The 72,089-nt window shown below is 41.6% G+C and overlaps 1 protein-coding gene across 10 annotated transcripts; it reads left to right on the top strand.

Annotated features, from left to right (window-relative positions):
- The first annotated feature begins 26,766 nt into the window (after positions 1-26,766).
- On the top strand, positions 26,767-71,264 carry CEP43 (centrosomal protein 43). 10 transcript variants are annotated; one of them, XR_013416135.1, is made up of 14 exons: positions 26,767-26,884; positions 27,435-27,488; positions 32,199-32,253; positions 32,726-32,814; positions 33,258-33,395; positions 39,730-39,810; positions 42,437-42,496; positions 51,894-52,120; positions 54,334-54,446; positions 56,090-56,158; positions 57,413-57,538; positions 61,687-61,726; positions 62,935-63,031; positions 68,753-71,264. XR_013416135.1 is itself a non-coding variant. In XM_015137676.3 (13 exons), exons 1-13 carry the CDS (start codon positions 26,783-26,785, stop codon positions 68,825-68,827), a joined length of 1,197 nt encoding a protein of 398 aa, XP_014993162.2. In that variant the 5' UTR covers positions 26,767-26,782; the 3' UTR covers positions 68,828-71,264. The 10 variants fall into 10 exon arrangements, 8 of the variants coding, with proteins under 8 accessions (XP_014993162.2, XP_001102430.2, XP_028702813.2 ...); XR_013416136.1 differs by having other exon boundaries at positions 57,413-58,749; positions 68,753-69,162; XM_015137676.3 differs by lacking the exon at positions 57,413-57,538 and having other exon boundaries at positions 54,337-54,446.
- The last annotated feature ends 825 nt before the right edge of the window (positions 71,265-72,089 follow it).

Below are 72,089 nucleotides of genomic sequence, written 5' to 3'. Positions count from 1 at the left end.
ATTATTGAACATAATTAAAAACTCATAAAATACTTTCAACATTACTGTATTTCTACCAGTTTTATTTCTTCTCATTAAAAATCCAAACCATCAGCCTTTTGTAGAGAGGTAAGAATTGACTCTATCATATGCTAGAATATATATCTACGTGATTTATCCTGGAGTTGACTGCATGTAAGTGATATATTAGAGGTACTCTCATTAAGAATGTTTGTTTTGTGCGAGGCGTGGTGGCTCAGGCCTGTAATCCCAGCACTTTGGGAGGCCGAGGCAGGTGGATCACGAGGTCAGGAGTTTAAGGCTAGACTGACGAACATGGTGAAACCCCATCTCTACTAAAAATAGAAAAATCAGTCAGGCTTGGTGGTGTGCGCCTGTAATCCCAGCTACTCAGGAGGCTGAGGCAGGAGAATCACTGAACCCAAAAGGCGGAGGCTGCAGTGAGCCGAGATCATGCCATTACACTCCAGCCTGTGTGACAGAGCAAAGCTCCATCTAAAAAAAAAAAAAGAATGTTTGTTTTGTCTTAAGTAACTGACCTAAACATATGTGTGTACACATAATGTTTTTATAGAAAGAAAGGCTAGAGAAATACCCTGAAAAAAATTTTCTTTTACTTATTTTCAAATGTTTTATAATGAAAACACGCTACTGTTGTAAAGAGAAATACCACTTAAAAATTAAAATCCAGAAATGCAAAACTATATCTTCTGATTTCTTCACATCAATACAATTAAAATTCATACTTCTGGCCAGGCACGGTGGCTCGCGCCTGTAATCCCAGCACTTTGGGAAGTTGAGGCGGGCGATCACCTGAGATCAGGAGTTTGAGACCATCCTGACCAACACGGTGAACCCCTGTCTCTACTAAAAATACAAAAATTAGCTGGGCTTGGTGGCGGGAGCCTGTAATCCCAGCTACTTGGGAGGCTGAGGCAGGAGAATTGCTTGAGCCTGGGAGGCGGAAGCTGCAGTGAGCCGAGATCACACCACTGCATTCCAGCCTAGGTGACAGAGGGAGACTCTGTCTCAAAAAAAAAAAAAATAAATAAAAATAAAAATAAAAATAAAATAAAATAAAATCACACTTATTAACTGTTCTAGGATGCTGGGCACATTAAAGGAGTAAGGCTTGGTTACTAACTGAAAATAAGTCATAAAATTCTGACCAGTAGGACAAAAGTATACACTTAAAAATGTTAAATCAAACCCAAAATTAAAATCTTTTTTTTTTTTTTTTTTTTTTGAGACGGAGTCTCGCTCTGTCGCCGGGCTGGAGTGCAGTGGCCGGACCTCAGCTCACTGCAAGCTCCGCCTCCCGGGTTCCCGCCATTCTCCTGCCTCAGCCTCCCGAGTAGCTGGGACCACAGGCGCCCGCCACCTCGCCCGGCTAGTTTTTTGTATTTTTAGTAGAGACGGGGTTTCACCGTATTAGCCAGGATGGTCTCGATCTCCTGACCTCGTGATCCGCCCGTCTCGGCCTCCCAAAGTGCTGGGATTACAGACTTGAGCCACCGCGCCCGGCCGCAAAATCTTTTGAGCTGTATTAAATGGCTGATTATCTGTCAAAATAATGCTTTTGGCTGAGTGAGGTGGCTTACGCCTGTAATCCCAGCATTTTGGGAGGCTGAGGCAGATGAATTGCTTGAGGTCAGGAGTTTGAGACAAGCCTGGCAAACATGGTGAAACCCCATCTCCACTAAAAACACAAAAATTAGCCGGGTGTGGTGGCAGGCGCCTGTAATCCCAGCTACTTGGGAGGCTGAGGCAGGAGAATCGCTTGAACCTGGGAGGTGGAAGCTGCAGTGAGCCGAGATCGTGCCATTGCACTCCAGCCTGGGCACCAAGAGCAAAATTCTGTCTCAAAATAATAATAATAATGCTTTAATTGACTGCAAAGTTAGTTCCTTTGTCATGACATTTGGGAAGTCAGTATCTTTGTCACATGAAAACTACTATAAAATATATATATTAAACCTAAGAAGCTAACAAAAACTTAAGAGGGTAAGTATAATATTTATTTCACTTTTTTTTTTTTTTTTTTTTTTTTGAGACGGAGTCTCGCTCTGTCGCCTATGCTGGAGTGCAGTGGCCAGATCTCAGCTCACTGCAAGCTCCGCCTCCCGGGTTCACGCCATTCTCCTGCCTCAGCCTCCCGAGTAGCTGGGACCACAGGCGCCGCCACCTCGCCCGGCTAATATTTTGTGTTTTTAGTAGAGACGGGGTTTCGCCGTGTTAGCCAGGATGGTCTCGATCTCCTGACCTTGTGATCCGCCCGTCTCGGCCTCCCAAAGTGCTGGGATTACAGGCTTGAGCCACCGCGCCCGGCCTATTTCACTTTATACACTGTAACTTGATGAGGAAACATTTTTATTTTATTATTTTATTTTATTTATTTTTTTGATACAGAGTCTCCCCCTGTTGACACGGCTGGAGTGCAATGGCATGATCTTGACTCACTGCAACCTCCTCCTCCCAGGTACAAGTGATTCTCCTGCCTCAGCCTCCCGAGTAGCTGGGATTACAGGCGCGTGCCACCACACCTGGCTTTTTTTTCTTTTTTTTGTTTTTTTTTTTTTGCATTTTTAGTAGAGATGGGGTTTCACTATGTTGGCCAGGCTGGTCTCAAACTCTTCAGGTGATCCGCCCGCCTCAGCCTCCCAAATGCTGGAATTACAGGCATGAGCCACCACACCCGGCAGAGGAAACATTTTTAAAGCAAAACAAAATCTTAGATGAAAGTGGAGCATATTTTGTATCTAATGTAAAAAGTACTCATTTTATTATCATTCTTTTTTTTGGAGACGAAGTCTGACTCTGTCACCCAGGCTGGAGTGCAATGGCATGATCTTGGCTCACTGCAACCTCCGCCTCCTGGGTTGAAGCGATTCTCCTGCCTCAGTCTCCCGAGTAGCTGGGACTACAGGCATGCACCATCATGCCCAGCTAATTTTTGTATTTTTAGTAGAGCTGTGGTTTCACCATGATGGCCAGGCTTGTCTTGAACTCCTGGCCTCAAGTGATCTACCCACCTCAGCCTCCCAAAGTGTTGGGATTACAGGAGTGAGCCACTTGCCCGGCAGGTTTGATTCTTTTGACAAAACTACTTCATGGGTGGTGTTCTATTCATCTTCAAGAGGAACATATTGCCTTGTATCTTTGTGTGTGTGTGTGTGTGTGTGTGTGTGTGTTGCAGTCTTTACTGCTCAATGACTAGACCCTTGGAGGCTGAACAATAGTACTATCCCAATTCTGTCATTCTTTATTTGTCAAAATATTTCTATAAAGTGAAACTTTCCCACATATACTCTTTTCGAACTGAATAGTACAGTCTGAATAAAAAGGCATAATAAATTTTGTCTCAATTCTCTTTCTTTTAATTTTCAAAATAAAGAGTTGATTCTCTAGTGTCTTTTTTTCTTCTTCTTATGAGATGGTATCTCACTCTGTTGCCAGGCTGGAAAGCAGTGGCACAGTCATAGCTCACTGCAGCCTTGGACTCCTGGGCTCAAGCCATCCTCCCACATGGCTGGGATTACAAGCATGAGCCATCATACCTGGCTAATTTGTGTTTCATTTTTTGTAGAGACAGGATCTTGCTATGTTACCCTGGCTGGTCTCAAACTCCTGGCCTCAAGCCATCCTGTCATAGCCTTGCAAAGTGCTGGGATTCCAGGTATGAGCCAATGTGCTCAGCACCTAGCATCTTTTGCAGGTGGCCAGACACGTGTTTATGTGTGTGTGTGTGTGTGTGTATGTTTGTATGTTTTAGAGGCTTTAGTAATTTTGAAGGTGTTTTCAATCCATTGCAGTTAACATCTTTATTGATGTTCAAATTGTCCCATTTTGGCAGGTGGAACGTCTTCAAGTCGGCTTCTGAATCCCATGGGTATGACGCTTGCAGTCTTTGCTTTCTGGCTCTCTAATACAATGTTCCAGGCTCATTTTGTACATATTATGCCTCAGACCTGGAATCAGCTACTTCTCCAAAAACTCTTGGAATTTTTTTTTTTTTTTTTTGAGACGGAGTCTTGCTCTGTCACCCAGGCTGGAGTGCAATGGCGTAATCTCGGCTTGCTGTAACCTCCGCCTCCTGGGTTCAAGCAATTCTCCTGCCTCAGCCTCCTGAGTAGCTGAGATTACAGGCTCCCACCACCATGCCCAGCTAATTTTTGTGTTTTTAGTAGAGATGGGGTTTCACCATGTTGGTCAGTCTGGTCTCGAACTCCTGACCTTGTGATCTGCCCACCTCAGCCTCTCAAAGTGCTGGGATTACAGGTGTGAGCCACCATGTCTGGCCTTTGGAATTTGTTTCCTTTTTTTTTTAAGTGAGAAATGTTATTCTAAGAGAAAAATGTGAGAATGAGGAATATTCATTTCTATTGGATTGATCATTGTTTTTGAGTTTTTCCACTGAACACATTCATCTATCATATATCTACGTCTATCTATATGTATACATTCATTTATTCATGTGTATATGTGTGTATATAAGCACATAGCTGATGAATTGATATGCGTGGGCACACACACTTAGATAAAGATATACCTCATGAGTTTAAACTGATATTTGTAATTAAAATTCAAGACACAGGGTATTTAATTAATTTGTCTTATATCTGGTGTCCTCTTTTTCCAACACCAAGAGTCCTGGTTTTCTTTTTCTGAGATGGAGAGTCTTGCTCTGTTGCCTGGGCTAGAGTGCAGTGGCATGATTTTGGCTCACTGCAACCCCTGCCTCTTGGCTTCAAGCAATTCTACTGCCTCAGGCTCCCAAGTAGCTGGAATTACAGGCGCCCGCCACCACGCCTGGCTGAGTTTTGTATTTTTTAGTAGAGACAGGGTTTTCTCCATGTTGGCCAGGCTGATCTAGAACTCCTGACTTCAAGTGATCTACCTGCCTCAGCCTCCCAAAGTGCTGATATTACAAGTGTGAGCCACCATCCACAGCCGAGTCCTGGTTTTCAAAACAGAGAGGATAACACAACTGAATGTATCATATGATTATTTATTTACTTTAATTGACCTTGCACACACTCCATTCTCGGAATAACAATGCCATCACTATCACCCAAAATGATTACTGAAAGGCTAAAAGACAATTTTCATATGCTCTTCCAGTGCCCTCCTCATATGTCTTCAGAGTGGTGGTGTATCTACATTGTCAAGTCATGCATCTGTTGCATACTATCTTCTCTTTTTTGAATCCATTGATGTGCTAGGATATGTTTAACAAGCAGCTCCCAGAAAAAGGGGGAAAAAGCCCTGATTCATAGCATTTTGCAGCTTTCCATGGAGTAAATACTTTCCTCATTGCAGGTGTGAGCTATCAAGGTGATGTCATTAAATGTGGAGTTCGGGAAAAGATGTGTAGAAGCTGACCATATCCCCACCATTCGACACAATCAATGTAAATAACCTCAAAAGCATAGATAATTGTAAAATGTAGTAAAATAATTATGAAGTGATGTGTTTTTAGTGTTTATTGTTTTTAATATAATTTATTTAAATGTATGTTCGTTTATATACTTTAACTGTTCATAATGTCTGTGTTTAATAACCAACTCATAAAATTCTTGAAAAGTTAATTGGCTCTCATAAGCTTGTCCAAATTGCCTCCAGCAAACAGCTGGTCATATCTATACCTGTATCTACCTACCCACCCACTTAATATTTGCCATCTGTCTTTATGTCAATGTCTCTGCAGTCATTGTGACTGTTTGAAACTTGTTTACTAGTAGATTCCTTAGGAATCGCTTATGGTAACTGTATTTCCTGAGTCTTCGCATTTTGGTAACAGTTTGCTGCTTTTATACCTGAAAATTATTTTAGCTCATCTTTACTTTCCTCGAGTATCTTTTTTTATTTTATTTATTTATTTATTTATTTTTATTTTTTTTTGAGATGGGGGATCGCTCTGTCGCCCAGGCTGGAGTGCAGATCACAGCTCCCTGCAGCCTTAAGCTCCTGGACTCAAATGTTCCTTTCAGCTCAGCCTCCTCAATAGCTGGAACTACAAGTGCATGCCACCATGCCTGGCTAATCTTTTGTAGAGACGGGGTTTTGCCACATTGCCCAGGATGCTCTTGAACTCCTGGGATCAAGTGATTCACCCACCTCAGCCTCCCAAAGTGCTGGTATTACAGGTGTGAGCCACCACACTTGGCTTGAATATGTAATTCCATTTTGTTCTGATGTAAGGCATTGCTGTTGAAAAATTTGATGTAATTTTCTTTCAAAATGTCACTGCATCTTCTTTTGGTCGGGAAAGGAACCCCAAGAAATTTTATTTCTTCCCTCTTTCCCTTTCTTCCTTCCTTCTTTCCTTTCTCTTCCAATAATTTTACTAGAATGTCTTGGTATTGGATATTTGGACTCCATTTTCCAAGGTGTATAGATAATCTTTCAATATGTCGTTTCAAGTATATGATTATTTCAGGAAACTTTTCCTGAATTATACATCTTGTTTGTTTGGATCTATTCCTTTGATTTTATTTCTTTAGGAACTAATATATCTGTATGTGTGTCTGTGTGTGCGCACGTGTGCACGTGCACGTGTCCGTGTGTACAGGGTCTTCCTTGCCTGTTTCCTATATCTGTATATCTCTCATTTCCTCTTAAATCTTTTTCATCTTGTACTAATTGTCTACTGCTGCTGTAGCATATCACCATAAATTTAGTGTCTTAAAAAACACATTTATTATCTTACAACTTTGCCTTTCAGAAGCCCACCATGGGTCTCACTGAGCTAAAACCAGGGTGTTAGTAGGTCTGGATTTCTTTCTGGAGGCTTTAGGGCAAATCCGTTTTCTTCCCTTTTCCAGCTTCTAGAGATAGTACACATCCCTTGGCTCATGACCACTTCCCTCCATTCACAAAGTCAGCAATGTTTCATTTCTCAGACCATTTCTTCCACAGCTGCATTTCCTTCATACCACTGCAGTCAGCTCTCCACTGTTAAGGACCCATGTGATTAGGCTGGATTCAGCTAGATGATGCAGGATCAGGCTTCTCTCTGGAGATCCATAATGTAGTCACATTTGCTGTCACTTTGCCATGTCAGGTGACACAGTCACAGGTTCTGGAGATTAGGATGGGGACATCTTTGGGTGACCGTTATCCTGTACCACACATCTCTTTTATAGCCTCATATTTTTTCATATTTTCTTTTAATGCATTATCAGTTCTGTTTATTTACTCGTGTTTCTTTCTCTCTTCATTTCTGAAATGTTTTTCAAATTTTTACTTCTTTTCTGAGTTTGTCATCTCCTTTCTGTATTTTTCTAAATCTGACACATGTCATCTTTTCATGTCTTACGTCATTTTAGATGTTTATTAACTTATTTTAAAATATTTTAGTTTTCATCTGTTTCGAAGCCCTGGCTTTCTGCCACAATTTATTTTCTATAGAAATTATTTTTTATTCTTTTTTTCTTCATAATGACTTTGTATGGGATTTGACCTTAACTTTTTTGTTACTCACCTTTATGTAATGCTAGTTTTCCTGACGGGAAGACTTAATTAGGGTAGTTTTTCTAATTTCATGGCTCTCTTTTTTCTTTATTGATTCATCTCAAATTCAATAACAATTCAATAGGTTGGCCCTTGATAAACTGATTCAGTATCTTATCTGGATGAGAAAAGGCCTAAGAATAGCCAGAGAATTCCTAAAAGACAAGAATAAATGAAAGATAGCCCTATCAGATGTCAAAACATATTATACAGTTTTAATAATTTAACACTGTTATTAGTGTAGTTATAGAAACACATACAAATGAAACAGAATGGAGAACCCAGGAAAAAACCTGACATATATCAAGCTGATTTATGTTAGTGTCAGCATTGTAGCTATCTGGGTAAAGAAGCGACTCCTCAGTATAAGAGATGCTGCAATAATTGGTTATGTATGTGGGAAAAAATGAAAGTTGATATCTCCCTCACTCCATACACTAAACTAAATTCCAGAGAGATTAAGGATTCAAATATAAAAAGCAACACTTTAAAATTTTCAGCAGAATACACAGAATAATATTTATAGACAGCAAGTTTGGTTTCTGAATACCATTCTCCACTAGAAGAAAATAGGGATCCGTGGAGAAATGGCTGGTTCCAGAGCTGGGAGAGGGAAGATATAAGATGAACCTGAGTGTCTTGTGCTGGGAAGGAAGAATATGCTCAAAGACGACGGGACTCTGTCAAAGGACAAAGGAGTCAGAAGGACACCAGCCAGGGCTGGGACAATCTGAGCAGCAACAATGAAAATAATGGATTATAACTCACTGAGTAAAATAGGAGTCTATACACCAAACTGATATAAATAAATAAATAAAACAAGAAGAAAAAGCTCTTCTTTAGAGTAGATGCCAACTAATAAATGCAGATGTTATAACGAAGTAAAACAAAACAATGAAACGTCACCCTTTTGCAGCCATCTTATTAGTAACTCATTCAAGAAAAAAGTTTTCTTTTCTTTTCTTTTCTTTTTTTTTTTTGAGATAGAGTCTTGCTCCATCACCCAGGCTGGAATGCAGTGATGGGATCTCAGCTCACTGCAACCTCTGCCTCCCAGGTTCAAGCGATTCTCCTGCTTCAGCCCCCCAAGTAGCTGGGATTACTGGTGTGCACCAACACGCCTGGCTAATTTTGTATTTTTAGTAGAGACAGGTTTTTGCCATGTTGGCCGGGCTGGTCTCTAACTCCTGACCTCAGGTGATCCACCTGCCTCGGCCTCCCAAAGTGCTGGGATTACAAGCGTGAGCCACGGTACCTGGCCAAGAAAAAAGTTTTCAATGGATGCTATATTAGTTATCTACTGCCATATCACAAATTACTCCAAAACTTAGTGGCTATTTATTACTTATTTTTGGACAGTTTTTGTGGGACAGGAATTTGGGAATGGCTTTCCCGGGTGATTCTGGCTTGGGCCTACTCATGAGATTGCAGTCCAGATGCTAGCTGAGGCTGCAGTGATTTGAGGGCTTGATCAGGGCTATGGGAGTATCTCTATGGTGGCTCACTTACATGGCCATTGGCAGAAGGCCTCATTTCTTCACCATGTGCACATCTCCAAAGGGTGGCTTGAGTACCCTCATGACATGACTTCTGGCTTCTCCAGAGCAAGTGCTCCAAGACTACAAGGAGGAAGACACAGTGTCTTTCTTTACAACTTAGCCTCAAAAGTCAGACTGCATCACCTCCTCAACATCCTATTGGTTACGTAAGCCATTCCTATTCAGTGTGGGAGAGGACCACACGGACATGTAAGTATCAGGAGATGGGATCACTGGGGCCATTTTGGAGGATGGCTACCAGATGCTAAAGTTGGTGGAGAAAAGTTTGATGAGGGAGAGGATATTTGCGTAGTCTCAAAGTGTCTCATATTAATCACAAAGAGGAAATAACAGTTTTACAATGAAAAAACCTCACACACGTCACTTAACCCAGTGGCCAAAATTGGAATTGGTATCACCAATAACGGGATAAACGGACATCATGGGCTTCTGATCCAGAGGACCAAGTAAACATCGTGTACATGGTATTTCTGCCAAAAATGCATAATGTAAATCTAATCCAGACAAGACACTGGGTAAACCCTAATTGAAAGGCATTCTGCAAAACACCTTTTAGGAACAGCAATGCCCCAGTAGACAAAAAGAGGCTGGAACCACTCCAGGTTAAATGATACTAAAGAGATGTGACAAATGATGATACAGACCGAATCATGAACTTGGAAAAAACTTGACTATTAGGGACATTATTGGAGCAGCTGGTAACTTTTGCATATGAACCATGGATTTTTTAACAGTAGCTTTGTGCTTTCCAGTTCACTGATTCCCTGAGAGCTGATTGTTAAACAGCAAAACATGTTTTGAGCTGGTTGTTAAGTGGTTGATAACCTGAAATCAGCCGTCATAAGCCACTTACTATGGTATTTTGGGAAAACTCTCTCAAACTGTGTTTTTCCTCTGCTCTCACACTACAATAGCAATCATTAACACAGAAGACTCCTGTGACCATATGTGTGGGAACTTCTTTCCACCACCAAGCGGCAGACAAAGCTGGGACCTCCACCCCAGTTCCTTTACTATTTCTCTAGAGGTAGCATCAGATCCCACAGATTGAGGGCTCAGACCCCAAGACTGCCCTCACCCCAGATACAAGTTGCAAATCTGGGCCTCAGGAACTTCTGATTGAGCTTCAAGTTGGGGTTCCCATGACCCCCTCTTTGAGTTTGATTTGCTGGAGTGGCTCACAGAACTCAGGGAAACACATTTGCTGTTTTATGATAAAGGATATTACTAAGGATACAGATGAAGAGATGAGGTGCTCATCTCAAGCTCTGAGGAAGGGGCTCAGAGCTTCCATGCCTGGGGCACCACCCTCCAGGAACCAGGAACCTCCATGCTTTCGGCTATCCAGAAGCTCTCTGAACTCAGTCCTCTTGAGTTTTCATGGAAGCTTCATGACATCAGCATTCCTTCCACCATTGTATAGGGCAGGACCCTCTCTGAAAAGTCTTAAGACCCACAGTGGAAAGGTGGGAGAAGATGGAGTCCTGCCTTGGGGCAGGTGAAAAAAGGGAGGAAACAGATTCTGTTTCTTGAGACCTGCACCTGCAGCCTAACACACCCCACGTTTTAATAAAAGACTGTAACAAGGGCTATGGTAGTTATGAATCAAAGTAAAACATCACACATGGGAATTGGCAAATGTTACAAATCAGGTCCTCTCTCCCTCTCACCCTCTCTGGACAGTGCACCAGCTGCCACTTGGTAACAGTTTTATAACAATGCTATCTTCTGGTTTAGATAACTGTACTGTGTGGTGCAATGGTCTTATTCTTAGGAAGACATGTAAAGTGTTTAAGGGTAAGGGGATCTGATGTCTACAACTTAATCCCAAATAGTTCAAGATAGATAAGTCAATCGACTGAAAGAGAAACTGATCAATAGATAAAGCTAACATGGCAAGATTGTGACAACTTGTGTATCTGAATAAATAGGTCTTTGTAGTATTCTTGCCATTTTTCCTGTAAGTTTGAAGTTTTTTCAAAAGAAAACGTTTTTAAAAAAACCCTCCAACAGTTAACGTTACATGGGTTATTAAGTCTAGTAAACATGACTGACTTGCCCAAAGTCATATAGAACATTAATGTTTGGTTCAAAGCTATCATGACATCTTGAAGTGGCCTTTTCTGAAAATGTTTAAATTTCTTTAAAATTTCTTGTGATCAAATTCATGTGTGAATATTTTTTGTATCTCAAATTAATATGTGAATTTTTTTATATCTAAAAAATGTTACACATAAACTTTGAAATTAAAAACTAACTTGGTATTTGTTTGGGCCTGATAATTCCTTGTGGTAGGGGCTGTTCTGGGCAGTGTATGGTGTTTAGCAGTATCTCCGGGCTCTGCCCACTAATGCCAGTAGCAGAGTGTCCCTCCCCCTACCCACAACCAAAATGTCTCCAGACCTTGTCAGATGTCCCAGGGGGAGGGCAAAATCGCCCCAAAAAAGAAGCACAGTTCTAGAGTCAGTGTGATATAACAAAGTTAAAAGGGAAAAGAAGGCTGGGCACAGTGGCTAAGGTGGGAAGGTTGCTTGAGCCCAGGAGTTCAAGGCTGCAGTGAGCCATGTTTGCACTACTGTGTTCCAGCCTGGGTGACAGAGCAAGACTCCTTCTCAAGGAAAAAAAAAAAAAAGAAGGCGGCCAGGCGCGGTGGCTCACGCCTGTATTCCCAGCACTTCAGGAGGCTGACGCGGGCAGATCACGAGGTCAGGAGATTGAGACCATCCTGCCTAACACGGTGAAACCCCGTCTTTACAAAACATACAAAAAATTAGCCGGGCGAGGTGGCGGGCACCTGTAGTCCCAGCTACTCGCGAGGCTGAGGCAGGAGAATGGCATGAACCCAGGAGGTGGAGTTTGCAGTGAGCTGAGATTGCGCCACTGCACTCCAGCCTGGGTGACAGAGCGAGACTGTCTCAAAAAAAAAAAAAAAAAAAAAAAAGCAAAAACAAAAACAGAAAAAGAGGTAAAGAGGTTGGCAATATGTGCAAGGTACATACATATGAAAAAAAATTTAAAGAGACCAAGGGTTTTTCCAATGGCTATATCCCAAACTTTGTGTTGTGTTTGTTTAATCTTTTTGTGCTCTTAGAGTCATCAATTAAATCAGCCCAATATTCTGTTTCACACACATTTTAGAGAATGAATTTATAACCATTTTTGGAATTAAAATAATACTGCCATGTAATGGCGTTAATCAATTAATTCTAGTCCTGATATACTGGCCAGATTCTGAGCCTGAATGTCAGATATTGAAGTAATGGGAGTTAAAATAGTCAAAACAGTGAGTTAACCTCAAATCAAAATTGTTCTTCAAAAAGGAGCAGTACAGAGCTTCCGACACACTGAGAATGTGCATTTCCAAGGTTTGAATGTACTATATATGGCTATGGTACTAGGCCCATGGCTTTTGAACCAATGAATTTTTTGTATACATGCACTTAGCAACACAATAATTACATTCATAAAGAGGGCTAGGCATTGTAAAGCTAAATAAATAACAAAATCCTCAGAGAAACTAGTAGAAGAAAAACACTTTCATATTGTTCTCAGCATTTATTTTAAAACATCGAATTTGAAGGTATCAATTAACACAGCCAATTAACTGATAATATTAGCTATCCATTTTCCCTCTAAAGCAGCCTCGTTGTCTGGGATATCAGCTGAGGTTCTTTATCTCATGGCCATAGAAATCAAGAATGCAGATACACAAAGGGTGAAGTTAGAGAAGTTTAACAGGCAAAAGGAAAAGGACAGCTCTCTCTCACAGAGAGGGGTCCCAAACAGGTTGCTGTACTGCAGTAAAATGTAAAGGTTTTTATAAATGAGCTACTAGGGAGTGGGTATCTTATCTACATAGGGCATGAAAACCTGGTTAGGACCAGGTGTGTCATCTGTATAGAGTGGAATCTCTGGCAGCCCCCACCCCATTCTTTTACCATGCAGGCAGGCTCTTAGCTTGGGCTACTCCACACTGCCTATCTCCTTCCACCTTGTATGTGCTAACAAGAAGAGGGGGAGTTTCCATGCCTGGTCCCAGGTACCTCCCTGCAGCTGCAGGCATTCCCCCTATCCCACCATGCAAGCTTCTAGCTAACCTTAGTGTGTCCCTGTCCAAAAAAGGGGAAAGGAATGTGCTTATTAAAGCCTACTGTTTTTACTGGGACCCATTTATGTAAGTCTGATGATTACCCAGGAAACTCTCCCTCTGTGTCGGAGATGCTTATCTACGTTATACAGTCCAATGTTCCAGGCTGCTCTTTGTTAGAAGAGAAGTGATTTATGTGAACTGCCTGTGGTTAAAAAGGAAGTAATTTCTGACCTTCTGTTTTTTGTCAGAAGGAAAGCTTTTGCCAGGGACTCTTCCACCCTATCTACCTACCTAAATTATTTCTATCTCCTGTATCGCCTCTACCCATCTTAGTTCTCTGGCTGAGCTCCTGTAAATTAGACTGGCCAAAGACAGGTTTGTAGCAGGACGAGCCACAGACAAAACCCCTCAGACACCGAGTTGTAGAAGGAAGGGCTTTATTCAGCTGGAAGCATCGGCAGACTCATGTCTCCAAAAACTGAGCTTCCCAAGTGAGCAATTCCTGTCCCTCTTAAGGGCTTACAACTCTAAGGGGGTCCGCGTGAGAGGGTCGTAATGGATTGAGCAAGCAGGGGGTATGTGACCGGGGGCTGCATGTGCTGGTAATTAGAATGGAACAGAACAGGACAGGGATTTTTTTTCTATACAATATCTGTAATCTATAGCTAACATAACCAATTAGGTCAGGGGTTGATCTTTAACTACCAGGCCCAGAGTGTGGTGCTGGGTTGTCTGCCTGTGGATTTCATTTTTGCCTTTCAGTTTTTACTTCTTCTTTCTTTGGAGGCAGAAATTGGGAATAAGATAATATGAGGGGTGGTATCCTCCCTTAACAAGAGAAAAACAAACAGAAGTTATTCACACATGCATCCCATATACACATAGGAAGACTCAGCCATGAGTAACTCCAAGGGGTTGTTAGAAGCTGGGCTTATACAGCATTTTAACAAAAGACCAATACATTTTAGAGAAGAAGAAAAAAGAAAAGGACTGAGTTTCTGGAGCAGCAAACTGTGGGAAAGTAAGTATATGGGTGATATGGTTTGGCTGTGTCACCACCCAAATCTCATCTTGAAATGTAACCCCCATTTTGAATCTCCATAATCCCCATGTATCATGGGAGAGACCCGGTGGGAGGTGACTGAATCATGGGGCAGTTTCCTCCACGCTGTTCTCCTGAATGATAGTGAGTCCTCATGAGATCTGATGGTTTTATAAGCATCTGGCATTTACCCTGCTGGAACTTTCTCTCTCCTGCGTTCCTGTGATACCTTCCGCCATGATTGTAAGTTTCCTGAGGCTTCCCCAGCCACATGGAACTGTGAGTCAGTTAAACCTCTTTTCTTTATAAAATACCCAGTCTTGGGTACTTCTTCACAGCAGTCTGAGAACAGACTAATACAATGGGAAACTAATGGAAGATGAAGGCTAGTTAGTAATGTTTGTTGTGTGGGTATTCTGGTGCCTTTCCCAGGTTGATATGGGGTCTAGAGTTGTCTCTGGTAATTTACTTCTGTCCTTTCTGGTGGGGGCAGGTGGTGAACTTTTATCAATTTATGTCCTGCCTTTAGGCAAAGAAGGGGAAGGCAGAGTTTTTCTTATATTTGTTTCTTCTCAATTGTCTTCAGCTCAAAATAATCCTTATACCAAAGAAGTATATGTTAGGGTGGCATATTCTGGTGTAACATCTTTGTCTCAGCAGACAGTGAAAAATAATTTAAAAAGCCAACTTCTCTGCCCATTGACCTGCTGCACACTGCCCCCTGGTGGCCTTCACTTTGACTGTCTTTGGTAAGGTAGCTTTTCTTTTTTTTGCTTTGAGACCGAGTTTCACTCTTAGGGCCCAGGCTGGAGTGCAGTGGCGCATCTTGGCTCACTGCAACCTCCACCTCCCCAGTTCAAGCGATTCTCCTGCCTCAGCCTCCTGAGTAGTTGGGATTACAAGCGCCTGCCACCACACCCAGCTAATTTTTGTATTTTTAGTAGAGAGGGGGTTTCACCATGCTGGCCAGGGTGGTCTCGAACCCCTGACCTCAGGTGATCCACCCGCCTAGGCCTCCCAAAATGCTGGGATTACAGGTGTGAGCCACCATGCCTGGCCCAGAATGACCTTTTCTATCTGTTGACTTCTGTATCTCTTCATTCAATCATTTCCTCTAAAATAAAATAAAACTAAAATAAATTAGTTTATTTAATTCTAGTCAATTAAATTAAATTCTATAAATATTAAGAGAAAGCAAAATATCATGGAAAGAGCATGAGTTGAAAACCAAATAGACTTGGGTGGTTCATCTCAGCTGCTAGCTGTGTGTCTGTGGGCATACTACCTAGCTTATCGGAACACTGTCTCATCTGTTAAATGGAGTTGTTTAAAAATAACTCAACAAGCTCAGATCATGGAGAAAATGAAATTAAGTTGTATATTCAAAACAACTAATAATAGTTAATATTTTTATTGTGTTACGATTGAGATTTTGAATACAATCTACTATCTAGCTACACATATTCACATCTACAGAGATTTTTATCCTAATTTACAAACAGAAAACTGAGGCAGAGAGACATTAGCTAACTTGCTGTGGTTAACATAACTAGTAAGTGGATTTGAAACCATGTAATGTGGGTCTAAAGTCTATGCTTTTAACCACTACACACAACCTGGTAAATCCTTGTTGAAATAAGAAAGCAATTTCAATAAGGTGGACTGTACCAGAAAAATGTGGAATTCATCTCTTTTTCCCAACATGCTACTGTCTTTTCAACAATCTATAAATCATTAAAAAAAACCTAATAGGCCATTGAGAACCTTATTTATTCTCCACTACCTAAACTATCCTGATCTTTATGGGAACAGGATAGATGACTTTCAATATTAATGAAAGCATTAATATTACTGAGTGCAGACTGAAAGACTATCTCGATGATTAAAGACACATTTTCAATTTTTTTTTTTTTTGAGACGGAGTCTCATTCTTGTTGCCCAGGCTGCAGTGCGGTGGCATGATCTTGGCTCACAGGAACCTCCATCTCCCAGGTTTCAAGTGATTCTCCTGCCTCAGCCTCCCGAGTAGTTGGGATTACAGGCACGTGCCACCACATCCAGCTGTTTGTATTTTTAGTAGAGACAGGGTTTCACCATGATGGTCAGGCTGGTCTCGAACTCCTGACCTCGTGAACCACCCGCCTCAGCCTCCCAAAGTGCTAGGATTACAGGCATGAGCCACCATGCCCGGCCTTCAATTTTTAAATTTAAGAAAAAGTGACATTCCAAGAATAAGCAAGTGGAAAGCCAGAAAGCATTTCCCCTATCCTGAGTTTATTCTCATAAGAATCTAGTTATGTAAAAACTAAGTTACTGGAACATATTTGTGATTAATTTTATGTGTCAACTTGACTGGGCCATAGAGTGCCCAGATACTTGCTGAAACATTATCATGGGTGTGTGTGTGAGGGTGTTTGGGGATGAGATTAACATTTAAATGGATAGCCTGAGTAAAGCAAATTGACCTCCCTAACATTTGAGTGAGTCTCATCCAATCAGTTGGAGGCCTGAATAAAACAAAAAGACTGATGATCTTCCCTGAGTAAGACAGACTCTCTCCTGCCTTCTGGTCTTTCGACTGGGTCATCAGCTTGTTTCTTGTCTTCAGACTCAGATTGAAACATTGACTCTTCCTGGATTTCAAGCCTGCTATCCTTTGGACAGGAACCAAGCCATCAGTTCTCCTGGGTCTTCCGCTTGCTGGCTCATCCTGTAGACTTGCCAGCCTCAATGATCTTGTGAGTCAATTTCTTTTATGAATCTCCTTATATATATACACCCATACACACACATATATCGTATTGGTTTCTTTGGTAAACCCTAATACAATATTTATATTTCTTTGTTTTTGTTTTTAGACATGGTCTCACTCTGTCTCCCAGGTGGGAGTGCAATGGCAAGATCATGGCTCACTGTAGCCTCAACCTCCCAGGCTCAAGTGATCCTTCTACCTCAGCCTCCTGAGTAGCTGGGACTATAGGCCACGCAATCATGCTTGGCTAATTTTTGTATTTTTTGTAGAGCGGGGTTTTGCCATGTTACCCAGGCTGGTTTCGAACTCCTGAGCTCAAGCAATCTGCCCCCTCAGCCTCTCAAAGTGTTGGGATTACAGGTGTAAGCCACCGCACCTGGCCAATATTTATATTTCTCAAATGCATCCTCTCTTTTTCCATGCTCACTTGTGCAGTCTTAGTTGATGTCCTTAATTCTTCCCTGGACTTTTGGAATAATTTCCTTGTTCCAGTGTCAGTACATCCAATTCATTCATCCCCTCCTTGCTTCAGGAGTGCTCTTTCTAAATACAAATAGGCTAATGACAAACTGCTTTTAAACTTGTTTAGCACACTATTTCACATCTTCAGGATGACAGTCAGATTCATTAGATTGGTGGATAAAGTCCTTCCCAATCCAGTCATTTCTTCATCTCCAGCCACATCACACTACCTGCCACTTCTTGCCAGAGAAATCTGCCTTATCCTCTTGGTCTTGCACTTTTGTATGTTCGGTTACTTCTGCCTGGAATGCCTCTTTCTTCTTCAATCAGGAAACTCTCATAACAGGTGTGTGTGTCTGACATTGTCACCTCCTTAGCACACACCTTGGATTTACCTCCCTGAACTCCAGGGGTGAAGCAGTTGGAGGTCTTTTTCTATTCATTGCCTTCAATTGAGCATACTCTCAGGGTGTGTTAATTCCTTGGCACTTTAGGTCTTCCCAAAATGCAGGCAAAGCAGGCTCTGGTGGACAAAGAAAGTTGATATGCAAATAACTTCAGGTGCTGGCAGTTAGAAGTTGGCCCAATGTGCAGAACGTTCTGTTCAGGGGCATATGGGCTTGGCCAACAGATCTGTTATAGCCCTAATATTATGCTGTTGTTGGCTTTTCAATCAATGCACAAAGCTGGAAAGATATAGAGCTGACCCTGAACAACAGGGGTCTGAACCAGTGCGGGTCCACTTATATGCACATTTTTTTCAATATATACAGTTGGCCCTCCATATCAGTGGGTTCCACAACTGAAACCAAGAGTAGGTAGAAAATACAGTATTCTTGGGATGCCAATGGTCATATCCACAGGTTCCACAGGGCCAACTGTGGGACTTGAGTATATGTGGATTTTGGTGTACATGAGAGGTCCTGGAACCAATCCCCCATGGATATCAAGGGATGTCTGTAATTTTACCTACAAAAAGAATGCAAATTCTTGACAGACTAAAAATAAGAATGAAACTAACAAAATTAGGAGGGGAAGAAGAAAGGACAAGAGAAAGTACGAATGCACCAATTCCTCACCTCTCCTAGTAGGGAGCCAATACACAGTGTGTAAAATTTATAAATAATGATTTAGGTAAACAACCTAAAGTCATGAAAGCTTCTAGCAAAACTAAAATACAGTTTTTTAAATTAGGAGCTAAGAATAAGTTTTTGTCCCTTTGGAGGATTTTCAGCTGGTGAATCAAGATGTATATGCACAGTATTTGAGGTTATAATGAAAAGAACCTGAAGAATTAAAAACAGAAATTGTTAATTGCAGTTGGGTCTAGGATATGGTAACACACAAGGTAGGTGGGTAGGTAGGAAGGGTAGGCGGGAGACTCTTACTTTTAATATGTTCCCCCCTTTTGTTTGGATTTTTAACCTTTATTATGCATTATTTCCATAACAAACAAATGGAAATAAAGTATAGCTTAACTGCAAAAAGTAACTTTTAGAACACCCTTAACAAATATTTTGCAGGAGTCAAATCAAATGAGGTAGGATCTATACAGTATGTATGAACATCAAAAAATGATCAGGACTTCTTTAGTAAACTAAAAGACAATAGGCATAGGATCCAAATTACGGAGTGGGAGGAAGTATGTGTGTGTATGTAACATTACCTATGTACAGCTGACCCTTAAGCAACATGAGGTTAGGGGCACAGACCCACAGTCGAAATTCCACTCCCCAAAACTGTATTAACAGCCTACTGTTGATCGGAAGTCTTACCAACAACATAAACAACTAACATTTTTTTTTTTTTTTTTTGAGATGGAGTCTTGCCTGAGATGCAGTGGCGCAATCTCGGCTTACTGCAACCTCCGCCTCCTGGGTTCAAGGGATTCTCCTGAGTCAGCCTCCCGAGTAGCTGCGATTACAGGCACGCACCATCACATCTGGCTAATTTTTATATTTTTAATAGAGACAGGGTTTCGCCATGTTAGCCAGGCTGTTCTCAAACCCCTGGTCTCAAGTGATCTGCCTGCCTCAGCCTCCCAAAGTGCTGGGATTACAGATGTGAGCCACCGTACCCGGCAATTTTGTATGTTACATGTATTATATACTGTATTCTTACAATAAAGCTAAAGAAAACGTTTTAAGGAAATCATGAGGAGAAAATATATTTACTATTCATTAAGTGTAAGTGAATCATCATAAATATCTCCATCCTCATAATTTTCACCTTGAATAAGCTGAGAAGGAGCAGGGGTTGGCCTTGCTGTCTCAGGGGTGGCAGAAGTAGAAGAGGTGGAAGAGGAGGCAGGAGAGGCAGGCACAATAAGTGTAACCTGATGGAGATAACATCATAATTTGTCTGACTTTTTTGCTTTTCCATTTCTCTAAACATGTTTCCATTTAGCAACAATCTTTCTTCCACCATTTGCTTTAGATTCAGTGCCTGTTTTCATAGAAAAGTCCGTGTTCTAAGAGAAGTCAAAAGCCATGTTGAATAAGAGGAACCCTTCTTCCAGATTGTCTGGCACTGCATCTTCTTCCTCATCATCTGGCACTGGGTTCAGAAGGAGTCATCTCCATCAAGTGGTCTTCTGTTAATTCCTCTGGTATGGTGTCTCTTAGCTCTTGAATTTCTCCAAGTATCTTGAAATCTTTTTTGCCATATCCACATGATTTCCTTGATTGGCTCTGTCATAAATCCTGTGAAGTGATGCACAACATCTGTAGTTTCCTCCAGCAGGAATTTGTTTGGGCTTGATGGCTTTTCATGGCTTTTTTCTGAAACAACAATGGCATCTTCAATGGTGCGATCCTTCCATATGTTCATGATATTCTCTCAATTGGGGTTCTCTTCCACAGAGTGCTGTGTGTAATGATCCTTAAAGTCCTTATGACTGCCTTATCTAGAGGTTGAATTAGAGATGTTGTATTTAGGGGCAAGTAGACCATTTCAACGTGTTTGTATTGAACTCATGGGGTTCTGGATGGCCAGGGGCATTGTCCAATATCAAAAGAACATTAAAGGCAATCCCTTACTGGTAAGGTAGTTCCCAACATTAGAAACAAAGCATTTATATAACTGATCCAGAAAAAGAGTTGCTGCTCAGCCATCTTGCTATAAAACCAAAAGAGTGGCAGGCAGTGTTTCTTTTCCCTTCAAGGCTCAATTTTATAGATAAGGGCAGTCCTGATCATAAATCTGGCTGCATTTGCACAAAACAGTACAGTTAGCCCATTCCTTCCTGCCTTGGATCCTGATGTTCGCTTCTCTTCCTAATTAATGTCCTCTGTGGCACTATTTTCCCCCAGAATAGGTCACTTTTGTTTGCCTTAAAAACCTGTTCAGGCAGATATCTTTTCTCTTCAGTGATTTTCTCTATTTTTAAAATTTTCATTTATTTATTTATTTATTTATTTATTTATTTATTTATTTAGAGTCTCATTCTGTCTCCCAGGCTGGAATGCAGTGGTGCAATCTCACTGTAACCTCTGCCTCCCGGGTTCAAGCAATTCTCATGCTTTAGCCTCCTCAGTAGCTGGGATTACAGATGTGCATCAGCACACCCGGCTAAATTTTGTAGTTTTAGAAGAGATAGGGTTTTGTCATATTGGCCAGGCTGGTCTTGAACTCCTGGCTTCAAGCAATCCACCCTCCTCAGCCTTCCAAAGTGCTGGGATTACAGGCGTGAGCCACCAAGCTTGGCCTTTTGTCCTCAATGATTTCCTTAATGGTGTCTGGGAACTCGTCGGCTGCATCTGGGTCAGCAGAAGCTGCTTCTCCAGTTATCTTGACATTTTTTGAAAGCCAAACCTCTTTTTAAAGTTATCATACCATCCTTCATCTTCGTTTTGCTTTGTCAGATAACGACTTCACTTCTTCTTGAATATTAGATTATATAGGTATGCCTTTCTCATAGCAATCCTGCACCCACAAAAAGCTACATTTGCAATAGGAAATAAAAAAGTATTTCCCAAAAAGTGCAAGGTTTTCACGCCTGTTGGTGTAGCTGCAATGATGGCTTCATAAACTTCCTTTTGTTTTTATACAACAGTCCTTATACTGAGTATGTGTGGATTCTGGTGTACACGAGAGGTCCTGGAACCAATCCCCCATGGATATCAAGGGATGTCTGTAATTTTACTTACAAAAAGAATGCATTTATCTTAAACGGCAGGCGACCTTAGCTGCAGACCTCAATCTACAATACATAGCAAGCAGTTCAACTTTTTCTGTAATGTCATGAACTTTTCTCTGATTCTTGGGAGCATTTCCAGCATCACTAATGGCACTTCATAAGGGTCCCATGGTGTTACTCAAGGTTTACAGTACTGCACTAACCTCAATGAGAAATATGTGAGAACCTCAAGAGCTTACCTTTTACTGTGATATGCAATGTACTGGAGAGATCAACTGCTCACTCAGAGATGATTATGTTACTTGGAATTTTTACCCAATACCAGCAACACTGATGCTCACTGCAATAGCAACAGGAAGTGGCTACAAAATCATTACAGTAGTACACTATGTACTACAGTGAATTTGATGCAGTTATGATTTAATATTGCATCTTTACAACTGTTTACACTTCTCTTGAACCTAATGGGTACCATGTAACTGTCTGTTTGTATGTGCAAGTTTTGATAAATTTTAACTTTTTATAACAGGCTTGTATATATTTTATGGTAGTAAATAATAAAATAGCCTTGTATCTACACATATTTTATGCATTCATGACATATCTAGCTTTTTCTTTTCTTTTTTTCCCATATTTCTTGGCTAAGAGATTCATCTGTGAGGTTTTTCACAAAATTGTTGCCTTTGCCAAAAATTTTCCATTTACTGAAAAAAATCCACATATAAGTGTACCCAAGCAGTTCAAACTAATGTTGTTCAAGTCAACTGTATAAAAGGTATTAATATGTCTGGAAAGAGATATCTTTCCAATTTAACAGACACTACCAGTGAGAAGAATTGGGCTAGGCAGGAAACTTCAAATTTTTTCTGTCTATATTCTATTTGTATCTCAAATTATAACCTGTAGATCACGTTTATTAGAAGAAAATGCGGATTCCTGAAACTTCCTGCAGACCCCATAAGTGACAATCTCAGGGGGTTGGAGTTCCAGAATCTGCTTTTTTTTTTCATAGATATTTCCTTGTCATTCCTGTGTATATTTGAGTTTCAGTAGCACTGCTCATCAGTTGTTTGGGGTTCTCTCTCCTTTACCAACATATTCTTGCAAAACTAACCAAACACACACAAAGCGCAAACAGTACAACAGTGCACTGCACCTTCCCGACCCTTACCTCTTCTAGCCTCTTCCTACCTCTTCCACATGCGATACATGTGTACATACCCACAGACGGAAACACAGAGACGTGTTTGGAAGCCAGTGTGGATGCCCTGTGATCTGTGTGTACATGTGACACGTGCATACACATGCACATACAGGAACACAGAGAAGTGTTTGGAAGCCAGTGTGGACGCCCTGTGATCTGCACGTACACATTTGATACCTGCATACACACCCACAGACAGAAACACAGAGATGTGTTTGGAAGCCAGTGTGGAATCCCTGTGATCTGTGCATACACATGTGACACATGCACACACACCCACATACAGGAACACAGAGACACATTTGGAAGCCAATGTGGATGCCCTGTGATCTGTGCATATACATGACACAGGCATACACACCCACTGACAAGAACACAGAGATGTGTTTGGAAGCCAGTGTGGATGCCCTGTAATCTGTGTGTATGCACGTGACACGTGCGTGCACACCCACTGACAAGAACACAGAGATGCATTTGGAAGCCAGTGCAGGTGCCCTGTGATCTGTGTGTACACATGTGACACGTGCATCCACACCCACTGACAAGAACAGAGAGACACATTTGAAAGCCAGTGTGGATGCCCTGTGATCTGTGTGTACACATGTGACATGGCATACACACCCACAGACAGAAACGCAGAGATGCATTTGGCAGTCACTGTGGATGACCTGTCATCTGTGTGTACACATAAGACATGTGCATACACACCCACATACAGGAACACAGAGACACATTTGGAAGCCAATGTGGACACCCTGTGATCTGTGCATACACGTGACACATGTGTGCACACCCACAGACAGGAACACAGAAACACATTTGGAAGCCAGCGTGGACAACCCATGATCTGTGCATACACATGTGACAGATGCATACACACCCACTGACAAGAACACAGAGGTGTTTGGAAGCCAGTGTGGACGCCCTGTAATCTGTGTGCACACACGTGACACATGCATGCACACCCACTGACAAGAACACAGAGACCCATTTGGAAGACAGTGTGTGTGCCCTGTGAGCTGTGTGTACACATGTGACATGGGCGTACACACCTACAGACAGAAACGCAGAGATGCATTTGGAAGTCATTGCGGATGCCTTGTCATCTGTGTGTACACATGAGACACGTGCATACACACCCACATAGAGGAACACAGAGACACGTTTGGAAGCCAGTGAGGATGCCACGTGATCTGTGCATACACATGACACGTGCATGCACGCCCACAGACAGGCACACAGACACATTTGGAAGCCAGTGTGGATGTCCCGTGATCTGTGTGTACCTATGTGACATGTGTACACATTCACTAACAAAAACATGGAGACGCATTTGGAAGCCAGTGTGGACGCCCTGTAATCTGTGCATACACACGTGACACGTGCGTGCACACCCACTGACAAGAACATGGAGACCCATTTGGAAGGCAGTGTGGGTGCCCTGTGATCTGTGTGCACACGTGACACGTGAATGCACATCCATACACAGGAACACAGAGACACATTTGGAAGGCAGTGTGGATGCCCTGTGATCTGTGTGTACACATGACACATGCATGCAAAACCACTGATAAGAACACATAGATGCATTTGGAAGCCAGTGTGGACGCCATGTAATCTGTGTGTACATGTGACACGGGCATACACACCTAAGACAGGAACACAGAGACATGTTTGGAAGCCAGTGTGGACACCCCATGATCTGTGTGTACACGTGACATGTGTGCATACCTACAGACAGGAATATGGGAACACATTTGGAAGCCAGCGTGGACACCCTGTGATCTGTGCGTACACATATGACACATATATGCACACCCATGGACAGGAAGAGAGACACATTTGGAAGCCACTGTGAATGCCCATACACGTGTGACACATGCATGCACACCCACAGACAGGAACACGGAGACACTTTTGGAAGGCAGTGCGGACGCCCTGTGATCTGTGCCCACACACGTGAGACATGCATACACACCCACTGACAAGAACACGGAGATACATTTGGAAGCTAGTGTGGATGCCCTGTAATCTGTGTGTACACACGTGACACGTGCATGCACACCCACAGACAGGAACACAGAGACACACTTGGAAGCCAGTGTGGATGCCCTGTGATCTGTGCATACACATGTGACACGTGCGTGCACACCCACAGACAGGAACACAGACACATTTGGAAGCCAGTGTGGACGCCTGTGATCTATGCATACACGTGACACATGTGTACACACCCACAGACAGGAACAGAGAGACACATTTGGAAGCCAGGGTGGACACCCTGTGATCTGTGCGTACAAATGTGACACGTGCGTGCACACCCACAGACAGGCACACGGAGACACTTTTGGAAGCCAGTGTGGACGCCCTGTGATCTGTGTGTACACGTGACACGTGCATACACACCCACAGACAGGAACACAGAGACGCATTTGGAAGCCAGTGTGGACATCCTGTGGTCTGTGCACACCCACATACAGGAACACACAGAGGCGTTTGGAAGCCAGTATGGGCAGACAGGCCCTATCCCAAAGCGGCCGGCAGGCGTCTCCCAAGAATGGTTCTTGGACACACCTCTGTGAAAGGAAAATACAACTCGGCACCGCAATTGACTTAGCCAAAGGAAAAAAACCTAAGCTGAAAGCTGAGTCCTGCCCGAAGGAGCCTTTCCTTTGGCGCCTGAGCCGAGGGCTTCAGGGTGAGGGTTGCGCATCGCAGCGAGGCCGGCTGTCTTCCCGTAGCTTCAGTAAGGCGACGGCTCCCGCTGCTCCTTTCCGTCGGCCACGCGGGTCACACTGCCTTCCCCTCCCGCCCACCCTGAGGCGCTGAAGCCCTCGACGCCATCCTCGGGAGAGGCGCGGCCCGTTTCTGATTCCCGTTTCCTTCCTCCAGGAGCGTCCTTCACCGTGGCCAGATCAGCCTCTCAATTGCTGGAGCCCGGCCTCGGGCACTTCTCGGCTTACGCCGCCATACAGTGGCGCACCCCGAAACCCCAGGACCGACAGCTCGGCTGACCTTGCGCACCCGCACTCTCCAAGGCAGGACTCGGTCCGGGGAGCTGGTTTTGCCAAGGCGAGGGGCGCGGGGCAGCCCAGGCGGCGGGATGGACACCCGGAGAGCGCGTAGTCTCCGGCGGGACGGGGCTTCCAGGGCCCAGAAGAGGTCCAGGACTCTCCGCGGCCGCCCGGCGGTCGGCGGAGGGCCGCGAGGCAGGAGGGAGTGGAGATTGCTGCCCCAGCTCGGGCAGCGCGGAGCCCACCCAACGCCCTCCTCGGCCCTCGGCTCTTCCTGGGGCCGTCCTGCCCCTGCACCAGGGCCTAGCGCCTTTCCGGTTAGCCTCGGAGACCCTGGCCGAGCAGTGTCCGTTCGCCTGGCTAGGGGGCCTCAGGACATTATTTCTGGGTGACAGCCCGCAGGGCCTTCCGCCCCTCGCGACCTCTCGGGAGTCCCTTCCCCGACGCCCGCGGGGCTGCAGGGGCCGCAGGTTCGGTCTCGGGGCCTCCTTTCCGCAGCCCGCCCAGCTCTAGGCTAGTATGCTTTAATTACGTCAATAACATGACTCCGGCGATCCTGTGGGGCTTGGGAATGCGGCCGTGGGCGGCGGAGTCCAGGCGGAGTCGGCTCTCCACGCGCGAGGGCGCCTCCTCCTCACCTCTCGCCGGGTTCAAAGCTCGCGCCTCAAGCGACGGCGGCCAACGGGTTCGCCGCTGAAGGCCCCGCCGAGCCCCGCCCCCCACGCCTCGACGCCCCGCCCCTTGCGTGCCCACCCGCGCCCCGAAGCCCCGCCCCCAGCGCCCACCCTGCGTTTCGCGGTTCAGTGGTCAGGCGCTCAGCAAGGCTGGGTGCCCAGCGTCAACCCCGAGGTCTCCATGCCCCGCCTCCCGTCGCCAGGGGGCGGGGATAGCGCGCTGGGCGTCGGGGCGGGGCCTTGGCTGCGTCGGCTGCGCAGCGCGCGCGCCGAGCGGACCGTGCTGCAGCCGTTGGCCGTTAGCGTGGCTTGGGCGGTTGTCTTGGAGAAGCAAGATGGCGGCGACGGCGGCCGCAGTGGTGGCGGAGGAGGACACGGAGCTGCGGGACCTGCTGGTGCAGACGCTGGAGAACAGCGGGGTCCTGAACCGCATCAAGGTGAGGCCGGAGGCTGGGGCCGGGTCTGGCGGATCTGCAGGGCCTGTGTGGACAGCGGTCGTCACAACGGTCGCGGCAAGGAGGCCGCCTCCCTGGCGAGGGACCGGTGCCGGGGGGCATTGGGGGCGCGCCCCGGCAGGGCCTCCGTCCTGCCAGCCCCACAGAGGAGGTCGGCTCGTTCGTTCGTTCGTGTGGTCCCGGAGGGCACCGCGGACTGGGGGCGCCTGGTCCGTCCCCTGCTGCGTTCCGTGGGGGCGGGACCGTGGGGCCTGGGGGCCACACGGGCGGCCCGCACCTCGGCCCTGGAGCGCGGCCCCAGCGTCTCTTCCTCAGACTTGGGCATGATCCGCGGCGGGAAAGCAGCGCGTCCAGCCAAAGCCTGGGGGTCACAGAGCTTGTGTGACTGAGAACGTTTCGGAAGGCGTTTCTGGCCTTTGCACCTGCCCGCCCAGCTCGTTGCCTTGCTTGTGTTTGTTGCTGGCTAAATGTGAGCTTGTTGTGAAAATTGTCTTGAAATGGTAATTTCTTGTTTCTTAACTTTTTTTTTAAGGCTGAACTCCGAGCAGCTGTGTTTTTAGCCCTAGAGGAGCAAGAAAAAGTAGAGGTATGAAGTTTCCAGATTTTAACATGGCTGTGTTCGTTAATACTTAATTTCTCGTTCATTAAAAACCGTCTTAAAAATAGTTTATAGTAATGTATAGCTAGGGATAATTTTGAACTGTTAAGGATTATTTTACTATTGAGAGAGAGCCAAAACTATTCTTTTTTCGTATAGTTTTTGAATTTGGGGGTAATCTTAAAGTTAAGGTACCGCAGTAACTCTGATACCAATGCTAAATCTGAAACAAAAGTTCATAGGAGTTTCTTGAAGAAATGGTTCCATTGTCAATGTGTTAAGTGCAGGTTCACTCAGATCTTTTAATAAGCTGATATGTTATTAATTCCTATGAAAACGGGGTATGTAGTATGCAACTTTTCCCAAAATTATCTGACCACTCAATTATTTTGACAATGAAAAAGACAGTGATTATTTTAAAAGTGCAACCACTTCTCTATGTTTACGTGGGTAATTTAACTTTTTCTGAGTCCCACCAACCATCCTGAGTAAATATTCTGGAATTTGTCAACAAGAATAGAACCATCATCAAAGTCTTAAACTCTTGCTTTATGACATATCAGTCTCCTGCCCTCTCACTTCGTTAGACCTGTATACCTAATCTCTAATTTCATCAAAATCTTCAGTTATTTGCCCTTTCCATGTCTGTGCAGGCGTCAGTCTTCTCTTGGTGGCGTTTTGTTCTGGACCCTATGGGTCTGGACCCCTAATTACCTTGCCTTACAGTCATTGGGGGTCTGGAAGACATCTCAGTGATCATTTAACCCAGCAAACTAACTCTCTTCCCATTTTACACATATGTGCTCCTGGAGAGGAGTCAGTCAACCATGTGGATTGCTGATGTTGCAAATTGGCAGGTACCAACCTGGTTAGGTCCTGAGCAGACCCAGCAGCTCTCTTCTTCACCCTACCTGTGCAATAGCCTTCTGTGTCACCCCTGCTTCCTTCTCTCTGAACACTTGGTCTTGTCGCTTCCTCCACAGGGAAGGTAGAAGCCATTAGATCCTAACTCTATGTCCTCCTCTCCTATCCCTCAATCTATTGCTCACCTGTGAAAATGTTTACCCGTGTCTATATTTATCTGTACCTCTTTCCTTACTGCTTTAGAAGAGGCTCTGTCCTAAGAATAATCATTCTGTCTTCTGTATACTTTCAAGTCTTTAATTATTTACTGTGTCTTTGACCCCATCCTTTTCTGGTGGCGCTTCTTTTGAGCATGAAAACATGTTTAAATAACTATTAGGAGTAAACTGTTTTCCTTTACTTACATTCTGCTTTTAATACCACTGTGGTTGTTTTCCTTCACAACCTGGTTTGGTTTGCTTTGCTTTGGTTTTTTTGAGACAAGGTCTTACTCCTTTGCCTAGGCGGGAGTGCAGTGGTGCAGTCATAGCTCACTGCAGCCTCAGCTCCCTGGGCTTGATTTTTCCACCTCAGCCTCTGGAGTAGCTGGGACTACAGGCGTGCACAACCGCATTTTAAAAGAATGTTCATGCTTATTCCATTTATTATATCCTGGGCTGCCCTTAGTCCCTTAAAATCTTTTTTTTTTTTTTTGAAACAGAGTCTCACTCAGTCTCCCAGGCTGGAGTGCAGTGGCGCAATCTTGGCTCACTGGAACTTCTGCCCCCTGGGTGGGGTTCAAGTGATTCTCCTGCCTCAGCCTCCCGAGTAGCTGGGATTACAGGCACTTGCTATCGTGTCTGGCTAATTTTTTTGGTTTTTTTTTTTTTGAGACGGAGTCTCGCTCTGTCACCCAGGCTGGAGTGCAGTGGCCGGATCTCAGCTCACTGCAAGCTCCGCCTCCCGGGTTCACGCCATTCTCCTGCCTCAGCCTCCCGAGTAGCTGGGACTACAGGCGCCTGCCACCTCGCCCGGCTAAGTTTTTGTATTTTTAGTAGAGACGGGGTTTCACTGTGTTACCCAGGATGGTCTCGATCTCCTGACCTCGTGATCCGCCCGTCTCGGCCTCCCAAAGTGCTGGGATTACAGGCTTGAGCCACCGCGCCCGGCCTTTTTTGGTATTTTTAGTAGAGATGGGGTTTCACCATCTTGGCCAGGCTGGTCTTGAACTCCTGACCTTGTGATCCACCCACCTCAGCCTCCCAAAGTGCTGGGATTACAGGAGTGAGCCACTGCGCCCGGCCAATCCCTTAAAATCTTTTTTTTTTTTTTTTTTTGAGATGGAGTCTTGCTCTGTCGCCGAGACTGGAGTGCAGTGGCCGGATCTCGGCTCACTGCAAGCTCCGCCTCCCGGGTTTACGCCATTCTCCTGCCTCAGCCTCCCGAGTAGCTGGGACTACAGGCACCCGCCACCTCGCCCGGCTATTTTTTTTTTGTATTTTTTACTAGAGACGGGGTTTCACCGGGCTAGCCAGGATGGTCTCGATCTCCTGACCTCGTGATCTGCCCGTCTCGGCCTCCCAAAGTGCTGGGATTACAGGCTTGAGCCACTGCGCCCGGCCCCCTTAAAATCTTAAATCTACCACTACCACCCTAAGTAATTTCTTTTGTTGCAGTCAAGAGGAGTCTCCTAATTGTGAGCATATTTTAGTTCCTACCTATCCTGGTTGATGATTGTGACATTTGACATTCTTTTTTTTTTTTTCTTTTTTTGAGACAAAGTCTCACCCTGTCACCCAGACCGGAGTGCAGTGGCACGATCATGGCTCACTGAAACCTCAGCCTCCTGCCTCAGCTTTCCAAGTCACTGGAACTACAAGCATGCACCATCACTCCCAGCTAGTTTTTAAAAAAATTTTTTTTCGTATAGATGGGGTCTCTCCTTTTACCCAGGCTGGTCTCGAACTCCTGGTTCAAGCATTCCTCCCACCTCAAACTCCGAAAGTGCTGGGATTATAGGTGTAAGCCACCACGCTAGGCCTGTGATTGACATTCTTGATTCCTCCTTCTTGAAAACGTCTTTGACCTTTGAGACCTTTTTCTGTTCTGTTTTTCTTTTTTTGACCACTCCTTGGTTTGTTTAGCATGATCTTTTTCCTGTACACCTGACTGAGACTCATCCACAGTTGTCATTCTGTACTCTCTCACAGACTGACCTTATTCATCCAGTAACTCCAGCCATGTAACTTTCATGCATATTTCTCTCCTGAGCTTCAGACCTGTATGTTAAACTGCCCACTATATTATGCCCTTAATGGGACCATCATTTATCTGGCAAGAAATCTAAGCGTTTCTTAAGCCTTGCTCTTCTTACTTCCTGCTCAGTCATCACCTGCCTCTGTGTGTGTCAGGTGTATATCTGAAGTGTCCCCAAGGGAGTGCTCTGCTGCCTCCTTTGTGCTTGTTTTTTCTTTTCCAGATTGCTTTATCCCCTTCCTATGTGCCAGCCTCCCTTTCTGTGGTGTCCCTCACCATCTCCTTGAAGTCATTTTTCCACATTGCTCCTAGACTGGCTGTTTATAGTACACATCTGATCTTGTCCCTCCTTTCTCTTTAAATATTTCAGTTGACTTAATATCTTAGAATTCCCTAAACCAGCCTGCCAACTACCTTTATGATCTCGCCTCTCCTTGTCTTTTATTTTAACAACTTTATTGAGGTATAATTGACCTACAATAAAGTTAAAGTATTTAATATGTACAGTTTGATTTTTTTAATAGTTAATTTATGCAGCTGTGAAATGATCACCACAATCAAGGTACTGCACATATCCATGACCTTCAAAAGTTTTCCTTGTGCCCCTTTTGTAACCCTCTCCTCCACCCCAAACCTTTTTAAGAATTATATAAATGGAATCATGTAGTATGTGCTCTTTGTTTTGGTCTGGTTTCTTCAACATAATGCATTTGAAATTTATTCATATTATAGTATGTATTCATAAATCATTTCATTAATACATTGTATAGATACGACAGTTTAGCGATTACCTGTTGACAGACATTTAGGCTGTTTCCAGTTTTTGAGTATTACAAGTAAGGCTTCTGTGAACAGTCATGTGCAAGTCTTTGCTTGGATCTGTGATTTCTCTTGAGAAAATAAGTAGGGGTGAAGTGACTAGGTCACATGCTAGGAATATTTGTGACTTTTAAGAAACACAACCAAATTGCTGTCCAAACTCATTATGCCATTTTGTATTCCCATCAGCAGTGTATGAGGCTGCCACTGTAGCAGCAATTAATGTGGTCTTAAGGAAGCTTACCATGTGCCACCTGTTGTAGCCTGTTCTCAGCAACACTCAGAGGCTTGATGATCTAGAAGTATTTTTTCCATACTTATTCAAATGTATAATTACAAAAATACGTTGGCCTATGGGCCACATAAGATCATCTCACATTTCATGGATAAACTGGGAATTACAAGTGTATAATTAAATTCCTGTTCATAATAAGTATGCTATAAATGGTAGATACCTGAGATGACAAAATATCAAACTTCATATATTTGAAATAATAAACAGTTGTTGACATTTAATTTTATTTCACACAGGTATTTGAAAATATTTTCAAAAGTTTATAAAATATTTAAAATTAAAAATAAATACAAATCATATATGGTTTTGTTATATTAACTTTGAGAAATTACTAAATAGCACAAAGTAAGTCCTGTAGTAATTAACAGTTATAGAATGGATTTTGTAATACCATAATTTTATCGATGAAAACTTTAAACTTTATATTTTGTATTTGTTTTTAGGGTAAACACAGGACACTTAACCTTTTTTTTTTTTTTTAACAGAACAAAACTCCTTTAGTCAATGAGAGCCTGAAAAAGTTTTTAAATACCAAAGACGGTAAGATGTTCAGCTTGTTCTTGTTTATCTATCTCTGAATTTTTGAATCTTGATACCATTTGGGAGAAATCAGGAATTTCAGGGAGTTTTTTTAAGTCTGCAATTCTTATAGGTCTTCATTTTAAAATAATATTTCATTGTACAACAATTGTGTTGCTATTACATATTTTCATACTTGGGATGTTGCTTAAAGCCAGTTTTACTACAAAAAGCCAATATTAGCTATTAAAAAGCGAAACACTGAAATCTATGAGATGACTGTCTTACAGTTAGTTACAGACTGATGATCCCAGTGAAAAAATTAGGAGATTGAGATTTTCATTACTTAATCATGTTATTCAAAGACGAAATTTGTAACTTAAAAAATTCAGAAACCTTTCTTCCTTAATTTAGTGTATCTATTTCATAATGTTAATTTAAAAAATTCGGTTTTTAAAGGTTTGCTTACTTACCTTTTTCTTGATCTTTATAGGTCGTTTAGTGGCTAGTCTTGTTGCAGAATTTCTTCAGTTTTTTAACCTTGACTTTACTTTGGCTGTTTTTCAACCTGAAACTAGCACAGTAAGAATAATGATTTTTACATCTATCCTTTGAAACCTTCTTTGATACAAATGAGTTAATATTAAGCTGAAAGTTAATAGAATTTGACAACTGATAGTTTTTTACATTTAGATTATTTTTGGTAGTTGATTATCTGTTTTTCTTAAAAGCCATATGAGCTTTCAGATAGCTGGCACAAGTGTTGCTGCTTTGTGTTACTTGAAAGCTTGCTAATAAAAGTGTTACTGTAGGGTTAATTTTGATACGATGTTAGATTGCACCTGTTAATGAAAACTTTGAAAGTAGAGGCTCTGTAAAAGAAATAGGCATAATTTTTTAAAATAGACATTTCATTCATTAGTAAGACGGTCTCTGAGTTTAAAGATGTTTTTAAACTCTGAAAATATTTTCTTTACTCTTAAAATAACTTCTGCTATTTTTTTGTGCACTTGCATCTTTTCTAGCTGCAAGGTCTCGAAGGTCGAGAGAATTTAGCTCGAGATTTAGGTATAATTGAAGCAGAAGGTACTGTGGGTGGACCCTTATTATTAGAAGTGATCAGGCGCTGTCAACAGAAAGAAAAAGGGCCAACCACTGGGGAAGTAAGTAGAATTCTGTGTTATCTTTTTCTATTTTAATTATTGGCTTCTTAGTTTAGCGATGCAGATTAGTGCATATATAGTAAATTAAGGTTTTCTTTCTTTTTTTTTTTTTTTTTTTTTGAGACAGAGTCCCGCTCTGCCGCCCAGGCTGGAGTGCAGTGGCCGGATCTCAGCTCACTGCAAGCTCCGCCTCCCGGGTTTATGCCATTCTCCTGCCTCAGCCTCCCAAGTAGCTGGGACTACAGGCGCCCACCACCTCGCCCGGCTAGTTTTTTGTATTTTTCAGTAGAGACGGGGTTTCCCCATGTTAGCCAGGATGGTCTCGATCTCCTGACCTTGTGATCCACCCGTCTCGGCCTCCCAAAGTGCTGGGATTACAGGCTTGAGCCACCACGCCCGGCCTAAATTAAGGTTTTCATACTGGAAGATATTCCTTAAAAACGAAATGAAATGCATTCAGATTGTATCAATGCAAATTTTAATGAAAATTAGGAATGTGCTGACTCTTGATTCTGTGGCACATCTGTTCTGGTTTTTGATCCTCAGGAGTGTTGGGTCATGAGCTAAACTGTCTGGAACAAATCCCAACTCCTCGTTGCCTCACTTGATCCTCCATTCATTTCATACTGTGTATGAAGTGGGCTCTACCAGGCCCTACCTCAGTGTTCTGAGACTTCTCTGCATAAGCCAACAGAAGCACTCAACTTGCTGTTATTTTTATTAAAACATCTTAGTTAAATATAAAAGGGCTGATTTATAGGATAGTTAATAAATTTTTGGACTTAAAGGCCTCTTTAAGCTTAAAACTAAGCTGTTGATTTTGCTTTAAACTGTTTAGAAACAGTTCAAACTTATACTTTTTTGATTAGTAGTACTTTTCATACTCAACCTTTTTTTTAGAAATTGTGCTAATGAGATTAATGATCTAATTTTTATTTTCATACATTAATTTTACATAAAGATACTCTGTTTTATAGATATAGGTAACATCTGTAACTGTTACAGATATTTGATTAAATGTGATCTTTTAGTCCAATTTATAGGTAAGAATGTGGAGGGCTATATAGGTTTCCTACTTATTTTCTTTGGTGAATCTCAGAGGATACTTTCTATTAGAATTTTTGAAAATTGATAAAGCTTGCCTGAGTACTAATATATATAAGGCATGGTAAATAGACTTCGTGGGTACCATAAGATAAAATATAAGAAACTTCTATGTCTCTGAAGAGCGCAAAGCTATTTAACATAAAATGTGCTCAAATGAGGAAGTTAACATTTAAATAACAGTTTAAGATTATGGAGGAATTGTCATTTAACACATTATTTGCAAACATATTATGAATAGTTTAGAGGAGGAAGCAATTGTCACATGCCAAAATTTTATTGAAGTCAATTTTAAAGTGAGAGTAGGATGTCAGTTGTGGGGCGAGGATTGGGAAGGGTGTTCCGAGAAGTTGGAACAGTGCCAGCCAAGTGTGGGAGCAGGAGAGCATAGCCAGATCCCGGGCTGGCTGGGAGTGAGGCGGCTTGCTCAGAGCACAAGTTGTCACTTCAGCTTGTGCATATAATTTCATTCCTTCATTTATCAATATTCAGCAAGCTTTTATTGTGTGCTTATTTGATAGATACTGTGCTGGGACTAGGCAATCAAAAACAAACTAAAGAACCCAGTCTCCTGGGGCCAGCAATCTGTAGGTCTTGATGACCTCTGTTGCCTCTCCCCACTTGGCTTCTGTGCCCCTGAAGGACTCTCTTCTCTTTCTAACTGGCCTTTCATTTTCTTTTCTGTTTAGTAGTTGTGCTTTGGCTCACCTCATTGCAGTGGTGTTTATGCACATTTTTGTGTCTAGATTGATCTTTCTTCCTTAACATACCACTAGCATGGACTCTGGTTACTTGGGTGAAACCCCAGCTTTGCTACATTCTAGCTGTGTGAGCCTGCAGTCACTCAGCCTCCGTGTGCCCAGGTTCCTTATCTGCAACACGGAGATCACAGAAGTATCGTGCCTACAGGTCTGGAGGGGGTCTGTGAAGCTTTGAGCACAGTGCTTGGCACAGAGGACTCTGTGTGTCATTATAGTAGGCATCAGTGGATTCAATTAACTGCGAATTGAAAATATTCGGATTGGCTGAGCGCGGTGGCTCATGCCTGTAATCCCAGCACTTTGGGAGGCCAAGGCGGGCGAATTATGACGTCAAGAGATGGAGACCCATCCTGGCCAACATGGTGAGACCCCGTCTCTACTAAAAATAGAAAAATTAGCTGGGCACGATGTTGTGCGCCTGTAGTCCCAGCTACTTGGGAGGCTGAGGCAGAATTGCTTGAACCCAGGAGGTGGAGGTTGCAGTGAGCCGAGGTTGTGCCACTGCATTCCAGCCTGGCGACAGAGCGAGACTCCATCTCAAAGAAAAATGTTTGGATACAATACAACAAAAGAATGCAAATCTAGTATAAAACTATTTTTATAGCATTTACATTGTATTAGATATAAGTTATTTAGACATGATTTGAAGTACATAAATTATATGCAAATATGTCATTTCACATAAGGGACTTGAGCATCCTTGGATTTTGGTGTCCACAGTGGAGTCCTACAACCAATCCCCTGTGGATACTGAGGGATGACTGTATTAGTATTACTGTTTCTTGTTATTGTATGGATGACTGTTTAAGTTCAGTGTAGTCTGCCTAAGTCCAGCTCAGTCCTTTATCCTAGCTCCAAACTAGAATTTCCAGCTCTTCACAAAACATACCTCCCTGGATAACCCAATAGTACATTCGAATCCTGTGTGGAAAAACTTACTTTCTTCTCTTTACCTCTAAAAAAGTAAAAACATAAAGACAAAAACAAATCCCACCTTACTCCCTGCAAATAACCCTCTTCTAGTTCTTCCTGCTCACTTTTCTGTTTTCATTGATTCTATTCCTGTGACTCCTTGGTTTCATCCCAAGGAGCCGACTTTCACATGTGCTCTAGATTCAGTTACTCTGTCAGGAAGGATTCACTCTCCACCTTGCATCCAGTAGCTTTGGTAACAGGCTGTGGAAGAAAGAGTAATTGCTGGAGGGCTTTCTCTTCTCTGCTGGATAAGATGTGTACCTGAAAATGACACCCAGTAGCATTCCTGTGTAGTGGGTGTGATGTGAAAATGGACACAGAATCGCTGTTCTTCAGTACTCCATTCTGACTCGTGGATTTGAGGCCTCCCCTCAAGTTTGCCTTGACTTTTTTGTAGCTGTGATTCTGTCAAATAGACCCAGGATAGGAATTCTGTATCCTCAAAAGGTAGTTGTTTTACTCCCCCAAGTTGCTGAACCACTAAGTTGGGCATCTCATCTCCATTTTTTGCTAGTTTTCCCTTCCTAATATCTGGGTATTTAATTTTAATAGTTTGTGTGTATGTATATAAACAAATAGATAAAATATTTAAAATAGAGACCTCAAAGATGTATGTTTTGGCTCTTCATTATTTATTAGTGTTTTCTATTACTTTGGAAGAAAACCTGTCATTTATAATGAAATAAAAAATTAGAGCTTTTATTAGCTTTTGACTTTGGCTATAGAAAACTAGCTATAGGTTAAGTTCACTGAACTAAATTACTGATTTTTTACCACAACTGCATTTAAACCACCTCAAGAATTAGGTTGCTGTGCCCCACCCGCTTTAATGTGACTTTGGTTTGATTTTATTGGATGCTCCCCAGCCGTAGGTAATTAAAGCCCTTTCTTGTTTTCTGAGCCCCTCAGATCATTTTCATCTCCTTCAGCACCTCTACCATGTAGGTCCTTATGTCTGTCCAGGATCATTTCTTCCTAAAGGTTCTCATGCTTTCAGTCTGTCATTCACTGTTGCAGAATTATTTTTAAACTTCAGCCCTTCCTCTGTTCCTTTCTTCTGTACGATTGTAGTGGCTGTGCGCTGCCGACTCAGGAGTCCCAGATTCTTCAGCCCTTATGAAATGTTCTGTGTGATGTGGCCTTAACCTTTCTTTCTAGCCTTATGCCTTTTTTTTTTCTCTTTTGAGACGGAGTCTCGCTCTGTTGCCCAGGCTGGAGTGCAGCGGCGTGATCTCGGCTCACTGCCAGCTCCACCTCCCAGGTTCATGACATTCTCCTGCCTCAGCCTCCTGAGTAGCTGGGACTATAGGCGGCCACCATCAAACCTGGCTAATTTTTTTTTTATGTATTTTTAGTAGAGATGGGGTTTCACTGTGTTAGCCAGGATGGTCTCAATCTCCTGACCATGTGATCTGCCTGCCTCGGCGTCCCAAAGTGCTGGGATTACAGGCGTGAGCCACCACGCCCAGCCGGCATAGTGATTTTTAACATACTGTTCACAGTCAGTGGAAGCCTTTGAAAATTTGAACAGGAATACCCATTTGGAAGATTTGTAGAGGTTGGATTGGTAAAATATGGAGAAGTTAGCAGACTAGAAGGAGGTGAAACACGTAAGAAGGCAAATCTAGACAAGAATGGTAGCAGTAAGAATAGAAATAAGTGGACATATAGGCTGGGCATGGTGGCTCACACCTGTAATTCCAGTACTTTGGGAGGCTGACGCAGGTGAATCACTTGAGGCCGGGAGTTTGAGACCAGCCTGGCCAACATGGTGAAACCCTGTCTCTATTAAAAATATAAAAATTAATGTCAGGCACGGTGACTCATGCCTGTAATCCCAGCGCTTTGGGAGGACAAGACGGGTGGATCACCTGAGGTCAGGAGTTCGAGACCAGCCTGGCCAACGTGGTGGAACTCCATCTCTACTAATATCCAAAAAAAATTGGCCAGGTGTGATGGCTCACACCTGTAATCCCACTTTGGGAGGCTGAGGCGGGCAGATCATTTGAGATCAGCCTGGCCAACATAGTGAAACCCTGTCTCTACTAAAAATACAGAAATTAGCTGGGCATGGTGGCGTGCACCTGTAGTCCCAGCTCCTCGGGAGGGCGAGGCAGGAGAATTGCGTGAACCTGGGAGGTGGAGGTTGTGGTGAGCCGAGATCACGCCACTGCACTCCACAGAGCAAGACTGTCTCTAAATAAATAAATAAATAAATAAATAAATAAATAAATAAAACAAGAAATTAGCTGGGCATGGTACTCGGGAGGCTGAGGCAAGAGACTCGCTTGAACCTGGCAGTCGGAGGTTGCAGTGAGCCAAGATCTCGCCATTGCACTCTAACCTGGGCAACAAGAATGAAACTCCGTCTCAAAAAAAAAAAAAAAAAAAAAGTCGGATGTGGTGGTACATTCCTGTAATCCCAGCTACTTGAGAGGCTGAGGTGGGAGGACCACTTGAATCTGGGAGGCGGAGATTGCAGTGAGCCGAGATCCACCACTGCATTCCAGCCTGGGTGACTGAGACCCTGTTTCAAAAAAAAAAGAAAGATTAAGAAAGAAAAAAAAATGAATAGATTAAGATGACCTTTTAAGAATCAACAAGACTTGGTAAACTAATATTTTGGCATGGGGCAGGGTCATAGAAGGCAATATGAGAAAAGAAAAGCTCTCAAAGGCCAGTTTAAGGATTTTAGCCTAGAAGAAGATAGTATCACCACCAGAAATAGTGGGACTGAAGAGGGAGAACTGAAGTTATGAAGAGCAGCACATTTTCCTATTTAAAAAGTTACTGTCAGTCATAAAAGGATTTTTGTAACAAACAGCCAATAGTTAATATGTACACAGTGTCATAGAGCTTGTGCTGGTAGTGGATGAATTGTAGGAAGTGATTTTCATTTAAGAAACATTTTAAAAACCTCCTCCTTTGCGTTAACCACAGTGCTCAGAACCCTGTGGTGACAGGGCACTGGGCAGCAGACACAGATGACTCCTGTGGAAGCTGGGCTAGAACAGGTGTGGAAGTAGAAAAGTGGAAGAGTGTACTACTATTTGAAGGGGTAAAGTATTTTTAATGAAAATTGTTATTTAGTATTTTTTCTTGAGATAAAATGAAGTAGGGAAACAAATTCAATGAGGGCAAAAAGTAGATCTTAGAGAATTACAGGATATTATTTGTCTGGAGAATAGGGAGAAGGGAAGTGAGGAAGTAAATGCTGGAATGGTAGACCTGGGACAGATTTCAGTGGAGATAGTATCCTGTTCAAAGTGAACGAATGAAATATTTTGCAGGTAATTAGAATCTAGGGATGTGTAGAAGGTTTTTGAGGGGGTAAAATTAGAGGAAAATCTAAAAAGAATGGTTACTTTAATAAAGAAGAAATAAAATACCAACATTGTATAGTATTTCTAAATGCTAAAATTCTATTGGAGTATAGTTGGTATATTCGTGTTTTATTTTTAAATGTATTTTAATTTTAAACTAAAATATTTTAGGGTGCACTAGATCTATCTGATGTACATCCTCCACCAAAGTCACCAGAGGGAAAAACAAGTGCACAGACAACACCAAGTAAGGTGAGTGAGCTGCGGAACCCAGAAGTCATGTCTGGACTCATCTCCAGAGGGCTCTGCTCTTCTCTCTCTAGTCTTTCTTGTTACAAGTTGTATTGTTTTATAACACATGGGCTCTTTAGTTTCTTGAAGATGCTTTTTTCCCATTAAGTACACATTTAAAAAATTTTTTTTTGCTTTGTTGGTGGTGGTTTGACATTTGTATCGTAGAAAGGAATGTGCTGGTAAGTAACAGAATCAGAATATTTGGATTTATTTGGTACTTTGGACATTTTTCTCCTATTAACAAGGGGATTTACTTACTTTTCATTTATAAATTCCTAGCTTGAGAATATTAAGCTAGGAATATATATTACAGGATATAATATTGAATGAATATTTTAGACTTCTAGATGGGTGATGAGATTCAGAATTGTAAATCATGATGGTTTTTAATATACATGGGCTGTTTTGATAGAATTTCTAAGAAAATGTATGTACTTTGGTTACATTTATGTGTGTATGCATGTGTGCATCTGTTTGTGTGTTTATGAGTTGTTAAAAGTAAGACTTGATTTCAGAGGTTAAGCATAAAGAAAAAAAATGAGCTGTACACTTTGAATTTAAGATCCAGGATATGTAGGAATGGATAGAAAGATGATTGTCAGGAAATTTGTTTTCTCAAGAGTATAGCTTGAATTGGTAGTCCCAGGCGGTCTTATCAAAGGATAGGTTTGGGTCTGTCTTAGTCTGTTCAGGCTGCCAAGTACCATAGATTGGGCAGCTTACAAACAACACATTTTTTCTCACAGTTCTGGAGGCTGGAAGTCCAAGATCACGGCATCACTGTGGTTAGGTCTGGTGAGGTCCCTCTTCTAGGTTGCAGAGAGCTGCCTTCTCGTTGTGTCCTCATGTGGTGGAAAGAGGATGAGAGAGCTCTCTGGGGTCAAGGCCCTAATCCCATTCACAAAGGCTTCACCCTCATGATCTGCTCACCCCTCAAAGGCTCCACCTTCTGATACCATCACATCGAGGGTTAGGATTTCAACATAGGAGCTAGCGGTTTGTGGACTACACAAACCTGCAGTCCATGACAGGTCAGGTTTGTATTCTTTGACTTTCCCTTTGATTTTCATCCCATAAGAACAGAGTGATGCTGTGGAATCCATTCCAAAAGATGAGGCCCCCATGTGGGTTTATGGTGGTGGATCGACTCTCAGATATAGTTGCATCTTTTTAAATAGATGAAATTCCAGAACGTAGTGATTATACTACAAGATTCCTTTCTTTTTTAAATGTCTAGGCACAGAACATTGCTGAACGATTGCTGTTATTTTTTGCTTGTTCTTTGATGTTGTTGCTCCTTTTATTTAAGTTTGGAAAACTAAAGGAATTTTATACTTTATTTCTAAACAAGGGAACAACTATTGTATTGTTTATAGTTGCTCCTTCTGAGATTTCTAGTTTGTGTTGGGAAGGCATTTAAAAAAAATTTTTTTTTTCCTAAATGCTCATAGGAAGCTATAACCCCAAAGACAGAATAAGGTCATGAGTAAGTTTTTAAAATTTCTTTAAATTAATTGCAAATAAAACAGCCTATGTAAGTAAGCTTTACTTTTCATGAAAATATCTGGCTTTAGAAAAATTAAAATTAATGAATATTCCAAAATACTTATCAGTACCTATAGCATTTGACTATTTGGAAGCTCTTTTTAGCAAATTATTACTGTGTTTAAAGCAAATTAGCAATCCTAACCTTCTACATATAGGGTGTGTCTTCTGGGTAAAATAGTAAAGTCTGTTTTACGTACTCTTATTCTCTCTACATACATTTTAAGATCTAAGAATTAAAATGAGAATCTCAGTGTTTTAGGTCAGTCAGGAAATGATGCTGTGAGTTTTTCCAGAGAAGCGGGGACTGTCCTGAGGCTGCTTTAGAGAATAGCGTTTGTCCTAACAGCTGTCTCTGCTTCTCCTGCTGCCATCCCGTTATTTTAGTTGAGTCCCCATTTCTCAGTTGGCCTCATAAACCCTCTTCAGAAACACCCTAGATAGTCCTTGTGTAGGGTTGCATCTGTTCAAAGATAAACCCTTATTTTGACACGTAAAATGCAATGTCTGTAGTACTAAAGGACCTGGATTTGGGATCCAGTACTTTCCCTACCCTCTTCTTGCTAGCTACCTCCTACTGGCACCTAATCAGCCTTGAGGGCCCATGGGGAATGCTAGAAACTCTCCAAGAGTAGCGTCCACCCAACCTTTAGGAACCAGCTTTGTGTGCTCCTGAGAAAGATCAGATGAGGTCAGGACAAGTCTTCAAGGACGTTTCCTAGGAACTCAAGTGAGGCTTATTTAGTATGCTGCTAAAATGTAGCATGAAAGAGGTGATTCTCCACCCAGTAGAAGCTGAGCAGGTGGAGGCTACAGTATCTGTGTTTGACCTAGTAATTATTGGAAACAGTAAACATGAGGTAGATCACTTTAGGAATAGAGTTAAGAAAGGACCAAAAAAGCAGGCCTCACAGAACATATTCACTAGATGTTGCACTTCTGAGACATTTTTCAATAGGCATCTTTGTTTGGTAATGAGTTAATTTATTTTTAAAGATTTCTATTTTGTGGTAAAATCTCATTTTATTCTCATGCTCAGATACCAAGGTATAAAGGACAAGGTAAGAAGAAGACAAGCGGGCAGAAGGCTGGTGACAAGGTAACACGCATGAGGGCAGAGGAGAAAAGCAGCCTGTGGGCATCAGGTCTCAACTCTGGGGCCTCCTGGAGTGCTGGGCTCCTGTCAGGTTGGGTTCTCAGTTTTCTTATGAAATGTCACTTGAGGCTGGGCACGGTGGCTAACGCCTGTAATCCCAGCACTTTGGGAGGCCAAGGCGGGCGGATCACTTAAGGTCAGGAGTTCGAGACCATCCTGGCCAACATGGTGAAACCCCGCCTCTACTAAAATACAAAAATTAGCCGGTGGTGGTGGCACATGCCTGTAATCCCAGCTACTCGGAAGGCTGAGGCAGGAGAATCGCTTTAACCTAGGAAGCGAGGTTGCAGTGAGCTGAAATCGTGCCATTGCACTCTAGCATGAGTGACAGAGTGAGACTCTGTCTAAAAACACAAAACAGTAAGGATGGCATGAAATAAAAAGTAAATTTCACTGTCAGCTTTTATCCAGGTGAAAATCATACTGTCGAATCTTAAAACCATGCTCTCAGTTTTACTTTGAAAATTCCTGTTTTGTTGGCAATTAAAAAAGTTGAAAATATGGATTTTTCTTTTGAATGGATGATTAAACACATATTTTTAACATTGATTTTTATCTGAGGAAAATAGAACATCAAACTATTTTTTGGATAAGTTCTCATTGATAAATTAAAAATTAAACTTATTTCCTCCAAGACATTTTTGTGTTCTGTCATTTTTCAGACAATTGCACTTTCGTGACCCTTTATTCAGAGCCCCTGCTCACAGTAGACTGCTGGGGGCCAGTGCTGCATACCACCAAGGCCTTGGCTGCTTTTTCCTCCTCCCCTAAAGATCGCAAAAATTGACTAATCTGGTAGATTAGCTGCTTATGAAATTTAAATATTAGAAGTTTTAGAAACATTATCAGTACAGTTTTTACATCTCCTTAGGATAAGACAAAATGTTTAATTTTCAGTTCTGTGAGATTCATTAGTCCTATGTTGAACTTCGGTTATGTATAGATATTTTCACTAAGTTGAAAATCTTCAAAATTAAAGCTTTTTAAAAATTCCACCTGTTGTGTTAGCTGGCTTTAGTTCTAGTAGTTTCAAAGGTAAATTCCTACTATTGTATTCTCTTTGTTCATACTGTTCTTTATGCGTTATTAAACAAGAAGATGCTCTAAAATAATGATTAAGTTTTTTTTTTTTTAACATTTACATAGTGAAAGTTATTGTGTGTCAGTGCTTTGGGCAACACATGTAACAGTTCTCACTTAAGGAGTTTATAGTTTAATTGGAGAGATGAGACATATCTTAAGTAAGATATAAAACTTCTTAATAGATTTTAAAAATCAATTTCTTGGACTTTTCTAAAATTTAAAAGCGTATTTTATAGTATTAAGCGTTTATAATCTTATTGCTGTTGTGGGTTTTAAACAACTTAAACATTTTCAAGAAGTTTATACATAGAGCCTAGGCGTATTAAGAGATGTGGTTTTCACTTGTGTGATGTGATATAACTGTGATGGGCCAGACTTTTGCTTTTGCTGTATTTTGGGCAGAGTGTAGTGTGTGCCCTGACTTGAGAGGGGACTGAAGAACCTAGATGGGCCCATATCCCAGGATTTAGTCTATAATTTGGGTCTCTTCTATTTCATTGTTACGTTCCTGAAGGCCAGGATGCCTCCTCAATTACTTGGAAATCTTTTTCCCTGTACATTTCTGATCTGGTTTCTGAACTGCCTTGTGAGAAGTCTGTATTGTAGCCTGTGTAGCCTATTGCCAGCCTTACTTATATGGGTAAGCCCTTAGCTCTTTGTTTCCCTGCCTTTCTGCTTTGCCTTGTGCATGCAGTAAGTTCCTAGCAGCCTTAACATTCTCAACATCTTAATTATCCAGATGCTATGTTGCATGTGGTTGAGGCTGTACACAGCAAGACTCCAGATGGAGCCATCCACATGGTAGGTGAGTGGCGCCTCCCAAGGTGTGCAAAGCCATCATGGGAGCCCTGCCTGTCCTGCATTCGTGAACTGGGCATGCGATGCAGGAGGGCCAAGGGTACCGCTGCTCCCGGAACTCTGGAGCACTGATCAGGAGTGTCGCATGTGTCCAGTTACTTTCGAATGCAGGAGGGGGCAAGTACTAGTGGTTCATTCAGAGACCCTGGGCACTTTCTTCAGGGAAGCTATATTCATATTATAAATAAACTTTAAAAAATCATTAATATGTACAGTTAGAATTGATTTGTAGGGTTTTTGAACTGATGTAACTTGGGCAAAACTGAAGTTTTTGTTGTTGCTGAGAGACAATAAAGATAAAAATAAAGGTTACAGATAAAAGATTTGGCATATAAGGAGTATAAATATGAAATGGGAGGGCAATTTTTAAATGAATTAATAATTTTGAAATATATATTAACACTTGTTGACTTCCAAAGTATCATCTGTGATAATTTATCTCAATGTATACCATTTAGTTGTACCAAACATCCTAATTGTTTGAAAAAAAAAAATAAGTATCAGAAAATTATAGCAGACTTTTGATAGGCCCTACTAGCTTAGGTTTTTGCCATTTGGAAATGTTGAGTAAGATTTATATTTTTTTGTTTTTAATATTTAGAATTAGTTGCTCTTTATCATTATACTAAATGTAAAATGGAAGATCATCCTTTCTTCTGACAAATAGTTTTCAGGTGTCTTTTTCTTTTTAGAGACAAGGTCTCACTCTGTTGCCTAGGCTGGAGTGCATTGGTGTGATCGTGGCTCACCACAGTCTTGTCCTCCTGGGGTCAAGTGCCCACTTCAGCCTCTTGGGTAGCTAGGACAACAGGTGCATGCCAGCACACCTGGCTAATTTTTTAAAAAATGTTTTTATGTAGAGGCAGAGGTCTTGCTCTGGTTGCGCATTCTGATCCTCAACTGTGGGTCTCAAGTGATGCTCCTGCCTCAGCCTCCCAAAGTGCTGGGATTACAGGCATGAGCCACCGTGCCTGGCCCAGTTTTCAGGTGTTTTAAAACTCATATGTATTGAGATGCTTTTTCACATCACATGTAGGTTTTGGGGCATATGTTTTTGTATCTTTGGCACTCAACCTCAGGATTTTCCAAACCAGATGTTATCATTCCCTATCACACTCCCACACCATCCTGAATGAATGGATTCTTGGATACATGAATGTTCCCACACTTAGCCCTTCCGTTTCTGCCTGGTCAGCTCTGTAATCCTAACCATTCGAGATTCTAGACTTGACATCTTGGCACCACTTGTTAACTGAACTCCATGAGCTGCTGGTTGGGTAGGGTGGGAGGGCTGAGGATGTAGAAAGTAGAAAAACTATTTATAGGGTCGTCTTTAAGTCTTACTCCTACAGCTAGAAAATCATGGTTCTATTGTGATCTGTAGGAATTACAGATTGTTTATAGATGGAAAGGATAGAGTTTCTCTAGAAGCAGTTGAGTTTTTAAAAGGTTTGTTTTGTGGTCCTGGAATTTTACAGTATTTACTTTTCTAGGTGAGCAAATTAAACTTTCAAAATATATGTCTGTTAGAACTGTAGTAAAATTACTTCTCTAAATAATTCATTAGTAAGTCATGGATCAGAAGCTGTCGTTGGCAGGGAGGGAGGTGGAAGACAGAGGCATGGGTGGGGAAGAGAATTAAATACAGGCAGTCCTCATATCTGCAGGTTTCACATGCTTTGTTTTCACACCTGCAGATTCAACCATGTGTAGATGGAAAATGGTTAATAATACAAATTTTATTTATTTATTTATTTATTTATTTATTTATATTTATTTTGTTTTTGAGGTGGAGTCTCTCTCTGTTGCCCAGACTGGAGGGCAGTGGCATGATCTCGGCTGGCTGCCAGCTCTGTCTCCCGGGTTCCCGCCATTCTCCTGCCTCAGCCTCCAGAGTAGCTGGGACTACAGGCACACGCCACCACGCCCGGCTAATTTTTTGTATTTTTAGTAGAGACGGGGTTTCATTGTGTTAGCCAGGATGGTCTCGATCTCCTGACCTCGTGATCCACCTGCCCTGGCCTCCCAAAGTGCTGGGATTACAGGTGTGAGGCCCCGCACCTGGCCAATAATAATACAAATTTTAAAATAATGGTATACAACTGTCTACATAACATTACATTTATTAGGTGTTACAAGTAATCTAGAGATGATTTAAAGCATATGGGAGGATGTGTGTAGGCTATATGCAAATACTATAGCATTTTATATGAGGGACTTGAGCATCCTCAGACTTTGGTGTCTGCAGGGGTCCTGGGTACTGAGGGACAACTGTATTGCATGAATTTTTTGAATACTTTTGCAACACCATAGTGTTTCTTTGACTGATGTTTCTCCTACATGAACAGTTTGGAAAAAATTCTTTTTTTTTTTTTTTTCAGGTTCTTAAGACAGTCTGGTGATACAATTCAGTTTTTGACTACTGAAAAATTAAGGTTTTTCACTGTGAAACTTCTGTAGTGCTGCCTTTTTGTTAGTCCAGAAATGATTGGCTTCTTTATTATATGAGTGTACTGTTGGGTAATTTAAATATATACTAAAGCTTTCTTATGGCTGCACTGTAATTTCCCATAGAGCTTATTATTAGTCTTGAACTCCAGCCAAGAGAACTTAATGACCATTGTAGTGCTGTGCAATAGGTCCTTCACTTTTATGAAAAGACAAAACTTGTTTTAGTTTTTTGTTAGAAATAAGTTGATTTGTTTCCTAGGGCTGATGTAATTATAAGTACCAATATTGGGTGGCTTAAAACAACACATGTATTGTGTCACAGTTCTAGAGGCTTAAAAATGTGAAATCAAGGTGCCAGGAGGGGCGTGTCTCCTGTTCTAGCTCTGGTGGCTGCTAGACTCACATGCTGTTTGGCTTGTAGATGGATTACTGCAGTCTTTGCCTCCATCTTCACATGGACTTCTCCCTGTGTTTCTCTGTGTCTCTTCCCCCTAACAAGGATACCAGTCATTGGGTTAGGACCTAGGCCCACCCTACTCCTGAATGGGCTCATCTTAACTAAATACATCTGCAGTGACACTTTCCAAATAAGGTCACAGTCTGAAGTACTGGGAGTTAGGGGTTTCAACGTATTTCATTTGTGGGATACAGTTTGACCCATAACTTCTGTGCTTGTCCAGAGAATGAATTCTAAGGCATTGCCATGATGTGTGTGTGTGTGTGTGTGTGTGTGTGTGTGTGTGTGTGTGTTTGAGATGGATTCTCTCTCTGTTGCCAGGCTGCAGTGCAGTGGTGCAATCGCGGCTCACTGCAACCTCCAACTTCCTGGTTCAAGCGATTCTCCTGCCTCAGCCTCCTGAGTAGCTGGGATTACAGCAGGTGCCACCACACCCAGCTAATTTTTGTATTTTTAGTAGAGACGGGGTTTCACTGTGTTGGCCAGGATGGTTTCAGATTTCCTGACCTTGTGATCTGCCTACCTCAGCCTCCTAAAGTGCTGGGACTACAGGCATGAGCCACCGGGCCCAGCCAGTGTATATACTTTTTATTTATTTATTTATTTTTATTGATTTATTTTTTTGAGATGGAGTCTCACTCTGTCACCAGGATGGAGTGCAGTGGTGTGATCTCGGCTCACTGCAGCCTCCGCCTCCTGGGTTCAAGCGATTCTCCTGCCTCAGCCTCCTGAGTAGCTGGGAATACAGGTGTGTGCCACCATGCCCAGCTAATTTTTTTTTTTTTTTTTTTTTTTTTAGTAGAGACGGGGTTTCACCATGTTGGCCAGGATGGTCTCAATCTATTGACCTCGTGCCCGCCTCGGCCTCCCAAAGTGCTGGGATTACAGGTGTGAGCCGCCATGCCTGGCCTTGTATTTTTTAAATTGTTATTTCTTGGTTTTTAAACAATACTTAACCTTAGTTATTTAGCTTCATTTTGAATCTTCAACTTAGCTAAATCCAGGTGATATAAAACTCAAGTAACTGAAGTTAATGTACATAACATAAGTTCGTCTTAACTCATGATAAGGGTTTTTAAAGCAGATTCCAGGGTATACATACGTATACAGATGGTCCCCAATGTTACAACGGTTTGATTTATGCTTTTTCGACTTTATGATGGTACAAAAGTGATATACATTAAGTAGATACCATGCATTGAGTTTTGATCTTTTCCCAGGACAGTAATTGGTGGTACGATTCTCTCTCGGGGCTGGGCAGTGACCTTGAGCCATGGCTTCCAGTCAGCCACATGGTCATGAATGTCCAACATTTTTTGGATGTTGTGTTTTTGCACTTCATCATGTCTATGAAGTGCCCATTTTCAACTTTGTGATATTTTCACTTGACAGTTTATCAGGTAAGGCCTTTTGTGGTTTGAGCATCTGTGTACACGCATACATCTGCTGTATACTTGGAGGAACCATTGAAACTACTCTCAACGTTTTCAGTTTGGTTTTAATCTGCAAAATGTGTTGATGACAAATATTTCTCCTCTGTGTAGATTTTTTAAGTAGTGAAGTTTATTTGGAATTAAGTTTAGTGAATTCATTAATAACCTAGCTGGGTAATGATCTTTTGGCAAAAATGAGCCATAGTTATAAAGCAGTAACATGTTACTGTGTGGTTTAGAACTTGATTTTGAGAGCAGTTCCAAAGCAGATTGTTTCAGAATTTATTTTTACTTCCTGGATTAAGAGAACTATATTTTTAAAACAAAATAATTATGTTATGTTTACAAGTATGTGTTGTGTAATATAGTAATTCTCTGTAAAACTTGTCTTCCTAAAACTGGTCTTTCTGTCCATAGCAGGAATATTGGTCAAACCTGTCAAAAAATAATCATGGATACCTATTAGTTGTTCAGCTTTGATATTAGATAGTTCATTATGTGGATTTAAGTTACGTTGGCAGTGTGAATTCTTGGGGAAATCAGCATAATTATTGTTTCTCATAATGTTGCTTTACATTTACATTTTTCAGTTTCTTTCATGCCAGTTATTCTTTGGTACTTTCTCATGAGTGTTTAGAAGGGGAATCTGTCATGGCCATAGGCTCTGTCATTGTACATATGTTTAAATGTCACATCAGGGTATTTATTTCCAAATGCATATTCTTTTAAATAAATCCATTATTAATGTAAAAATCAGAAATTACAACTGGTGTGAATTACATACTTTTCGATATTTGATAATACCAGGAAAACGTCAAGAAAGTTGTTAGGAAATTTTTGAAAGTTTCTGCCTCTTTGAAAATATGTTGTCTAAAATTATAACTTGGTATTTATTTTTTCAGACATCTCTTTATAATCATTAATTTATATTAATAAAATGGAATGTATAGCTCTCTAGAAGGCACTAAATTTGCACAGCATGTATCTTGCCTACTGTCAACTAGTCAAGACCTCTACCTGGTGTAAAGATGTAAACGTATATCATAAGACATGCATAATGCATTCTGTCTGTACCCATATGAAAAGTGAAACCATCCTTCAAGAGCATCTTGTTTGATGATGTCTAACCCAAACTTTGGTCACCATGCTTCAGTAGTTACTACTCTTTAATTCTTTCTCAGCCATCCATCCCTTCTTTCTTAACTCCTAGATATAATTTGGTCTGAAAAATACGAATCTAGTTCAATTCTTGAGGAAACTCATGCCTAGGAAATTAATTTACTTAAGATTATATGGGCCGGGCACGGTGGCTCACGGCTCATACCTATAATCCCAGCACTTTGAGAGGCCAAGGCGAGTGAATCACTTGAGGTCAGGAGTTCGAGACCAGCCGGGCCAACACGTCGAAACCCCATTTCTACTAAAAATACAAAAATTAGCCGAGCGTAGTAGCACACGCCTGAAATCCCAGCTACTTAGGAGGCTGAGGCAGGAGAATTGCTTGAACATGGCAGGCAGAGGTTGCAGTTAGCGCATTTAGCCCAGATCACCCCACTGTACTCTAGCCTGGGTGACAGAGCGAGACTCTGTCTCAAAAAAAAAAAAAAAAAAAAAAAATTATACGACTGGGTGTAGTTTGTGCCTGTAATCTCATAAACTCAGCTACTTGGGAGACTGAGGCAGGAGGATTGCTTGAGCCCAGGAGTTTTAAGATCAGCCTGGGTGACATAGTGAGACCCTGTTTCTTTAAAAAAAAAAAATGCAGTTAATAATTTTGGACTACATTCCAGATTCTTTGTTTCAGTTGAGTGCTTTTTCTAGTACTCCAGGTATTTTACACAATACTGCTCTCTTTAGTACACAAGGCTGACTTTTGGGAAATTGCCATTTTTAACCCATAAAGCCCACAAATTCATTATAATTTAGCCGAATAGCATAAATATTGAGTTAACCTCTGGAATCAGGCTTTGACTTTGATATTGACCTTACCACTTAACTAACTGGAGACTTTGACAAGTGACATAAATGTCTGTCTCTGTGTTTCCTTATTTATATCCACAGAGATAAAGCTATCTCCAGATCATAGGGCCATTTTGAAGATTAAATGAGATAAGGTGAAGCATTTGAATGTTCACCATAAATGTTAGCTGCTTTTTATTATTACTACTTTTTATTATTACTAGCATTATTTATTTTTTCATTATTATTGTTAACATAGACCCGTCTAAGGGCAGAAAGAAATCTGACCAAGAATGGCGTGAAAGTCAGCCGTGAAGGTTAGGACTCCCTGAAAATAAGAAAAGAAAAGTGGTAACATCACTCTATATCCAAGGGCATGGATAAGGATGATTCAGAATTTTTTTTATAACGTTGTGTTAAGATATGTAGAGAAATATACACGTACACACACATAGATATATATGTCCATGGACATCAAAATAAGTATAGGTTAGGAAGTTACCCTGGAAGTCAGAATTGAGATAATTATTTTAATTAGCAAATGTTTATGTTTGAGTGGTTGAAGGCAGTGTCTTTCACCTTGATGCCTGTTGTGTTTAGCACTGGATGGAAAATGGCTATTTTTACGAATGACTACTTTAATGCTTGGTTCATTCATATGTAATCTTTCTTTTCTCCTTTAATAGTAGTGGTCTCTCCTGTTTTCAAGTTGAAAAATGTATTAAGGTAATTTATAAAGCAATGACATATGGAAGAGGAGATGGGAAATTGTTTCTCAATGGGAAAGTGTTTATAAATGGGATAGGTATACTAAAGCTATTTCCATTTAGGGAAAGAGGAAAGGAATGGTATTAATATATTTCTCTAATATTTTTCCACCTTTGAAAGTTTGCCATGTTAGGAATCCTGGGGATGGAGTGATGAATCATGGCATTGGTCTGCAGTTCACACTGCTGGGAGCCGCCCCCCCCCCCCCACACACACACAGAGGTTGCACACACACAAACACAGGTTTCCTTATGCTCATGCGACTTCTTTTATTATTTAAAATATCTTAAAGTTTTATCTCACCAAGGAGGCCTTTTCTCTTTCTTTCTAGAAAGCCAACAATGAGGCCAATCAGAGTGATACAAGTGTCTCTCTGTCAGAACCCAAGAGCAAAAGCAGCCTTCACTTACTGTCCCATGAAACAAAGATTGGATCTTTTCTAAGCAACAAAACTTTAGATGGCAAAGACAAAGCCGGCCTTTGTCCAGATGAAGATGATATGGAAGGAGATTCTTTCTTTGATGATCCCATTCCCAAGCCAGAGAAAACTTATGGTTTGTGAGTAAATAGTTTTTGAACTGTGAGACTGGGGGTTTAAAAATAAATGTTTTCATTTTGTAGTTAAAAAATAATGAACTATGGATGGTTTATAATTATTGGATCCATAAATCTGATTATGCATTGTTAATGCCTTTGATGTTGTAAAACAACCCCAGGTTTTAGAAAAACCTAGACATGATTTATTCTAACAGGTAAGTGTAGATTGTCAGCCACTTGCCAGGGCTGTTCCAGGGTGGGGTACAGCAATGATAGAAGAGGAAGACTCCTGCCCTCAGGAAGCTCCCGCTCTGGCAACGGAGTCAGGCAATGAGGGTTATGCTGCGGTGTGTTGGGTGATGAGAGCAGAACAGTGATGGAAGCCGAAGTGTGTGGTCAGGGCAGGTGCATGTCAGCTGTCCAAATTGGAGGGGGCCTCACTTGGAGCTGCCCAGTAAGCAAAGAACTAGAGGAGATGAGGGAGTTGCCATGGGTTGATGGAGCTCTGGGGAGAGGAAACAGCAGACAGCAGAGAGGTGAGTGGGGACGTAGCAGAGAGAGCAAGATGGGGATCAGATGAGGTGGACTCAGAGATGAGAGGCTGGATGGCTTTCCTTTGAGACTGGAAGCCCTGAGGGTCTTGATCTAGCGTCCATTACAGAAGGATCCCAGGGTTGCTGAGGAAGGTTGGACTTGGAGTTTCCAGGTAGGAGGCCATTAATGATTATTCAGGTGAGAAGTGATAGAAGTGGTGGGGAGAAACAGGTGGGTTTTAGAAGTATTTTGAGGTTAGATGGAAAAGGATTTGCCAGTAAGTGCTAGAGAAAAAAGTAATATCCAGAGTGGCATCATGGTTTTTAGCCTGCAAAACTAGAAGGTTGGAAACCCATTAGATGAAGAATGGCAAGAGGAAGAGTGGATTGCACAGACAGGTGGCATGAAAGCCTGGAGGCCCCTGTCGCTGTGCTAAGTTAGAGAAGATTGCTAGTGGAAATCCGAAGTAGGCGATTGGGTATGTGAGTTGGGATTGGGAGAGGTCTAGGCTGCAGATGTAAATTAGGAGTCTTCAGTTTGTAGATAATGTGGGTGTGGGAGACTACAGAGGATCACCAAGGAAGCAGGTCCTGCACACCTTGAGGCCAGAGTAGGGAGCTGGAAGCAGTGGAGGAGATGGAACCAGGAGAGTGGTGTCTTTGGAGGTGGCGGTAGGGAGGAGTAGCTGTATGATGCCATTGGATTTAGCCATCTGGAGGTCAGTGATGACCTTGACACAGTTTTGTTGGAATGGGGGTGTGAGGCAGGTGAGAGAATTAGAGTACATTCAAGACAGGAAAGGATTGTAGATGACAGATAGTTTTCTGATGAGTTGTAAAAGTGTGCAGAGGAACAGGGTGGTGGCTGGTGGGGTAGGATTTAGGGCTGAAAAGCGTGTTTAGGTGGGAGAAAGAACAGCATGTATGCAGACGAACACTGCTCAGCTTTAAAGATGGAAGAATTAATGATGTAAGGGAGTGAGAGGAGAACTCCTGGAGGCCTGCACAGCAATGGAATCCCATGCAGGGGCTTGTGTTTGCTGGAAAAGTGGAGAGCGTGTGGGTCCCGTTGTAGGCAGGGGGTGGATATGATGGTGGCACCTGTGCAAGCTGTCACCGTAGTTCATAGTTGCATGAGGATGGAGGACGGAGGTTGCGATTTGAAGAGAGCGGAGAAAGTGTGAAATCTTTCTATAACAAAGTAAGGCGAGAAGGGACTGTGGAAACCTGGGGGGTGTTGGGCAGTGTTAAAGGTACCCTTGAGGTTAGTGGTCATGACTTTAAGGGGAGTTCATCAGCATGGCTGTTTGTGGTTTCTGTAAACAATATTTAATCTGTGAGGTGGCACTTATTTGCTAGTAAACTCCTGTATTGTCCCTTGGCTGCATGTCTGGGTGATGGAAAAGGGCTTCTGGAAAAAATCACAGTGCAGAGGTCAATTTAGTTTATAAGATTATCAAACAGAATTCTAAAGAGAGGTGAGCTGATTTCTTACACCCTGGCTGTGCTGATTGTGGTTGATCTGTAGTTTGCACTCCCTTGGTATACTTTATGGTTTTGAATTTTTAAAGTCTATATTCTTGATTTCCAGCCACTGTGCATATAAAGTATCTTTTAAGTTGCTTTTGTTTCAGTGGCAGGATAAAAGTGTTTAGTGGCAGAACATAAGAGCACCGATTAACTGTCCTTGTTTCTTGCTAGGAGGAGTGAACCTAGGAAGCAACCAGGAAGCCTGGCCTCGCTCTCGGATGCACCCCCCTTAAAAAGTGGACTCAGCTCCCTGGCGGGGGCCCCTTCCTTAAAAGACTCTGAGAGTAAGTGCCCAAAGATGTGGGCTTGAATACTCGGGATATTTTTTCTCTAATTAAGCACTATATGATTATTGTTGATTTTTTTTTTCCAGGAAAATCACTAAAATAACCTATAATTTTATCACTCAGAAATCTTTCCTGTTAATATTTTGTTACTTCTTATGTGGTCATATTTTATATGTTGTTTTGTATTCTGCCCCTTCCTATACCTACATACCATCGGAATACTTTTTAGTTGATTTTTTAGCTGATTTGTATTATCTATAGAAATATAATTTTTAAATCATCTCTCCTTTTTTGGACATTTACAGTGACTTGAGTCGGATTTGCTTTCAATTAATTTTAAAAAATTTGTTTAGTGATACCACAGTAAGTATCATAAAATGTTAAATAAAAAATTATTCTGCAGATCATTTTCAAGAATGACCTGACATGTCATCGTAAATGCAGCAGAGCTAAAGAGCACTGATTACATGTGGAATAGTCTAGCTCTGGCACTAGTTACTTTCCCACCTCTCCCCACACAGTGATAGGAATTTAAACAGCATAGCCCTGAACAGGTAGGATGGGCAGAGGTCCTTTGGAAACCATATAATAGTAAATGTTGTATTTAATTAGCATAGTGTTTCAGAGCTTCGTGTACCTCTTTTGGAAAGTTTCCAAAAGTAGATTCACTAGGAATTTGCAGTATGAGTTTTGCATAATTGTCCAGTACTTCCGAATCTTTTTGTATTGCTTGATATACTGTGGGACTTCCTAGGGCACATAAGAGAGCCGACCTCTTTCTTCTCTTAAACCAGCCATGTATTTATAAGGTTCGTATCCCTTCCCATTTGCTTCTTTCCTGTGGTTACTGCCACCTTTAAGAAAGGAATCCAGGACATCATGAACGTGTCATTCTGACACTGATTAGAGAATGATCATTTAGAGAGGACGTTGAGAACGAAGGACCAAAAACCAGTGAGGATTGTCACTTTAGTAAATGAAATAGCAGTTGCATTGAAGAAAAATTTAGAAGTTCAAAGGAAAAATAAGATTCACGAAAATAATTAACAGTAGTCTATGAATTCATACCTAACAGGGCTGTTTATGGAAAGTGATGTCTTATAATTAGGCAAAAATATTTTTTGGTGGTTGTGTTCCAATAAAGTAGTATTGTTTATGGTTTAAAAAGGGTTGTAGCCGGGCGCAGTGGCTCATGCCTTTAAACCTAGCACTTTGGGACGCCAAGGCGGGTGGATCACAAGGTCAGGAGTTTGAAACCAGCCTATCTAACATAGGGAAACCCTGTCTCTACTAAAAATACAAAAATTAGTCGGGTGTGGTAGCACGTGCCTGTAGTCCTAGCTACTTAGGAGGCTGAGGCGGGAGAATCGCTTGAACCTGGGAGGCGGAGGTTGCAGTGAGCCGAGGCTGCGCCATTGCACTCCAGCTTGAGTGACAGAGTGAGACTCCATCTCAAAAAAAGGGTTGTAATGCATAGTTTAAGCATTCATTAATCACAGTTTATTTTTTCCTTAGTTTTAGGTTATTATGCTCCTGTCATAAAGAAGCCCCCATATTGAACAACAACAAAAATTGATGTGGTTTAGAGACTGTTGTATTCTAAAAGTCACTCTAATGCTAGTATTTTTTCCTGTTCACAGGTAAAAGGGGAAATACGGTTTTGAAAGATCTGAAATTGATCAGTGATAAAATTGGATCACTTGGATTAGGTAACTAGATTTCCAGTTTTTGTGTTGATCGTTTTAAAGTGATTATTTTTAGGGTAAGGTTGTAAAAGAAGTGACTCAGTCTGCCTACGCTGAACACCTTCCTGCCGCTGCTCATTCAGCAGGTGTTTGAATGGCTTTTACGTGTTCAGGATTACACCCTATACGAGAGATGGCTACAGCAACAGCCATCATGTCCTCATGAACCTCTGTCTTCATGGAGTTTGAATTCTGGTCAGGAATATGAACATTAAACGGGCATCTACAGATAATTTTGAGTGTAAAAGGGTCAGTATATATTTGTATGGAAATGGCTAGTAGGTTACCTTTGTCCAGTCTTGGCATTCAGGGAAGACCTTTTATAAGAAGTGACTTCTGTGCAGAAGCTTCATGGTTAAGTAGATGTATAAGAGAGAAGGGAAGATATTTCAGTTCAGATAGAAAAATTTGTGCAGAGGCAGAGCCATTTGCTAGATGCTGGTAGTACATGGTCCAGGCCTCAGAGAATTCAGTCTAATGGGGAAACAGACTTATTGAAAGAAAAATTGTGAGATGTGTTCAGTTCTGTTCTATGGAGCAGAAGTTGGTAAGCCTGCCATGTAAGTACGTTCATTCCTATGGAAGTAAGAGTGTCAGTGTGAACATTACCGAGCCCTGCACCATATGCTGAGAGCACAGTTCTCATTGAGTGTTCTGTTGTGTACAAGACTGTAGCAGGGTGACAGGCATACTTTAGGCAGACTCATTTATGTAAAGGCAAACTTGCTGACCTGAAGGAATCGGTGCAGCCAGCTTCTCGATGGCCACTTCCTATGCTCTCTGTGGATGTGATGGCATCGCTTCCTGGTCTGTAATCACTCACACATGGAAGCATTGGAAGACAGCTGCACAGGCAGGTTGGGGAGAAAGACAGCTGTGTCCCGTGTGCTTTTAAAACCCAGCCCTGTCCGAGGGGCAGCTCCGAGAACGCCCTTCCCTCTTCTGGAGAGACATTTTGGATAGTGCAAAGAACTTGGGCTTGGAGTTGGATGGAAGTGACATCTCAGATGTGGCACTGATTGATGGGTAGCGTAGGGAGATAAACTAAACTGCTACTTCCTCATCTGTTAAGTGGAACTAGTAACATCTGCCTTGTTTTAAAGAATAAATAGGATTTAAATATCTCTTCATACGTAAATTAAAGTACAGTGCCTGGCATGGTAGGTGCCTAGTAAATGTTAGTTTTCTTTTTATGTTACTTTGTTCCCCCATTTGCAGAAGAATAAATGTTCCCTGAGCCGCCTGGATTCTTGTTCACACAGTGCCCTGGAGTCCTGGTAACTGAGTTGCTGGTTGTGCTGCCCTCTGCTCTTTGTGCGTCCTGGTTGCTGGCTGGCCAGCTAGGTGGGCCTGCCCCCTTTCCCTCCCTTGTGCTTTTCCTGTCAGCTGTGGTTGTGGTTGCCATTAGATGTTCTTTTCCACTCGACCTCAATGGCTAACTGCCACTGGAGACTTTACTCCTGACTTCTGCACTGTGATGGCTGCCCTGTCCCCTTTGTGTTCTGTTTTTTTTCACTTTTGTGGTGTTTCACTCTGTTGCCAAACCTTTTAGCTTTTTTCTCTTGACTGCTCTATTCTCTTACCAAAGTGAGGGTTTTCCCGCCTGTTTCTGAGTGGGGAGCTGCTGAGAATTCTCATCCTTAGGAGGGAATGTGGTTACTGGGGCTTCAGAGTTGCTGGGTACAGGCAGGAGGGTGGTGTGCTCCTTCACTTCAGTTCTCTCGGGACTTAGGCTTACCTCGGGTTGGAATTGGGGTAGTTACGCAGGTGAGAACTACCAGTTCACTAGCTGGATGTTTGTTATTTAGCTAGGCATTAGGATTCAGTAGAAATAAAGATTTATTTAGTTTTGCAACAATGTTGTGTTCTGTCTGGGTTTTTCACATTTTAAATATACAGTACTCTAGATATTTTGAGTAATACGTAGAGAGATGCTAGTGGACTAGCCTAGGAGAATAATGATGTTAGTGATAAGTGCCTGGTGCTGTACCAAGGAATTATTTTATTTAATTCATATCCTATGAGGTAGGTTTTATTACTATCTCCATTTTTACAGATGAAGAATAGAGGTTAAGTAACTTGCCCAAGGTCATGCTGCTTTTGGAGTCCTGCTGCATCACACAGAGCCCTCATCGTTGTGTGTTACTGCCTGTGTGTTGTTTAGACGGCACTGAAATAATCATTTCAATGGGAACTTAAATTCTGAGTTCCAAAGAAATAATCTACAAATAAAGCTTTAGAGCACAATCTATTTTAGTTTGGCAGACAAATATTAAAAGTGCCCAAATGGAGTGTTTATAGATAGGTACTTTGCATACTTAAAGCAAGAGTTACTAAACTTTTTCTGTAAAGGGCCAAATAGTTTATATTTTAGGCTTTGCTGACGGCATGTACTGTGTCTCATATGGTCTTTTTTTTTTTTTTAAACAATCTTTAAAAATGTAAAAGCCATTCTTAGTTTATAGGCTGAAAAAAAGCAGGTCATCAGCCAGAGGCAAGAATGAAAGTAAGGAAAGCAGAAGGCTGTCAGGAAGTCCGGGCCAAAGATGACTGGGGTAAGGGCAGATAAGACAGAGGGTATGGGATGGGGAGGAGAGACTGTCAAAAAAGGAAGAAAACAAGAATCCTTGGCTTGAGGGCCAAAATTTGCTGACCCTTAAAGTAATGTAGTACAGGTTGAGTATCCCTTAACGCAAATGCTTGGGACCAGAAGTGTTTCGGAATCTGGATTTTTTTGGATTTTGAAATGTTTGCATTTTTCTTACCAGATGAGCCTCCCAAATCCGAAAATCTGAAAGTCTGAAATGCTCCAATGAGCAGTTTCTTTGACCATCACATTGGCACTCGAAAAGTTTTGGATTTCATTCAAGTTTGGATTTCAAATTTTTGCATTTGGGATGCTCAACCTATATGTATTCTGTTAATCATTTTGACACTGGCTTAAATTACTGTTAATACTAAACAATACATAACCAAGAAGTCAGAATCTAATGTGTTATAGCACATTATTCAGTAAATACCTTGTGTTTTGAATTGACTACAAATGCTGGCAGATGGGGAATCCAGTTAGCTTCCTTTAAGTCCACATTGCAGCCACAGCTGTCCTTGCTGTCTCAGCTCAGTGTCCACCTCTGCTCTCCTCACTGGCCTTCATACATAGGAACACCATGATGGGTCCTTGGAGGCTGACATTTTAGTAGCTGCCACTGCTGGTTTTACTTAGCACTTGCAAACCAGCCACATACACGGTTTGTTTAATCAGATTTCCACCTCTCCTACTCGGCCCTGACAGTGCCTAGTTTGCCCTAACAGTGCCTAGTTTCTGTCAAGCACTTGCAGCCCTTTAACCTTTGAGGCTAAGTGGAGACGAGCTCTTAATTCTCAAGAGGAGAGGAAGCTGGAAACGTCCCTCCTGACTGCTTATGGTCAGGGATTTCCAGTTCATTACTGGGCAAGATTTGAGTGTAGCAGTAACAAGGATTCATGTTTTCTTTGTTTGCTGATATTCTCCCCACCCCATATCATCTACCCATCTGTCTTATCTGTGGGACACCTGCCTTGACCCAAGCCTTTACCTCTGTTATCTTTGACCTGGACTTTCTGACAGCCTTCTGCTTTCCTTACTTTCATTGTTGCCTCCTGTAAGCACATTTCTTCTTGCGGTGGTAAGATTATCTCCGGGAAAAGAGAAGTGAGATAGTGCTTCCCTGGACTTTGTCACTCCTGTCTTCTCCCACCCCACCCCAGACGAGCTTCCCTTTGTATCCAGGCTAAGATCCTTATTGCGACCAGCCAAGCTCTCATGATCTGGCTTCTGCCAACCCCTCTGATCGCGACTCCTTTTTTCTCCCTCCACCCATTCTGTTCCCCAAATTCATTGTTTTATGGTTGTGTGGCTTCCTTACTGATAGTTTTTAAATTTTTTTTGAGACGGTATTTTAAAAATTTAAAAATTTAAAATTTAAAAATAAAATAAATTTTTAATTTTTGGGTAGATCTTGCAATGCCAGGCTGGTCTCAAACCCCTGGGTGCAAGTGATCCTCCCGCCTTGGCCTCCCAAGTAGCTGGATTACAGACGTGCGTCACTGCTCTGAGCTGCACTGGTGGTTTTTCAAACCACCGCACACTTCCCCACCTCAGGGCTGTCACATGTTTCCTCTTCTTGGAACACACTGTCCCCAATAATTTGTACCTCTGCAACCTAGGTTTCCACTCAGTTGCATCCTTGGAGTTCTTCCCAATTGCACTAGCAGTATTTGGTTTGTTCCACTGTTTCTCTTCACTAGAGTGTTTGCTCCTTGAGATCTAAGATACCATCTTAGTCATTGCTATACCTCTAGGGGACCTAGTCATCACTCATCTGCTTGATAAATTAATCATAAGATTTGACCATAAGAAGTCAAATCATAGATTTGACCTTATCTAACTGTCTGGACAGAGCTTGAATCCCCATAGCAGTCCGACCGATTTAGAGACAGTCCAGCCTTATCTGAGGGAGGATCGAGGACAAGGCCCACAGGATCTTTGAACGGCTCTTTGAAGACCTGTCAGCCAGGTCTTCTTTTTGTGATCCACATCTTCTGCATGTGGCTGTGCATAATTCCCGGGTCTTTCATAGGCCATCCATTCGCATTTTAAGTTGGCTCTCATGTGCCTCCAAGTCTGCTTTGAGGCTGACAACCCTTTTTCCTTATCTAGCCCTCAGAAGTCCTAGGAGGGAAGGGCTGCTGATTTGCAGATTTGTGCTTTATAGCCTTAAGTTGATCTTAAGGTGCCCACTCTATCAAAGGCTCGTGGTGCACTTTGAGAAACTGGTAACACTGCCTCACCATTCACCATCCCACCTTCATTCAGTTGCCTTTTATTAAGATCTTACTGTGGACCAAGGTCTCTGTTAAGCACACCATGTACCTGAATCCTTGTGTTAACTCTGATTGGTGTGGCTTTGGCTGTACGTCAGAGCTGAGGACATGGCCAAGAAAGGGCACCTTACATTCTCAGGTGGCAGAGCTGTGGAGTGGCAGTTGAGCCCTGCTCTGTCTGACTGAAGGTGCCCTTTTTGCTGTGCTCTGTGGCCTCTTCACACTTCGTGAGTGTTTTTAACTTTTATAACGAAACAATTAGCATGTTGAAAACTCTCAGTAGTTCATCTAGTACTTAGACGGGATTAATGATGACTTGCTATTGCTATATGCCATTAAGTCAAGGGACCTTATTAATCGTGAGCGTGCCCCATGTTAATTGCCTTAGAGTACCTGGAGTAAAGATGAGGTGTTAACCACATTTTATAGTCACTTGTAACAGTTTATTATTTCTTAGGTATTTCATTTGTCATTTGTCTTCATATTATATATGCTAAAAATGTTATTTCTAGTTCTGGACTTTTTAAATGATGCAATATAATTAGTTTTTTTTAAAGGAAATGTGTGTTTAATGGTAGGTAAATTGTGACGTGTATTAGATATAACATATCTTTTCTTAAACTTATCAGGAACTGGAGATGATGATGACTATGTGGATGATTTTAACAGGTAAGAAAAACTATTGGGCAAATACATAAATATATACATATTTGTAAACAATTTCCAAACACAAACAAGACAAAATTACATTTGGTGCTTATTTTAGTGTATTTGATTCTGTTGTTCATATTGATTGAAGGTGAAGAAAAGATAGTTAATCCAAAATTAAATATTTGACTTCAGAGCATGTTTTTGATTTTACATTAGAATATAGACACATTATGTTCAGGAAACTTGGTAGTAAGAATGAGATGAAGAGAAACATTGAAGAATTAACTGAGAAGTCATTTAGAAGCAGTACAGTTGCCATGTTGTAAGTGTTGAATTTCTCTTCCTTCCATACCTTTTTGTGGCAGGAATTGTCTCCATTTGACTTGAAATAATGACGCTCTCAAATTAGGTTTTTGATTCAGATCTCATTTCTTAATATGTGGTCTGCCCTAGTAAGATTGCCATTCTTTTTATTTTGAGACAGAGTCTCACTCTGTTGCCCAGGTTGGAGTGCAGTGGCGCAATCTGGGCTCACTGCAACCTCCTTCTCCCAAGTTCAAGCCATTCTCCTGCCTCAGCTTCCCATGTAGCTGGGATTATAGGTGCGTGCCACTACGCCTGGCTAATTTTTGTATTTTTAGTAGAGAAAGGGTTTTGCCATGTTGGCCAGGCTGGTCTTGAACTCCTGACCTCAAGTGATCCACCCACCTGGGTCTCCCAAAGTGCTGGGATTACAGACAAGAGCCACCATGCCCGTTGATTCCTTTCTTATACACAGAAATATAATATGTAATGTAGAAGTAATATTTGTTGTGGATATGATTCGAAATTTTAAATTAGATGCCTGAGAATTTTATTTAGTTGACAGATTATCTTTCCAATTGGAAGTCTGTATTTTTTATAATTTATTATACAGTTTTTGAGAAAGAGCATGATGTAGTAGATGAAATTGTAAAAATCTGGGTTGGTTTCTTTCTTGCTGTTGTGACCAAAGTCACTGCCTTGAACCTTCATCTCCTCATCTGTTACATTGACTTGACTGCTACTGCCCTTGCCACGTTATTTTGAGGGTCAAGCAGGACAATATGTATGAAATTAATTATAGTTAATGTTGTATTTTACTTAAAGGATGAAAAGAAATATCTGAATGTTTAAAGAATGGTAGTTAATCTCTTTAAATGTTTATTTTCAGAGTTCTTATTTTTTTTTTCCCCTCCTGAAATTAGTACCAGCCATCGCTCAGAGAAAAGTGAGATAAGTATTGGTGAAGAGATTGAAGAAGACCTTTCTGTGGAAATAGATGACATCAATACCAGTGATAAGGTGTGGTGTTCTGCATATCCCATAGAGCGCTTTTTTTTTTTTAACCTATTTGTTGATTTACTGTAAAGCTTCAAAAATTCATACTAATTAGTAGAAAAACAGTTGAAAATTATGAAAAGTCATGACACAGTCCTGGCTCAAGTTTATAAAGAATGTCTTTGATGAATGTGTAAGATTGGTTTTGGTTGTCACTTCCTTTGGTACCCAAGTCTTGCTGCTGAAATACCTGAGGATTATTCCTGGGGCACTGGAATTGCTGTGGATTAAGAGGGATCAGGCTGGGTCAGGCCTGGTGAGAACTGACCACCTGGTATCATAGATGGAAGTCAGTATAGGGTACTGTGATCACAGGATGAAGCTGAGCCTGGAGTGCAGAGAGTGTAGTCATCTTGGCCAGTTGCAACATCTGAACATGCAAGCCACGCTGGGCTAAAAACCACAGGAGACAAGACAGTAGGCCATAAAGTTATGAGTCCATATTTGAGATCCAAACTTGACCTTTTTATGTAGGCAGAGAACAGAAGATCCTTCGATGGTGAGCTGTAGCATTGCAGAGTCACCTGTCAGCACCCACATCAAGCTATCCCCAGCTCAGATGAGTTTACCAGTCAGGTCAGAGGTTGCCATGTCTGGGAGGGGACTTGCTTTCCAGAACGAGGTGGGATTCTCTAAGCGTGTGATCGTCACACAGGGAGAAGGCCTTTGAGAGAGGTAGCGTTTACAATGCAACCACACAATCTAAGTTAGCAACATCTATGTTTGCATTCTTATTCTTTCATATATTTTCTTAGTTAAGCTTTAACCTTTGACCCTCAGTTTCTTTACTTGTAAGGTGGAAGTATTAATACCTATGTGATAGGATTATTTTGAAGGTTAAATGATAATATGTAAAGCACTTCTCTAATTCCTGATGTATTATACCCTTACAGTTATAAATTTAGCTTTCTCTTTTCACCCTGCATCATCCTGAAGAGGCCTGAAAAATGTTGCTTTAAAGTTTATACCAAAGAAACTATAGAAGAATTCTTTAAATGTGAGGTAGAGGACTCGAATAAATGACTGTTAAACTAGGATTTGTGAAATGATGTGGGTTGAAGAGGAGGCGTGGCATCCCTTTGCCATTGAAGGCCTTGCATGGCGTCCAGGAGTCTGGGCTTTGTTAGGCTGCTTCTCACTGGGTCCTACTAACTGGGTTTGGCACATCAATGTTCCTAGAAATTTTCACTTAAAAGCTTAAATTTAGATAATTTTGCCATTTATTAGCAGCCTTTTACATAGAATGGACTTTGACAGTCAGTGTACTTCATTAGGAAGCATTTTCTAAAGCCTTCTGTGCAGAGAATTGATACTGGGCACCTGGGGAACACAAAAGCATTTGTGTTCTTTGCAGTCAGAATACAGCAGACAATTTGGTCACCTTTCAGCCAAGGTGACCAAAACCACTGTCCATTAAGCACCTACCATTTAGAAAGCACAGGGCTGGGGATGTGGGGGTGTGAGGAAGGAGATAGCTCAGTGGAATGGGCCAGTTCTGTAAGTTCATCACATCTGGGTTTGAGTCCTGGAGCTGCTACTTACCACTCACAAATTTGGTCAAGTTGTTTAACTTTTGGGCCCTTGGGTCTCACATCTATTTTGCAAGAGAGATGGTGGTTGTGAAAATTAGAGATAAGCGTGTAAAGCATATAGCTCAGTGCTTAGCAGAATAGGCATTCAATAAATGATATCTAATACTATTATTGATTATAGTCACAATAGACATTTCTGTCATAGGCACAGATACAGACTTCTCCCCTCAAATTTATGCAGGATCAGAGAGAGAAAAGCCATGTGTACAAACATAGGAAAATCAAGTTTTATAGTGACACTTTTTATAGTAATTACTTTTTATAGTGACAAGTACCATAAAATGCCAGTCATTCATGGGCTGTGAAAATCAGAAGCAGGAACTAATATTTGATCGGGATTTTGAAAGATGACTGACTTGGTTCTGTGAGGGCTGAGGAGGAACATGGTAAGCGCCATGAGAACAGAAGGGAGATCCAGGGACATGTCTGTGCCGCCCTGACTGCAGAGCTTCACTGGAGGGCGCTGTGAGAAGAGACAGAATGTTGGGAGGAGCAGGGTTGTTAGAAGGTGACTTTGAACCAGAAATGACAGAGGATGAACTAGCAACAGAGGCCCTGGGGAGGGTAGTCCCTGCACGGGAGCCAGCACGAGCAAAGACATAGGTAGACGTTGGAGGAAGAGTGTCACATGTTTGTAAGGGACAGAACATAAGTGTGCATCCCAGGTTTCTGTTAATGCACAGCAATCTAATTCAGCAAACGTGAACATTTACACTTCATAAAACTTTTCAAAATCTTACAAAAAATTCCTGTCGATTTGTATGAAACTTGCTATCACAGGGATCCTTTATTTCCCTTTCAAGACTCGAAATGTACCTTTTAGATATTTTTATTTTGTGATATAAAATCTATTTTTATAGTTTTGAACTAAGTTGCCCACTTTGAGTTCTTATTCTAAAACTAATGAGGCATGAAAGCCGCCTTTATTAGTTTTTTGTTTTTTGTTTTTTGTTTTTTTTGAGACAAGACTCTCACTCTGTTGCCTAGGCTAGAGTGCAATGGCTGGATCTTGGCTCACTGCAGCCTCCGCCTCCTGATCAAGCAATTCTACCTTAGCCTTCTGAGTAGCTAGGACTACAGGCATGTACCACCACGCCTGGCTAGTTTTTGTATTTTTAGTAGAGATGGGGTTTCACCCATGTTAGCCAGACTGGTCTCAAACTCCTGGCCTCACGTGATCCCCCCGCCTTGGCATCTCAAAGTGCTGAGATTACAGGCGTGAGTCACCGTACCTGGCGGAAAGGCTTTATTAAATAGCCATTTATTTCTAGTTAGCTTTTGTTCATTCAGTTTTCTTTCTTGGTAACTACTTTAAATGAAGCTGTTCTTCTTGGAAGTTTCAGGTTGTTACTGTGTTCTTTTCTTTGCCTTAAAGCAAAACTAAATTAATGACCTCCAGTAACTGAATTATCTAGATTAAGATCCTTTTCAATCCACGATTTTTCCTGTATTCACTCTTGTCTGTAGCTTAACATTCGTGTTAATACAACACTCAATTACTTTGTAAATGAAATGGAAAACCTTACCGATTTCACTCTGTAACAATGATGGGAGGAGAAAATACAGTTCCAAGGTATCAGAGTGTTTTATAATCTCTCTGCAAGCTTTTCTGACTCTTCAGTTTTTGTGTAAACTGAATTTGAATTGAATGCATAAGAACTGTAATTAAGATTCCTAGTAATTTTCTTTGTGAGATAGTTTTACAGCAAGACTATATTTGGACCAAGAGGAAGGGCAAGGACTTATCTGTTGAAAAGGGTTTTACTTATAACTTAAATTTCTGAGTATCGGAAGAATAACAAAATGAGAGGATATGTGGGGGGCAGATTAACAGACAAAAGCATCTCACAGTATATCAGGATGGAACTGTTGCATCTCTGCAAGATGTTCCTATTCTTGTGTGTTATTATCTGGCCCAGGTGTTGGCACACTTGTTCTCTAAAAGGCCACATAGTGAATATTTTAGGCTTTGCAGGCCATAACTACTCCACCCTGCCATTGTATGGAGAAGACAGCCATAGATAATGCCTAAGAGTGTGTGTGTGTGTGTGTGGCTGTGGCTGTCCCCTGGTCTGTCGCCACAATGATGAGTCTAGGTGGGACTGGAAAGGTTGAGTTCTGTCGTTACTCAGCTGTCAGTGAGACCTGCCTAGCTGTATGTTCAATATTTTGGAGCCTGTATCCTCACCCTTACTTAAGTAAGGTTTTTTCCTTACTTAAGAAATAATGTTTTCTCAGCCTGCATTATGCTTAAATAGCTATTAATATTTCCTTTCTCCATCATCATAAGTTGTTTATACAAATGAATAGGTATAAGTTGGCTAATAGGTTAACTTTCTAGTTTACAAGTAGTTTAAACAGAAATAAAAATCAGTCATTTCTTACAACACTTTGTGAACCCGGGGCTAGGAGTCTGAGAGTCCATGGGCTGTTCTGTCTGCCTTTCTGTTTTCACTTCAGCCTCCAAAAGGACTCATGATCTGGCTTCAGGTGGCACAGTGTTAAAGTGTGTCACACCATATCGAGCTTGATGTTAGAAACTTAATGTTCTATACCATCATATGAACACGTAAGAAGGGATAGTTTCCAAAGTATACATTTTAGTAACTTTTTGTGAAATTTAATGTGGGTAAATTTTGGTTTTAGAGTTAGCAATTCATAGAGTGATACTGTGAACAGAATCATACATTGGGACTATGCTCAGGTAAAGAAGTTTAATACAATTTTTCACTAATTTGTTTCTTAGATTAAATTGGAATAATGTCTAAGATGTGTTTTATTTTAAATTTTCACTTGAAATATTTGAGAGTAATCATAAAACATTGAACTCAAACGATTGTGCTAACTTATTAGACATGATTTTAGGCAAATCACTTCTCAACACAGGTTTAAATATGAGTTGGTTTATGAAGTATAAAGTAATACTTTAATTACAACAACAGTTTTTTAAATTTTTAGTTTTTTATTTCTTATTTCCATAGGTTTTGGGGGAACAGGTGGTGTTTGGTTGCATGAATAAGTTCTTTAATGGTGATTCGTGAGATTTGGGTGCACCCATCACCCTAGCAGTATACATTGGGCCCAATTTGAGCCTTTTATCCCTAACGCTCCTCCCACTCTTTCCCTGGAGTCCCCAAAGTCCATTGTATCATTATTATGCCATTACATCCTCATAACTTAGCTCCTGCTTATACATGAGAAAATGTGATGTTTGGTTTTCCATTCCTGAGTTACTTCACTTAGAATAATGGTCTCCAATTCCATCCAGGTTGCTGCAAATTCCATTATTTTGTTACTTTTTTTTTTTTTTTTTTTTTGAGTCAGAGTCTCGCTCTGTCACCCAAGCTGGAGTGCAATGGCATAATTTCAGCTCACTCCAACCTCTGCCTCCCGGGTTCAAGCGATTCTCCCATGTTGAAGCGATTCTCCTGCCTCAGCCTCCCAACTAGCTGGGACTACAGGCACACGCTATATCGTCCGGCTAATTTTTGTGTTTTTGTAGATACAGGGTTTCACCATGTTGCCCAGGCTGGTCTTGAACTCCTGACCTCAGGTGATCTGCCTGCCTCGGCTTCCCAAAGTGTTGGGATTGCAGGCATGATCTACCGCACCTGGCCTATTTGTTCCTTCTTATGGCTGAGTAGTATTCCATCGTGTGTATATACCACAATGTCTTTATCTCCACTTGTTGATCAATGGGCATTTGGGCTGGTTTCATGTTTTTGCAATCGCGAATTGTGCTGCTGTAAACATGCGTGTACAAGTATCTTTTTCATATAATGACTTATTTTCTTCTGGGTAGATACCCAGTAGTGGGAATGGTGGATCAAACGGTAGTTCTACTTTTAGTTCTTTAAGGAATCTGCACACTGTTTTCCATAGTGGTTGTACTAGTTTACATTCCCACCAACAGTGTAAAAGTGTTCCCTTTTCACCACATCCTCACCAACATTTATATTATTTTTTGATTTTTTGATTTTGGCCATTCTTGCAGGAGTAAGGTGCTATCTCATTGTGGTTTAGATTTTTTAAAATAACTTAAGACTACTCACATTCTGACACTTAATTCTTTTCTTTCTTTTGAACAACGAAGCTTGATGACCTCACACAAGACCTGACTGTATCCCAGCTCAGTGATGTTGCAGATTATCTGGAAGATGTTGCATAGTCACGAAGAAGGAAGTATTCTCATTAACAAGGACAGAGGACTGACCGGTTCCATTTTTTTTTTTCCCCAGACAATCACTCAGCTGGAATGTCTGCTCTCTATTGGTGCCTTGCATTTCAAAAACATTGCAGATATTTTTTAAAAGTAATTTTCATTTTACTAAACAAAATGCTTCCTATTTGAGCCCATGTGTGAAAGATTTAATATTCTTAATTCAACTGTACATTTCTTTATGGAAATTGATTATCTACACAGTTTCATTACAGGGAAGGAACCCATGAAAACATCAGTGTTAAGAGCATGATGAAAGGTGTCAATAAAGCCGTAGGATCGCACAACCCTTTGTGTGTGTGGCTGCTGGTACGTGTGGTCTTTGAAAACCTTGGCTTTAGCCCTCTGGAATCAGAGCTTACCCACCATAGTATATTTTGATATTAGGTGGTTCTACACATAGTTGGCAAAATGACTTGGTAAATTTGTAATACTGAAGTATATTAGTATAAGTTAAATTTGATGTGTCAACTTTATTTTGTATTTCCTTCCATTTGGAAGGTTTGTTAGACCATTAAGGTTATATTAAAGTACTCTTGTCTGTGCTATTTAGTTTTGCTTGTTTTAAAGAAATCTAGAAGTGGTTATGAGTTTTAATTCATAGAATTGTCAATAACAGATAACATTTGCAATCGTCATTCCTCCTGTTGTCCATGTAAGCAGCTTTAGTCGTAGGTTCTCTTCATTATAATTTATTATTTGTAAAGATTCCTTGAAACATATTCAGTACCAACATGCATCTGAAACCATTAAGCAGTGCTTTTATTTCAGATCTGTAAGTTAATTGTATTAAAATCCAAATTGGAATGAAATAGTAGTAATGGCCTAAGACCATGTTCAGTTTGACAAGCTTTATATACTGTACATAATTTCATTGTAATCCTTAAAAATAGAGCCAATAATAGAATTTCCGCAGTCTCATTTATACGGTTAAAGCATTATTGCTATTATGTAGGGCACGGACGTTTATAATACCAAAATATTTTAAAATGTGCAAGTAGAAAAAAACAGTAGAAAGTGATGCATGCATATTTATATATAAGTAAAGCTAGGATTATGCTGTTTTTGCACTTTATAATTTCAATTAAGTTGCGACTTTTTACTACAAGTTACCTTTATTAGTAAAAGGAGAAATTAGACCTAATTCATTGGTCTTGGTAAGTGAGCAGACTGCATGACTTGTGCAATGCCAGTTTCTCATTTCATATTAGCCAAATATTATAGAAATTACTCCTTGGGCTCTAACATGTAGAGGAAATGAAAATGTAAGGATTAAGGCTGTGTAACAGAATCTGGCTTTTTAAATTTTAAGTGAAACTGAGCTGTAAACATCAAGAGGAAGTAGGACATAAACTGGGCCAGTACAGCCTGGAAGCCCGTGTATTTCTGCCCTCTGTCTGTGAGCTGCTATCTCAGTCTCCTTCAGCTCTTCATGTCTTAGTAAACAGCACCATGTGCAGATGTAATCTTGTTGCAGTCCCCCAGTGTGGTTGTTATAAAATGCATTTCCTTGTAAGTCATCTGTGTAAACAGTCACTTTCTAAAAGCACTATAGTTCTGGCCCTCTGGAATTTGGATCACATGTATGATTTATTTTTAATATTTGATAGGAACTAGGTTTCAGTGAAATGATTTGAAAGCATAGCAGGATGTGGCTTTTTAAATTTATGAAACTGTCGAACAGTAGCAACTGAAATTTGTCACTTTTCTGTTACCCAGAGAATCAGACCTTTTGATAATATTTGGGAGGGTAAGAGAAAAATGCCAAATATGAAACTTTTTTGTCAGCACTACATACATCTTTTTTTTGCGGGGGGCAGGGGTACGGAGTCTCACTCTGTCACTCAGCCTAGAGTGCTGTGGTGTGATCTCGGCTCACTACAACCTCTGCCTCCTGGGTTCAAGCGATTCTCCTGCCTCAGCCTCCTGAGTAACTGGGATTACAGGCGCATACCACCACACCCGGCTAATTTTTGTATTTTTAGTAGAGATGGGGTTTTACCATGTCAGTCAGGCTGGTCTCAAACTCCTGACCTCGTGATCCTCCCGCCTTGGCCTCCCAAAGTGCTGGGATTACAGGCATGAGCCACCATGCCGGGCCAGCACTACATCCATTTTATTGAATAATTTTGAATGACTTCAAGTTCAACTATGAAAAAGCTTTCTTTTCACATGTACTTTTTGATTAGGTATTGTCAACTTATTCAACTTGAAGATGTGAAGTGACAGGTTTTGCATGTGATGAGTGTTTTCTGTTAAAAAATAAATATTGAAATATTAACCCATGAAATACATTGTTATGGTAACCTTTGTTTTACAGTGGAGTTTTTTAAATGCTAGGTCTTTTATTGATAACTACAAATGAATAAAAAGCATTTATTCTCTCTTTGTTGATATTCAGTTGTGCTTTTATACTTTATGTTGGATAACAACCTGTGAGCAGTTGTGTAGATGCCACCATTAGTCCCTGCCTCATGCTTGCCCACAGCTCTTCCTCCCCTCCTCTCTTCCCTCTCCTGCCCATGCGCCAGAGCTGGGCCAGCCCACTGCCACACAGCCTCTGCACCTGAGCTTGCCAAAGCCCTTCCTGCCTCAGGATGTGATATTTGCCCCTCCTTGTCTGGAATGTCCTTCCCCTAGAACTGCATGAAGCTGGTTTGTTTTGGTCTCATGTTCAAGGAAGCTTCCAGACCTAAGGGAGATGTCCATTCTCCTCCCTGTCCCTGCCCCACCACTTGCATTTACCCCTTTTATTTTATTCATCTCAGCATGCTCTGAAATGGTCTTGCTTATTATGTGTTTATTATTATTATTATTAACTATGAGCTCATGAGAACAGGGATTTTCTTTTAAACCGCTGTGTACCTGGCACAACATTTGTCCCCTAGTATGAGCTTGGTATCTTTGAGGCTGTAAACAGGCTTGAGCACTGACATGGGGCCTGGAAAATGTGGTTTCTGGCTAGGCAGCTGGGAGAATCTACAAAATCTGGGGGGAAAGCTGTCCTTACCCTAAACCTGGAGAGACCCTTAGGTTCAGGTCTGCAGCAAGGGGATCTGGTTCAGGAGAAGGCTGTCCTGTGAATTTGCCCCACCCACCAGGCTCAGTGGAGCAGGGCCTCCGAAGGGGGTACCCTCTGTGCGGCTCTGCTGTGGTGGTGGTTCATGAAGGACATGAGAAAGGGGCAGGAGAGGAGAGGCAGCTCTTCTGG

This window comes from Macaca mulatta, chromosome 4, assembly GCF_049350105.2.
Source record: "Macaca mulatta isolate MMU2019108-1 chromosome 4, T2T-MMU8v2.0, whole genome shotgun sequence".
NCBI lineage: Eukaryota > Metazoa > Chordata > Mammalia > Primates > Cercopithecidae > Macaca > Macaca mulatta.
This window is presented reverse-complemented; position numbering and strand designations above follow the sequence as displayed.

Bases quoted from the DNA above. Each gene is read 5' to 3' on its own strand.
- CEP43 (XM_001102430.5), top strand. From the start codon at position 26,783: ATGGCGGCGACGGCGGCCGCAGTGGTGGCGGAGGAGGACACGGAGCTG. The intron at 26,885-27,434 runs GTGAGGCCGGAG...TTTTTTTTTAAG, and splicing joins GGGTCCTGAACCGCATCAAG to GCTGAACTCCGAGCAGCTGT. The intron at 39,811-42,436 runs GTGAGTGAGCTG...TCTCATGCTCAG, and splicing joins CACAGACAACACCAAGTAAG to ATACCAAGGTATAAAGGACA.